The 56579-nt window shown below is 37.4% G+C and overlaps 2 protein-coding genes across 3 annotated transcripts; both read left to right on the top strand.

The window, feature by feature from the left end:
- The first annotated feature begins 4852 nt into the window (after nt 1-4852).
- Nucleotides 4853-32408, top strand: LOC115760341 (tyrosine-protein kinase Btk29A). Of its 2 annotated transcripts, XM_030701620.1 has the most exons (10): nt 4853-5770; nt 14112-14349; nt 26964-27226; nt 27297-27413; nt 27999-28079; nt 28135-28265; nt 28323-28451; nt 29004-29776; nt 30229-30362; nt 30893-32407. In XM_030701620.1, exons 2-10 carry the CDS (start codon nt 14208-14210, stop codon nt 30989-30991), a joined length of 1869 nt encoding a protein of 622 aa, XP_030557480.1. In that variant the 5' UTR covers nt 4853-5770; nt 14112-14207; the 3' UTR covers nt 30992-32407. The 2 variants fall into 2 exon arrangements, with proteins under 2 accessions (XP_030557480.1, XP_030557481.1); XM_030701621.1 differs by lacking the exons at nt 4853-5770; nt 14112-14349 and adding an exon at nt 22830-23254 and having other exon boundaries at nt 30893-32408.
- Nucleotides 32409-55767: 23359 nt separating this feature from the next.
- Nucleotides 55768-56242, top strand: LOC115760342 (outer dense fiber protein 3-like; the record flags this gene model as incomplete). The annotated part of the gene is made up of 2 exons (XM_030701622.1): nt 55768-55870; nt 55942-56242. Coding segments are annotated over exons 1-2 (404 nt in total), but the record flags the coding sequence as incomplete, so codon positions are not given.
- Nucleotides 56243-56579: the final 337 nt, after the last annotated feature.

Raw genomic sequence — 56579 nt, 5'->3', positions numbered from 1 at the left:
TATTTTTTCACGTGTGGAAAAATGAGTTTAAAGAGAATAAACATTTGGCCTGATCAAAGCTGGGAAAACGGCATACCGCATTTATAGGGTATTAGATGACTGGAAATGCCTTATAGATGTACTGTCTTATGTATAGCCTAGGGTATCGAAAAGTCGGTTGAGCCGAACTAACTGTTCTTTGTGTTGTTTTGTTTTGTTGTTTTTTGCTTTGCTTTGGCATTGCAACATGTGGCGATAAACTGTGGCAAGCATTCGTCATGCCTGCCAGGGGTGGTTGCGGCCATGAGTGGGTAGCTGCGTGAGGAGGGGGACAGGTCGAATGGGAGGGGGGGGTGCATGGTCTTACAATTTCATGGCCTGAGCTTTCACCTTTAAAGAGAGCGAGTCATTCATTAGGAACGGCCGCGCCTAATGGAGACATCAGCCGCTGACTCTTAGCTGCCTCCGAATGTTGCCCGACTGTTGCCGCCTCCCCTCCCCCTCTCCCCCCCTCAGCACCTGCCCAGCCTCCGCTTGTCTGTCTTGAGTTTTCACACATGTTTGCCATTCGCAGCGCTTTTCCATTTCTTCCTGTCGCCTTGCGCAATTTGACACATTGTCCGCACGCCTCGGCCCGCTGTGGCACATGCCGCATGCCACTTGGTTGGCTACCACACAGTTCGTGCTGCCGCTTCCATAAGCTGTTAATGAGCGTTTGAGTGTAAGCTGAAAAGCTGGCCCAACTCGACTTGTGCTGCGGCTCTTTGTATTCGACTGTGTCCCGGAACAAACAGACAGTCGTCTAATGCGAATCCGACACCTGGCATCGCGCATCGAGCACGGCTCCTCTGCTCCTCCCAACTTGGCTTATCGACCACTTGCCAATTCCTGGTAATATGGCCAAAAGCAAATAGTTGCTGGCCTGTGGTAGCCTTAGTTTTGGCCATGATGCCACTACCTGTGGCAAACAACACCTTTGCAAGATTTTGTATCTCGTTTGGATAACAAAATGAACTTTGCTTTGCAAGAACTGAGTTGTTTCTAAAGCTGTTCATCAAGTTGCCAACGGGGCGGCAAACTCAAAAGAAAGGTCGCTGGTTCGATTCGCGGTTCGAAACCACTCACTTCACTTCACTTCATTTCGAGAACTTGAGTTTGCATTTAATTTTTGTCTTTGATTAAAGATCTTAGTTTATAGTCAAGAATATAAATTAGAATACCGGACTTTTGAAACCTTCTTAAACAGTCTAGAAACCTTTTAAAACTTTGTGAGCAAAGTCTAAATGAGTTTATTAAGACGTTAAGAAAGACTCGTTTCTATTTCTACCCATTAAGATATATCCATAGGGAAACCAACATAAGGAACGTGTTGATCCGTCAATAAGACTGCGATCCTTAACGAAAAAAGCAAGGACTTGCCCTTCTTTGTTGCCTCGTTTATCTTTGTAATCCGTAGGGCCTTCACTAACTACATTCAATTGTCAATTATTAAGCCCTTCCGCACGCTCATTAAACGCATTTTGAATTGTTTAAATGTCACATTTGTCTCACATTCTCTGCCCGGCTGTCTTGTCCTTTCCCAGTACACATGTTGCGACTAGCGATAAGAACTTTTCCCATCAACTCCAGCAATTACATTGGACTGCCTGTCAACTGTGACAAGCTGATTTTGATCGCAACATATTTATGTCATCTGATTAGGGGCACGACCGCACGAAACCTGCCCGCATTGTCTCCAATTGAGGGGCTACCCCTAACGAGCTGAGCAGCTGTCGCGCAGGACTTAACTCAATTGAAGGCGTCTCTTGAAGTTGCCGTTAAGTCTGCCATTTCGGCAAGTCATCGAATGCGATCTGCCTTTTACTTCTCTTCTCTTACTTTTTTATTGTTTTGAGGCGAAATCAGGTCGCACTCAGCCTCCATTTATCAGCAGCAGCAAGGAAAGTGGGTTCGGGGTTCGAACTGTCAGTTGCCGTTACAATAAATTAGCCTGCCAATGCCTGGCAGCTACGCCCGCGCAGCTCAGCTCCCAAATAATTGCCATATTCTCGCCACAAATTAATTATGGCTTCATCCTTTGATTTCTGCTTCTTTAAGGCTCCTTCTGGCTGACTTTCGCCGCGTGCCTTGCGTGTTGTAATTAAAAAAAAAAAACCCAGTTCAGAAATCAACAGCTAGTCGCTGTTTTACGATGCCTTTGCCCCCAACCCCCCCTACCCTCTCGTGCTCCTTGTGTCCCCCACACTTGTCAAGATTTATGCGCGCCTGGTTTTAAGTTGCCTTTGAAAATAGTTTCATGTCTGTGATTATCATCGGGCTGTTGATTTTGTTTCTGGGTCTGAGCGGGCATGGTCGTAAAACAAGCTCGTCTAATAACTCCGCACAGAACAAAGACGCACTCGAGTCCAAGAAGAATAGAAAGAAGCAAGCTAGAAAGGGGGTTGTTCGGGAAATACCCTGTATCAGTATACCATATCCGAAAAACGAGGCTCGAATCCCAGGCTCTTCGTATATCTATATCCTACACTACTTTGAATATCAGGGTATTCATGAGTTTCCAGCTCTATATTCTACACTACGTTACTTTCTATACAACACAGAATCTATTATCTTTTATTCTTTCGCCAAAAAGATACATCTTATAATCTCCGAGATTTACTTGCCTCAAAGGAGAACGTTCCAAGGATCGCTTTCTTCTTTGAAAATTCCGTCGAAATGTCGTTTAATCGTGAGTGAAACTCGAAGTGCGTTTCGTCTACAAGAAGCCACATACCAAATTTGGAGTCTCTAACTCTTATATTCCCCTAGTAGATGCTCGTATACAAAATTAAAGATAGATAAGGACGAATACTTCCTATTGAGAACATATATTCCATATACAAACTTTGTGAACTCCTACCCTTTGCTTGCCTTCGTTTCTCTAACCTTTCCAACTCATTTTCCACAAGTACAGGGTATATGCATATACCCAAAAACAAACACGCAGTTCTCTATTGGGTTTGGGTTTCGGTTTCGGCTGCGTCTTCGGCTTCGGGTTGTTTAGCCTGGCTGACAACTTGCTTGCAGTTTTTTTCTACCTTTTTTTTTCGGACACCCCGCGGAGTTGGAGATGCCTGCTGAAGTTCCTTGAAGTCGGTAAACTGGTTTTTGGTGGTTTCAGTTTTTTGGTTTTCGTTGGGCATATTCGAAAAGCCAGTTCGATATTAAGAGCGACGCCGAAAGAGCGAAAAATTGTTAACACAAGAAACCAGTTTTTGCCAGTCCCCAATTGTTGCTGTTGTTGTTGTTGCTGTTGTTGTTGCCCGGCGGCTGCGTCGCTGGAAAAAGTAAACAAAATATAAGAAAAAAATTGTGTCTACTGTGTGTACGTGTGTGCGTGTGTGTGTGTGTCGCGGGGCATGTGCAATGAACTTGCCCAGGCGGAGGATCAGGCGCAATTGCAGCTGGATAGATCGTCAAAAGGTTGTGCGAAAGGGAGGGGGGTGGAGGGGGGCTGTTCTGATTAATATGCCACATGCGCTCTCTCGCTCGCTCCAATTAGTGCTGCGCCTATTAAGCGATAGGCATCTCTCTCGCCCATTTGAAAGTCACAAATGATTGTAATTAGTCGCTTTTGTTGTAGTATTTCTTTCTTTTTGTGTGTGTGTGTGTGTGTTTGTTGCGTCTCCTTTAAAAGCGTCGGGTGATTGACCATGAAAAGAACAGCAGCAGAGCAGCGCTGCAGCAGCGCAGCGGCAGCGCGACCAAAGCCCCAAACCAAAGCAAGACACAGTCCAAAACGCGCTTTTTATACGCTCTTCACAATGTGCAAAAGGGTATACGGGCTTTTGTGCAATATCCGCTTTGCAGCCTTAAAGCTGAAGTCACAATAGTAGGTGGACTACGCCCACGATCACAAATTGCAAAAATCCTTCAAAGCCGCAGTTTGAAAGTCACTGTTTGCAGTCCGAGTCCGATAAACAAGACTGTGCACAGAGTATTGCGCAGTTGCTAGCATCCGCCTGCAAAGTTATTGTTTTTTTTTTGTGCCTTTTCATGCATCTTTGACTTTGGCTGTTGCTTCTTCTTGACTGCCATGCCTTTGCCCTGCCCTGCGCTGCGCTGCCCACTCGCCTGCCTAAAGTTTTTCGGCTTCCTTCTTCGCCTGACATACGCTCTCCTCGCTGGCTATCTCGCTCTGCCTTTAGCTGCCTAGCATGATTAATGATGCGTTTCTGTTGTGATTCGTTCTAAACGTGGGAAATCAGATACAGCAGCAGCCGAAGCCGAAGCCGCAGTCGCTTAAAAGCTCTCATGTGCTTTTGAAAGCATCGTCAACGTTGTTGTTGCCCTTTTCCTGCGTTTGCTACGCAATGGTTATTTTTATTTAGTCTTTTACCAATTAATCTTGCGGCTATTTGACAACTGTTTAAGTTTTGATAATCAACGTTGATGATGATAGTTTGTTGCTTGCTTGTTTTGTGCTGCGGGCCACACACACACAAACACACCCCAATCTTTCTTATGTAAATTCACAGCTTGATTAGCACAAAAAGCCAACTAATTGCACAAGAATTAATAGAATTTTTGTTGTTGTTGTTGTTACGGCCAACAGACAAGCATTCGCTGTCTCACTCACTGCCTTTACACTGCCTTTCGCTGGGAGTTTTTGTTATTCTAATTGCGCCATATTATTGATATTAGCCATCATCAGCTCCATCTCCATTTCCATTTTGGCTGCCAGCCAAAACATGTCCATGCCTGTCTGTGCCCCAGCTGCCGCTGCCACTGCAAGTTGCCCAAAAAAAAAAAAACAACAAAAACTTGCTTGGGGCTCTTCCTGTGCAACTGGCAGCAAATTTAACAACTTTAGAACTTTATTTGTCAGCGATTATTAACCTGCTCTCTCTCTCTCTCCCACTCTTTCTTTACAGGTACGTAACTAAACTCTAACTGTAACCGCTTATGGGTATGGGTAAGTGTAAGTGTAAGTGTAAGTGTGCTCATTGATTTGCCTAGACTCCAAACAACAACAACAAGCTGTTTGTATATACGTGTGCATGTGTGTGTGTATGTGTGTTGAACAACAACTGCATTGCGTTCTTGTTGCTTTGCCTGATTTTGTTTATGTACTTTTTTCCTCCCATATGGCAGACATCAACTCCCAAAATGTGCGCTCTGCTCCACTCTCAAAGAGAGTTGCACTGTCGTCTTGCAGTTCGCGCTCACTCTCTCTCTCTCTGTCTCTCAGTCGCTCAATCGCTCACCGCAGCGGACGCCCTCAACTTGTTTCGCTCTGCTCGCACTAACATGCTGCGACTTCGTTCAGTTGCTTACGAGCCGTCTTTGAGTGCGCAACAGGCTTAAGAAAGGCGCTGCGCGCGTTGCTAATTCACGTCTTTGCTTTGCCGTTAAACGCGTGTGCCATTCAAAATAAAATTTAAAAAATAAAATATATTAAATTAAAGAGCAAACGACTCGCCGACAGTTTTGTTAATAATCTCGTTGCTATTTTTACATTTCTTGGCGTCGCAAATTGCGCTTTTAATGTCATTTAGGCGAAAAGTAACGAACAAACAACAAATAAAATAAAATAAATAAATAAGTACAACACCAAAGTCATGCAATGATAATTGTCAAATATAACAACCAGTCAAAGTTAATTGCATTTTGTTAATGGGCAAAACGTGGCGGCAACAAAATGTAAATCAAAGCCAACAACTACAACAACAACAACAACAACAACAACAAATGAAATCCTAGTGAAGTTTCCCAAGTGTAGCACACAACAAATAAATAACAACTGAAATATGTAAATACATATAATTTAAATAATACAAAAATGCCAATTAAAAATCATTTGACGCGCAATTTTTTAAACCTACTTAAACTAATTTGTGCGCATCTCTGCCCAATGCATTTCTAACAGTAAAAGTGGCTTATGTCACGCACACACACACACACACACATACGCACATACACTTGCATTTAGCTGCATACACCCAGCTCTTATGGGGCTTGGCGACAGTCTGGCAACGCCGCCTCGCCAAGCACAAAGCTGTTTAACTTGTTTCTTTTTTGGCGTGCGCAGTTTTTTTTTTCGTTTATTTGTTTTTTTTTTGACTTTCCGCTTTGGGGCCGCTGCTGTCGTTGTTGTTGCTTATCTAACGCGCAGCTTCTACAAAACGAAAATCTTTGGCTCTCCATTTTTTTTTGTTAATTAACTTGTACAAAAAAAAGAGTTAAGAAAAAATATAAAAAATACCATACGAAACTTGCGTGAGAACAAAAACCCTTTAACAAATAACAAAAAGGGAAAAGCGGGCGAGTTTATGATTTTTGCGTGCGACAGAGACAAAACATGCAAACATAAAGCTTGGCTAGCATTTCTTACATTTATGTCTTGTCTTTGTTGTTTCTTTTGCGCCGCTTGCTTTTGTTGTTGTTCTGCAACGCAAATGTTAATGTTCATGTTAATGTAGCTGTTAATGCTATGCAGAAATGTTAATGCGCGGCAAGACTAAATGTTGGCCTAGGCACGTGTCGCTGAATTTAAGTGCTCAAAAGGGAAATTTTTTGCTGGAAACAATGCAACAAATGAACTACAGTGAAAACTCTACTAACGAACTGCTTAAAAGAGATTCTGTTGTATATTTTAATGTTAATTCTTTAACATGCTCTTTGCTGCGAATGTCCTCATCAAACGTCGCACTTGGCGAGCTTTCACTGTAATTTGTTCTATTCTTCTGTGCCGTCTCTCTCCCTAACCCACTCTCTGTCTCTTTCTACCAATTAGCGCGCAGGCGCCGCTGCAAAAGTACCTGACCTCTCCACAAGCAGGTAGCTGCAAGCACTTAACCATCCTAAGCCGATCCCCAGACGAATCGTAAACCGAAATGTGACCTTCTCGTTGTGTAATTCAATATTTGTATATGCCGTAAACAGGATCTTGAAATCTCTTCTTTATATCCAAGTTGCTTGCAATTGGTTTTGAGTTGTTTTTTCTTTTTCTTTTTGTTTTGTTTGGCTTTATCAGGAATTTATTTGTTTTGTGTTTTTGGATCTTGAGGCCAGTCACGTCGCAGACAAATGCTTAAGTCTGCTTATCACGTAGCGCTCGGCTTCCAGGTGTATTGAAGCCTATGCATAAAGCTGCGACTTGCCGAAGTTTTCAAGTTCTTGACTTTGTGTGTATACACATATTATATTATCTATCTGGCATTTAAATCCAACTCAACTTTGTTTTTCATTGGATTTTGTTAAGATGAAGCTGTTTTCTCTGATTTCATCATGTTCCTTAAAATAATGCCAAACTTACTCTAGGCCAACTATTTTATGCTTTTCTTCACGACTTTCAACTGAATCGTAAAAAAAAAATACATTTTTCTGTTGCATTTCTTGATTTTTTTTTAGGGCATTTAAAGTTCCGTTTCAAATTTCAATAGAAATCAATTAAACCTCGACTCGAGTTCAACACGAAAGCTTTTGTCTCAGTGATTCTTTTGTTGGCTTTCATACGAAAGAGGCCCATAAAAATACGAAGTTAGATTCCCCCAAACCCCAAACAACATTAAAGGTTGGCTTCAAACTGTCGTTAAAAAGGCAGAAAAAAAGCAACACACACACACACACTCACTCGTAAAATGCATTTCATTTTGTTACTGTCTTCGCATAATGTAACCTGACCATAAATGACAGGGACTTACAAATATTTTGATAGCGCTACCGAAACGAAGAAACCATGGAACTCGCACCCAGCCAATACGGTCACTAATTCCCGGTAAATGCGATTGGCATCAAGAGATCATAAAAGCCAAAAACTCGAACCCAACAAATGGGCAAACATCTCGTACACGGCATTTGGTAATTGGGATAGTTACGAATAGTTAGGGTCTGTTTGCGTGTGGCATTTACAGGTAGTGCATGCCACCAAAAGGTGCACGCAGCAAAACTACCTAGCTCTTAAAATACTGAATACTTCACAAATTCAACATAGATATATGTTGATTTCAAACAAGAATTTGCCAGCTTGAAATAAGCTTAAAATTAGCTCTATTAAAGCTCTATTAAAGTCTTGATTTAGGAAAATTTGTGAGTGGAACAAAGAGCTTTTGAATTAAGAACTTCATTCTTAGAATACTTCAAATATTAAACATGAATCAGTCACGATTTCAAACAAGAATTTGCCAGCTTGAAATAAGCTTAAAATTAGCTCAATTAAAGCTCTATTAAAGTTTTGATTTAGGAAAATTTGTGATTGGAACAAAGAGTTTTTGAACTAAAAGAATTTCATTCTTAGAATACTTCAAATATTAAACATAAATCTATTTCGATTTCAAACAAGAATTTGCCAGCTTGAAATAAGCTTAAAATTAGCTCTATTAAAGCTCTATTAAAGTCTTGATTTAGGAAAATTTGTGAGTGGAAAAAAGAGTTTTAGAACTAAGAATTTCATTTTTAGAATAGTTCAAAATTTAAACATGAATCCGTCTCGATTTTTAACAAGAATTTGCCAGCTTGAATTAAGCGTAAAATATACTCAATTAAAGCTCAAAACTTCCCAAATTGATTTCATTCTTAGACTTAACTCAACTTTCTTTCTCTCTGAACTTTCTGCCTTGACTAGAGTTAAACAAAGTTTTCCACCTGATTTAAGCATCAATATTCTTGTTTATTTTTTTGAGTGTATCTCAATTACAGCAAGCGACGAAAGGTGTGTGTTAATTATGCAGCTTTCGGGAAAAACGAATTTTCCACTTTTCGACTGGCATGCCAAAACAGGCCAAACAACTGCAACTTTTGCTGGGCATGGCTAATTTATAATATGCGTTAGTAACTGTTGCCAATTTAGCCTTTTTTCCACAGTCAAACCTAGCTTTTTGCTCTCAACTTTAGCTTTTTTATAGTGTTAATAATTTCGAAGAAATTTGCAAACATATATTCAAATTAAATGCAAATAGAAAACGTTGCCCAGCACTGCGGCTAGTATTTTGGCACTTATTTTAAAATAAATTGAAAGGAACAAAATAAACTGAAATAATTAAAAAGTATAACTAACTAATTAAATTATATTGGGCTAGTTAAATTTTAGTCTTAATTGCTTTTTTTCTATATTGAAAAACGATTTACAATTAAAGTTAGCTATTGTTTTGCTTTAATTACAGCTGAAATTGGCTTTTTTTTGTGTTTCTTTGCAACACTGTTTGCACGTCTTGCCTTGCACTGCGACCCTCTGCCCTCTCTTTCTCTCTCTTACACACACACACACACACACACACATTTGCTCTGGCTGTGCAGATCCTTCAGCTAACGGTTGTTTTTGCTGGTACGGCAATAAAAAGGTTGTTTGCTCGTTTGTTGTGGTTTCTGCACTCGCCCTGTGCGCACACCCCCCTCCCACTGTCCCTCTCTCTCTCTCTCTAGTTCGCGCACTCTCTTATTACTGCACATCTCGAAGGTTGCTGCCGAAACAGAACAACAACAACAACCGCAAATCGGCCAAACAAGTTTCTTTAGTTCACCATTCCCCACTCTCTTTCTCACTCTCGCCCTGCCCCGCCCCTCGCCCCCCTCTCTGCCTATCTTGTGCACTGCATCTCGGTTTGCATTTGTACCGTTAACAATTTACCAAAGTAAATTAACTCGCGACGTGCTGCGGGCAAAGCGCAGATCGAAGGGAAGGGTAAGTGAGCGATGTTAGGGGGGAGGGGGGATTGATTTGTAATAAAATTGCATATTTATTGGGCCGAGCGATCGGGTCAAGGTCAGCGACGTGCCCCCTTTTCATTTGGATGACAAGCGAAAGCAGCCTCTGTTCCTTATCTCCTGCCCCTCTCCCCCTCCCCCTCATGGCAGACCCTCTGCCCTTGTTGTTAACTTTGAAAGTCGCAACGCTTGACCGCCTTAAAATTTATTATACGATTATTATTTTATTTTGTTTTTTTTTTCTGTTTTTGGCGCTTTGCTTTGTGCACGCTTCGCATATTGCTTTTATTTATCTTCTTCTTCTTCTTGTTGTTGTTGTTGTTTTCGTCCACTCGAATCAGGTCAAAACGGTTGCTTTCTTTCACTGTCACGCCTCCCCCTCCTCGTTCTCCTCCTCCTCCCAAAAAAAAATATTTGCATGCATACGCAACGCTTTCTTCGCAAGTTCAAACTACAGGGTATTCATCTGTGCCATATATCTGTCTATAAAGCAACAAAAACCTTTACAGATACGATCTTAGCTCTTAAGTCGAGGAAGCGCAGCGGGTTTTTTAATTGCAAATTTCTCTTGACTATATCTTAACTTTTTTTTTTTTGTAAGATTTTAGAGCTTTTTTTCTGGTCGTTAATTTTGAGCGTACAGTTATCGCCAGATGTTCGCCAACTTTTTTTTTTATTATTTATAGCCCACTTGTAATTCTATAAACTGTAAATTTAACTTGAACTTAAGGTAAATGCATTTAAGCTTGTTTATTCGCAAAAGTTTGCCAGATTATTCGAGAGTTTTTAATTAAAGTGTCTTTTAACTAGCTCAAAGGTCTTTGAATTGTTCAGAGTTCTATATATGTGTTTATATATGTAGGATATATATTATGAAGGAAAACCAAACAAAATGAATTTCGTTCAGTTGGCCGATGTTTGCTTAGATAACTTTTGATGTATATACAGATACAGATACAGATATAGTCTGAATAAACTGAATATATCTGCATATCTGTTCTATCAGATCTGTTGCTTAAAGTTCAGACTTATTAAACTTTTCATTCGGAACTTTTTCTCAAAATCCATTTTCTTCTATATTTTGAACTTATTTTGTCCGTCTCAATAAGCTTTAATATCTTCTGCCCACCCTATTTCAGTTGAAAAATCAAAAAATTCCATTATGAATAATTGCCTAAATGTAAATCTCCAGATTTGTACTTGTTATGAAGTCTTGCCACGCCCAATTTGCGCCTGTTTTAAAAACAGTTGTTGGGCAATTGCTGTTTTTATTTTTTTTTTTCTATTCTCAGTCGTTCGTTTTTTATGGCTGTTTTTATTCGGCTTCTTATCGGCAATCGTTTTCGTAGAGTTCATTAGATTTTGCTTTTTGCTTGATTGAGTTTTGATTTATAGTGTGTACAAAGCGAACAACAAGTCAAAATTGATGTTAATTATGCAGCAACAGCAGCTAAGCTCAAGTCTAACTGTCAGCTCATTGAACTGCGCCTACGGCTCAGGCACAGATACACATACAGTTGGAGATATAGATATAGATACAGCTGGAGATATTGATACACATACAATTGGAAATATAGATACAGAAAGAGTTGAAGATATAGATACAGATACAGATACAGATACAGATACAGATGCAGATACAGATACAGATACAGATACAGATACAGATACAGATACAGATACAGATACAGATACAGATACAGATACAGATACAGATACAGATACAGATAAAGATACAGATACAGATACAGATACAGATACAATACAGATACAGATACAGATACAGATACAGATACAGATACAGATACAGATACAGATACAGATACAGATACAGATACAGATACAGATACAGATACAGATACAGATACAGATACAGATACAGATACAGATACAGATACAGATACAGATACAGATACAGATACAGATACAGATACAGATACAGATACAGATACAGATACAGATACAGATACAGATACAGATACAGATACAGATACAGATACAGATACAGATACAGATACAGATACAGATACAGATACAGATACAGATACAGATACAGATACAGATACAGATACAGATACAGATACAGATACTTAAACTAATAGATTCAGATATGCGTACATAGATATTTAGACGCCAATGTGTGTTGGCTCAAGGTTTTTAAGTCTCATCATCAACAACATCATAATGACAATGATTATCATTATGATTATCGTATTATGATCAACTCGGGCAACAAAACAACGTTATTTCAATTTACAGATAGAATAGGCGGGTATTACCCACATTCTTGCCTTGTGCCAATGTTTATCTTAAGAATTTCAACTATCTGATCGGATGGATTTTCCACAATGCGATCAAATAAAACAGAAATAGACGCTTAAAGCGCAGGTGTTAAACTGTATAAATTAAATAATCTGAAGTAAATTTTGAGCTCAAATAAATCATTTAAATATTTAGCGTAGTGGAAAGTAGTAGAAAACAACTTTCAAAGTTTCTTTATTAATAATAAAGAAAATACAGAGAATACTGTCGAGAGCTTTTACCTTGAACACTTAAAATTGTATAAACAAAGAACTATTTAAAAATCCAACCATGAAAAGCAAATTTTAATAATTCTTAGATTTTATGACTTATTACTCATTAACTACTTCATTAGGTACTTTAGGAGTTGCATAATTCATTAGAAACTCCATTAGTTACTTTATAAGTTACTTCAATAGCTACTTCAATAGTTACTTCATTAGATACTTCATTAGTTACGTCAATAGTTACTTACTTCATTAGCTACTTTATTAGTTACTTCATCACTTGCTTCATTAGTTGCTTCATTACTTCATTGGCGCCCGAAAATCAATAAAGATTAAGATCTTGGCTTTAAACAATTGCCGAAGCGAATTGCTCGAAAGATGATTTTATTGATAGATTGTTTGAGGAATGCTTGGGGTTGGGGAGGGGGGTAGGCGGAACTTAACCTCAACCGACTTTCGGTTCTCAAGATTATTCATTGATCTTTAATCATTATCGCAATCATTAGCTTTGGCTGCAAACTGCAACTTCAGCAGCTGAAACTAACCTCATTTATTGTCATTACGTGTTTTTATTGTTTGTGTTTTTGTTGTTTCTTTCCGGTTTCTTTTGTTGTTATTTAGTCTGTTTCTGTTTCTCTTGTTTTTGTTTTTTTTTTTTTTTTTTATTGACGAATCTTCATGACGCAATTTCGCATCAAGTTTTCGTGGTTTTGTTCTTCACAGAATCTCTTGTTTATGAATTTTCTGATTAGCTATGCAAACAAAGCACGTTTCGCGTTTAATAACATAAATCAAGAGATATCGTTAAAAATTGCAGCAGCAGCAGCTGATTTTGATGTTGATTGATTTATTGACAAATTGACAAATGCAAATTCTGTTGGTGTGATTTGCAGTAGATACCCTGGGTAACCATGGATTGGGTATTATAATGAAATGTCACGAAATGTGTCACGCAGAGAGGGAAATATCTCATACTAAAAGTAGAGAAGGGTATATCTGTCTCTAACCTATGTGAACTGAGCTTCCAGTGAGGCTAATGCAATGAAACTTGGTTTTCGTGCTTCTCTCGGCACATTCAACGGGGTCGATCAGACTGCAGCTCTATTTCTTATAGCTGTCATTGGAAAATTTGGATGAAAATGAAGTTTTTATGTTTATCAGGATATCTCGACTCAGCAATGATAAGCTTCTCTCTTCGTCCAATTCATCAGCAGAAACAAATCGATACGATCGTGAATGCAACTTTCGCATAAAAGATATTTTTCTAAGGGTATTAAGCCTTCGGCTTGGCCCTTGCTTAAGCATAATGAGTTCGGGCTCCCACTAAGCTCTTGCCTAAAGATAATCCATGTAGTTCCCTTAGAAACAAACGTGCTAGATATAGAGTTTTGACTTAGTATAAAAGAATTAGAATATATTGTAGCTTTATTTTACCGAAGGGTATTTGTAGTTAAGGTATCAAAACTGAGTTTATCTACCCATTTTTTTGTTTTGATAGTTTTTGCTAGTTTTGATTGATTGTTGAAACATTGCGCATAGCTTGCGATTTATTATTTATATAAATTTGTTTTGGTAATTAAAGCGTGCAATAGACAAAACTCAAGTTGGCCAAGAAAAATATTGCCAAAAAAACGCTTCCGCGAGCGTTGGACGAGCACTCGAAAAAAGCGTTAAAACGACGAAACGCGTAACAAGTCGCACACACACATAAGTGTGTGTGTGTGTGTGTGTGTGTGTGTGCGTCGCTGTCAATCACAATTACAAACAAGTGAAGCAATTGCCTTCACCCCTGCACATCTCGCGCCCTTCCAGCAACGCGTCAAATGATTTTAAATTGCCATAAATTCAATTCCCACAACAATTCCTTAATTTCAATTTCAATTTTTATGTTTCTGTGATTTTTGCGCTGCATCTTGTCAGATTTTGCATAGAAATTTTGCGTAGCGCGACGAAAAACGCACAGAAAACGCGCGCGTTTGTTGTTTTGGCAACTACCAATCTGTTGTAGTTGCAGTAATGATACCCTGCGTGAGTCTGGCCGAAACAAGCGTCATTGGCAACATGAAGGAGCGCGTCAAGGAAATGAAAGTGTTTGGCTGTCGCCTCAACTTCTGGAATCACATCGGCCACAGCCTCACCAGCTCCAAGGCCAAAGAAGGTAAACAAAATGTTAATAATACAAAATAAAGAATAATGTGAGCGAAACGCAGCAGACGACATTATATTAGGTTAAGTGGAATGAGAGTGAAAGTGGAAGTCTGAAATTTTACAGCTCGGGCCTGTAGGATATTATTTCAAAGCGGAATCTGCATTAATGGATAATAATAATAAAAGAAGGCAATAATAATAGTAATAATAAAAATGATAATAATAATAATGATACTAATAATAATAATGATACTAATAATAATAATGATAATAATAATAATAATAATGATGATAATAATAATAATAATAAAAAAATGATAATAATTATAATAATAAAAATAATAATAGTAATAATAATAATAATAATAATAATAATAATAATAAAAATAATAATAATAATAATAATAATAATAATAATAATAATAATAATAATAAAAATGATAATACTAATAATAAAAATTATAATAATTATAATAATAATAATAATAATTATAATGATAATAATAATAATAAGAACAAAAAAAAAAAATAATAATAATAATAATGATAATAATGATAATAATAATAAGAAAAAAAAATAATAAAATCAATGATAATAATAATATTAATATAATAATATAAAAATTCCGACGGATCTTGATTTAAGACGAACTTCAGGAACTTCTGGCTTCATATGTCTAAAATGCTAATTTACAAAAGAATTTCGAATTCTTGAATATTGTAAAATATGGAATATTATTTCGGAAAACATATATCATTTTAAGTGAAAGCAAACATGATGGGTTAAAGTTTGCCAAAGGCGTGTGCGCAGCGTTTAGCAACTGTGAACAGAATACGAATATCGTATAACTTATGGTGTTATTTTTTTTTTTAATATTTTTTGTCTATATTACACACATCTGGAGGCGTCGCTGTCGATAATCACAAGGTCTGGCAAGCTGTGTTTAGCGACAGGCGGCGTTGCCAGCTGCACTTTGTGGCATTACAAGGCAAAAAGTGTTCTCTTCTTCTGCCCGCTTGCGCAGCCCCGAGCAATTATGTTAAATATAAGGCTGTAGATGATGGCAGGCGGTTATTAGATGATCGACAAGATCATGATGATCATACTGATGATGATGATGATGATGATGAAGTGGCATGACAGGCACACGATATGCAAGCTAAAGGAACGCAGATGCAGACAGCAGATGCGGCAATTGCATAATTGAAATGAATTAGCAGCCAGCCAAGCCCCAAAGAGAAGCTTAGCGAAACTGAAAGTGCCAAGCGTGCCAATAAGGAAATCAACAAATGGGCGTGGCAAGAATATGCATACCTATTTATAGAGATGCATCAATGTCAATTCAGCTGCCAGCTTGGGCTGCGCCTCGTATGTTAACTTTACTTTCAATAAAAAGAATCTGATTTGTTTCTCAACTCGAACATAAACTAAACATATCGAACAGTTGTATATCGTTGCATACAATCGATGTGTCTCGTTTATCGATAAAGTTATCGATAAATTGGAATTTGGGAAAATTTCTTGTTTTCAGAAGTGTTTAAGAATAGCTTCAGAATTTTGTTTATCGCAAATTAGCGTGAATTAGGTTCAATTAAATCGTTGTATTGCGCCCGTTTAGTCGCTCGATAGACTATTCTATCAAATATCGATGTATAGCCTTAATATATCGCTTTCGATAACGATAAAAATATCGAAGTTTTTTGTTGAGTGCACATCCCTAATTCGTGCGTACAAACTAATCGCTTGTGTGCATCTTCTTTGTTCATGCAAGGCAATTATAGGCTAGATTGAAATCTGCCCCCAAGGGGCAAGCGCCGTGAATGTATCTGTATCTGTATCTGTCTCTGTCTCTGTATCTGCATAAGTTGTCTGTGATTCGTTGTAGCTGGCAGTTACAAAATGTAAAGTTGACAATAAAATTATTGCATTGTTGTTAACTGAAGTTGTTGTTGTTGTTGTTGTTGCTGATGCTTTGGCTGTGCGCCTATTTATGGCCTTTACTTAACAATGACCACAAAAATTCGCAATTTGCATTTGCAATTTGAGCCAAACGGTCAACCAGCCACTTGACTATGGGGCCAAATGCTTGTTGTTGTTGTTGTTGCCAGTGCCGGCTGCTTTAAAGTTGGTCAAGCAATTGACCAGCGGGGCCAATCAATTTTGCCTTTTCATACCACTAAGGCAAATCAGGCTAAATGGGGGTATATCAGTTTGTTATAACGGCCTTCAATCGATATTACACTGTTATCGATAGCTGATAAATGATAATCATAAAATATGAACTGTCATCGATAGCTAGGAAACGATAAATATAAAATATTCACTGTTATCGATAGCTAAGAAATTATAATTATAAAACATGCCCTGTTATCGATAGCTAAGAAACGATTTTTATAATATATATATATACTTATATATTTCCCGATCATTTAATAAGTAATTATAGTGTCGATAGCTTATAGAAAAATGGCTTAAAGTAAGCACATAAAATCGATGGAAAATAAAACAACATATATCGGTTTTATTTCTGACAAAAGTTTTCATAAACTCCGCAGAAAACTTTTAGTAGCAAACAGAGTGTTAAGGCTGTCGCATTGCCCTTCAGACCTTCAGACTTAGTATCAAAAATAGTAATAATAATTAATTCGATTATCTACCCAATCAAATGTATCGAAATTGTTATTGGTTATTATATAACAATATCATTTACAGATTGGGTTCATATCTAGTTGCACAGACCGCCTTTTATACTCTTAAACAACTCGCTGAAAATTCTTTGAGTCATACAACGATATTTATCGATCTTTTCGTGACAATAGAAAAACTGCAACAACTATTCACTAGATACATGACTTTTCCGGCATTACGTATTTACGAGCTGGCAATAACTGACTTCTCAGCCTTATTTAAATACTTCTCTCGGTTTAGGTCGTGCTCATCGATAACGATACATATCGAACAGGCTGTCACATGGCATGGCGAACATGACGTCACAGCCGAGCAGAATCGTGCCGCAATGCAAATTGATATCTTGTGACACATTTGCGCATTTTTAGCCGTGTGCTGTTGCCAATGCAAAGCCCGATAAAAACGTCAGCCGCAGTTGACAGTTGGTACTTGACTTTAACTGGCACCTGGGGGAGTTACCCAGTTCTCAGTTACCCAGTTCTCAGTTCTCAGTTCCCATTTCCCAGTGCTCAGCCTTTGCTGCTGACCGTAAAATAACTGTGGATCAGGCACGTTTGCAACAGCTGAGCTGTAAAACTAAAGCTGAAAACTAAATGTTAAAACGACTTTCTTAACGTGAACTTAATTCACGTTGTTGTAATTCCAATCTGTGCGTCGCTGGACACGTTGCTCTACGTGTCGCTCGGCCATGGTTAAAGAGATCTCTTTTAGCTGGAATATCCGGTTGGCATTTTCAGCCAGCAGCAACTAAGAGTGCTCTAGTCGAGCGTGCACGACTAGCAGTTACCCTGTAATGCGCATGCGTACTTCATTTAGCTAACATGAGGATTGTTATCGAAATTTCAGGGCTTTAAGCTAACATTTCAATGTGAGCATAGAGCAAAACATTAAGTTATACCTCTTAAAAAGTGGGTAAGGGAGTGTCAGGATGCCAAAAGTAAATTGTACTGGTAAAGACAAAACTTCAAATCGATATTTATCGATTACTATCGACTTCGGGTAATTTAAGAGAAGTTATCGATACTTTTCATGAAATTTGATCTGCTTTGTATCCTTAGAGCTGCTACCTAAACCTCTCTGCTTGTTACAAACCCATGCCAAGCCTAATATACCCCATTCAGAGAACATTTGCAAGGGGTATTTAAAAAATGTACGACAACAAATTTGCATAAAAAGCGCCATGAAGCGAGTTCAACAAATTTGATTATTGACAGCCTGAAAAATGGGGAAAAATTGTATTGCACAAAATAACAAAACGCCGATGCGCAGCCAAAAGCGACAACAGCAGCAACAACAACAACAACAGCAAGAAGGAGAAGAAGAAGAACGGCAACATTTAGTCAAGGTCAAAAGAGCAGCAACAAAAGTTGCTTATCGACTCGTCTGGGCCAAAAGTCGCGCTTTTACAACAATCAATTTATTAACAACTCGCCAAAGTTGCAGGCGGCGATTGTTGTTGTCGATTGTGGCTTGTTGTTGTTGTTGTTGTTTGTTGTTGTTTGTTGTTGTCTCTTAAATGGTTTCATTATAAATGCATAAAACAAAATCCACGCCATCATCATTGTCGAGCATCCACATCGACATTCACTAGACAACATTTATAAACAATATCTTTTGAGTGCGGCAACTTTTTGTTTTTTGGCTCCAAATTGAATTGGATTGTTGTTGTTGTCATTGTTCATATGTAAATCAAGTTGTTGTTGTTGTTTCTTTGCATTTGACTTGTTTTATGTTGCGTTAATTGAGCACATAGCCAGCGGGTGGGGCCTGGAGATTGCAGCAACAGACAATTTAACAAAAAAAATAAAAACATTCAATATCATTTCAAGGCGGGGAAATTCGATGAGAAAATTGGTCGAAATGGGGGAGAAATGAAGAATAACAGATCTATTTAAAAAGTTAAATAAAAGTAAAACTGTAAGGGAAGAATATATATATGTATAAGAATATAAGAGCATAAGAATAATATTTCAAATATAAGTTAAGAGTGAAAATGTGGAGAAAGGCTAAAAATATAAAGAAAATGTTTGAGGCAGATGAAAGAAAACGTTGAAATATCTAAATCTCTGTTGTTCCATTAAGAATAGATTTGTTAGTTTCAGTTGTTCGGGAACAAAATCAAGTACTAACAATTAGGGTCTATTTCAGCCTGCTTCTTCTTCACCTTCTTAAGAGTTATCTTGCTGCCTTTATATATATTAAGTTATTAATTAGTTAAATGTCTTAAGACTCTGTCAAAGAATGAATATGTGTTATTCAGACTGTCGAATTGTATTCTCAACTGAATTTTGCCTTAAATATCATTTCTAGCCAGCTTTTTTACAAGCTTGCGAAATTGAGGCGACATCTCCGATTCGTACAACGCAAATAACAGTACACTTGACTATATCTTATACTTTGAATTATTTTAATTATTTAAAAAGTTCTCCTTTTTTTTGTCGATGATGTCATATTTGTTTTCGCCCATTAAAATAATTAGTCTTATATGGCCAGCAGTTTTTCAGTGCATATCGAATATTTCGCAATAATATACGTGACTTACGGTAAATAATAATTAACAACAACTGCTTATGCATTGACGGACAGACCTATTGACAGGAATTTACACCCGACAACTGGGTGCCACTCGCCCACCCCCGCGCCCTCTTTCCCCAGGTCGAGTGCAGCGCTTCCTCGCACCCAGCTGAAATTGCACTTCCGCAAAAACGAATGAAGTTGTTTTTGTTTGTTTCACTCTGCGCATACTTGATATGCATTCCACGATTCTGGCTATGAGCAATCGGCCGATAAATTGCTCTTTGGCCAATTAATCAAACTCAGAATCAACGCCCACAGTTCTAGCGCCCGAGCGTTAATGCAGCTTGTAATAGTGCTTGCACACATAGTTGCCTGCATTTGTATACCCTGTAAACATTCGAAATGCACTTGTAACGGGCATGTAACTGTCGGATATCGGTTGATATCGCAATTAGTTTAATTAAGAGACTGTAAGAACTGTGGGCACACACACACACTAAAGCACATTCATTTCTGCTGAAATTTATCGATTACTTGCCTCCATGTAGTCGATAAGTATCGATTTGTTAGCCCCTATTAACACGCTATTTGCTAAGATTATAAGAATATGCTTTTAATTTTGTTTTGTAGACTCGTGTATACCACGATCAAAAGAAGTTTATTTGTAAGCTATCGATAGGCCGATAATTATCGATAAATATCGAAGAAGCGTAACAACGTGTGGTTGGTTACAGGGTAACTTCTAGTCAGGCACTTTTGATTAATTCCTGCATTATTTTCGAGGTTAACATCTGATTTTAAAGCTATCTGTCTCCCTTTCCCCTCCTCTCTCTCTCTCTCTCTCTCTCTCTCTCTCTCTGTCTCTCTCTCTGTCTCTCTTTCTATCTCACTCTTCAAATCTCTCTCCCAATTGCCATGCCTTCCCATCTCTTGCTCTTTTATCTACAGGGTATCTGGCTAGTCTAGCACACTTGCCTATCACAGTTTCTACCCGTTTTTTGCTCAATTTTGTTTTTGCGCTTGAATCTAATTAAATCTCAAAATGTTTATTACGCATGAATCAATGTTGTTGTTTGTTATTGTTGTTGTTGGTATTTTGTATGCGCGTCGCGCATGCGCTCAAATGTTATTAACCTACATTTGCATAAAAATGCTACAACAACAACAACAACAACAGCAATAATAATGATTAAAAATTGTTTTTGTTTAGTTTCGCAGTTTCCTGTCTGAATGTTGTTTGTTTTGCTGTTTTCTACAATTTTATTGTAATTATTTCGCATTCGCAAGTTTTCTTTTTTCATGCAAATCGTAAATTGGTTGACAACATTTTTCACACGCTTTTTATGAGCTTCGGATGTAAACATTTAACCTTAATTTGTTATTGTAAATTGTTTTTTACATATATATTTTTTTCTCATTTTTATTTTTTTTTATTTATATAATTGCGTAATTCTGTCTTAATTCGAGCTTTATCTTATTTGCATTCTTATGCAGCTCTCGCGCCTCAGCGTGTGTTAAAAAGAGGCGCTAAACTGTTTTTTGTTCTCTGTCTCTTTCACGCTGTTTATATAAAATGTTAGATGGCAGCTGCTGCTGCGTCTGCTTGTCTTCCTTTGCTTCTCTTTAGGTGTTAACAAAGTGCAGTCGCTGCACGCGCCAGCAGCAGCAACAACAATGACTATAGCATAACAACAGAGCAGCCAACTAATGGATCTTCCATGTTAATTGTTGTTGCTGCTAGTCTCAAGAGCTTTGACTTTATGTTGAGCAGTGCTCTCTTTTGCGCTGCCTACTTTTAGGCAGCGCCTCAAATGCGCCATGACTAGAGTTTAATTACAACATAAGGAGAGAGCGTATACACTCTCTCGCTCTCTCTCTGTTGAAGTACAAGCACATAAATGTAAATTCGTTAAGGCAGTCTTGTGCTGGCTGTCTCGTGCCATGCACACCCCCCGCCGCCAGCTGCACTCTTTCCGCAAGCTTTCTCGCTCTTTCGTTTTGCGCTCTTTAACAACAACGTTTTTTTTTTGTGCATTTTCTGTTGCTTCATCGACATTACAGCAGTAAATGAAAAAAAAAAAACTTTACACAAAAACTCAACGCACTTTGTTTTTTGTGTTGTCTGCGGCTTTTTGCTTGAATTTGCGTATTATACAAGTGCTTATGTGTGTTTGTGTGTGTGTGTGTGTGCAACTTGTTACTTGATTTTTTTTTTTCATTTGCCCAGCGCTGTTGTTGTTGATGTAATTGTTGCTTGGAACTTTGGCGCTGCTGCCTTTTGCTCTCTGTTAACATTTAAAATATACAGTTACAATTGCCTCACACACACACACACACACATACACACATGCCCAATGGGCAGAAGTCTTGATCTGTGCCTCTGTCTTGCCCAAGCAGCCATCGTTGTCTTCAATCGTTGCGCTTGGCGGCTTCTGCTGCTGCCGCTGCCGCTATCGCTGTCGCCGCTGCTGTCGCTGCTACTTGTTGTTGTTGTTGCTTGTTACTAACTTCAGTTCGCCGCGTGCGCTCTCTGCTAAAAGCTTTGCTCTTTGCGTCGCTGCCACCTGCACTGATTGTTATGGTTGTTGTTGCTGCTGCTGCTGCTGCTCTGCTCTGCTGCTACAATTAAGTTTTACTTTATGTTTATTGCCGCTGCTGACGTTGAAGCCGCTTTTTTTTTTGTTGTTTCATTTTCTCAGCGTTTGCCATTCATGCGTTCGTCGTGCGCTCTGCTCTACACTTGCCAGCGTCGTCGCTCACCTTCGGCTGCTGCTGTTGTTGTTGCTGTTGTTGTTGTTGTTGTTGTTGTTGTTGTTGTTGCTGCTGCTGTCGCTAGCTAGCAAAATTTCATTTGGCGTTTTGTCAGTTGGCTTTTAAACATTTACAGAAACAGTTCGCGACGCGCTAAATAAATTTTGAAATATAACAAACAATATAATAAACCTATAATTAAATGCATAATTCAATTATATTTATAATAATATTATTAACGAGTTGCTGACGCTTATTATTGTTGTTGTTGCAGTGCAAAAGAAAATACTAACAAAAAAAAAAAACATTGCGTCTTGTCATAAATATTTTGTTTTTCAAAATGGCTGCCGCTGCCATTGCGTGAAAGCCAAAGAGGAAGAAGCAGCAGCTGAAGAAGTAACAGTAAAGCAAATAACTGAAAGTCAAAGAAACCAAATCGAACAAATATATATATACAAAGAATATAGATATATATATATAAATTTATAGAGTATATAGTGTATATATACAGTCTGGAGCAGTTGCCAGGAAGCGCTTGGGGGCCAGGCTAAACGTGTAACGGTAAAAGCCAGTCGCAGCAGAGATCGCACAGAGCGTCGTACGCCTAAAGGTCAGGCCAAGTAGCATGGAAATGCCAGCAGAGGCAACAACAACAACAACAAGAGAATTGCAAAAAGGAAGCAGCCATGAAACCAGTTTGACAACCACTTTAAACTGTAGTCAAAGCGAATGCAACAACAACAACAACAGCAACAACAACGTCAACAAATAACTGAACAATCGAACAAGTGATTTATGTGAAAGTGAATTGACACAAATATTGAAAACTGACTGCAATTAATTTCGAAAGAAAAAAATAAAAGTGAGACCCACTCGAGTTATCTTTAAGAAACCAAAGATCTTGAGCGTGCCGCACGACTTCAAGCTGAGATGATGCTTTTATCGGCTCTCAAGCTGGGTAAGAAGCAGAAGCAGATGACGCAAAACCAAATCCATCCAAAAAAGATGAACAAAAAATGCGATTCTTGTATTCCCTCGCACAACTTGATTAAGTAGTTTATTAAGTACAGTGAAAGCTCGCTAAGGCGAGCGGCTAGAATTGTAACCCTTTTGGCATGTTAACAGAGCTCTTCTTGTCATATGTCGAATAAATGAAGAAGATGGGAAAACTTATTGGGCAAATATCTGTGCAGATTCTTAAACAACTTTCTTTTTGAATATATTAAAACTTTATCGATATATTTTGGTATTTTAACATATAATGAAAACTTTTCAAAAAGATTTCGAGCTGTTTTAAGTTCTCTTGGGGAGTTTGTTTTTATACAAAAATGAGCAGCTTTTAACTTTTAAATAAGAAAATAGAATTCAAATATTTAAGAAAAAGTATTGAGGTCTGCTATTTGAGTTGTTCTCAGCACGTTCGTTAGTTCGAGTCATCACTGTATACAATTGTTGTATTTCACATTTGGCAACAATAGTTCAATAGTAACATAGTAAAAATGAGTTGTTCTTGCAACAACCCGGTTCGTCAGTCGAGTCTTCACTGTATACAATTCTTGTATTTGCCTTTTGGCATCAAAAGGCCGCACAACTTGTTTCAATAGTTCAATATATTTGTACAACATTAGCTTGAGTGGGCGTCACAAACTGAGTCACGCTTGAGCACGACTCGAAGCACAGTTTCACCTGATCGGGTGTACCAGTAACAGGTACAACAATAACAACAATAGAACACGTGTTCGAAAGTCTGGCAACGACAATTGTAGCTGCTGCCAGTTGCAAGGTCTGGCAGCTGCACTTAAAATTTGCATAACAATTTGCCAAGCAAAAAAAGTGCAAGAAAATGCAAAGAAAATTACACAATTGGCCATAAACACGATTGCGGCGGCAGATAATGACAATTTGTCAGGCTGCTTGTACACGTGCCACGCCCATATTGCGCCCCAAATCATAAGCATATAAAATATAGTATATATGCTTCCGTCTGAGTGGGGCCTATTTGAGTGTGTGTGTGTGTGTGTGTGTGGAAAATTGTGGATAGAAAGCTTGAAATAATTGAACTAAAGCTTTTTCCCAGTCACAACGAAGTTTTAATACGCTTGAGAAAATGCTCGAAGGGGTAATATATTTACTGGAAAACCTAAGCACAGCCTATTTCATTATTATATTTCATACTACATTTAATTTTAAACAAAATCGAATCGGAATCGATTAATGACTTCTAAGCGCAACCAACTTCACGTGCTAGTACAGTTTTGTACGTGATATCGATAACAATTCGATTATATATCGATAACGATTAGATTACATACGCGTCATTCCCTCTCTAATTGTCGCTGTGCACAGTCTGCGTCGCGACTTTGCCAGACAATGAAAATAATGCCGCAGGCGCTTTTCATTTGCATGGAAAATGGCATAAGAAAAGCCACACGACGGCGCCGGCAAGTGCGATGGGAAAAGAAAAACTTTCTATTTTGCTTTTTTCTCATTTCTTTTCCAATTTTTATTTGTCCGCTTTTGTTGGCGCCGTCGCTGAAGCTGGAGCTGGAGCTGCCTGCAGGCTCCAGTGTCACGTTTTGCTTGTTGTTTAGACAACGTGAGAGACCGAGAGAGAAGGAGAAAGAGAGAGAGAGAAAGGGAGAGAGCGAGAGGGAGAGGGGCAAACAAAGTGTGCAAGGCGGCGAGTTAACATCGTGAGTTTTCACATGAAAAATGTGGCCCGCATTTGCGATATTGAAAAATTGTTTGGTCAATTGAAAAGTTTTGGCTTTTGCCACGTTTTTTTTTCTTTTTATTTTTCCCAGTGTCTGGATCCGCAGGGCATTTACAAATATTAATGTATATTATTATAAATAAATAGCTGTGAACGCAAGCTTGGGAAATCGCTTCACTTTCGCTTCGATTAACCTTCACTTTTTTATTTGTTTGTTTGTTTCTATTTTTTTTTTTTCGTTTCGATTCGATTCTCGAGCGTGCGCCTGCGCAAGCGGCTTCAAGAGGCGCCTACTCGAGTACGCGCAGCATTGAAGTACTTACAAAAGCGAGTACTCGAATTTGAACGCTGCTTACTCATCGCAGCACAACACGTGCATCTGTGTGTGTGTGCGTGTGTGTGTGTGTGTGTGTGTGTGTGTGTGTGCGTGTGTAATTGTTGCATAAGTCGCCCACAGCTCACAAAACAGCCAAAAACAAAAAAAACAGCTGAAATAGTTTTCTTAATTGGGGTTAGATTTGGAGATCAGTTTTGTGAACTTTTTTTTTGGTATGCCCTGTGTCCATTGCAAGAGGGTATACTGAAGTTGTGCATATGCATGTAACAGGCAGATATAAATATATATATAGAGCTATATCTTTATATATATCCACATCCATATATATATATATATCTATATCTATATCTATATCTATATCTATATCTATATCTATATCTATATCTATATCTATATCTATATCTATATCTATATCTATATCTATATCTATATCTATATCTATATCTATATCTATATCTATATCTATATCTATATCTATATCTATATCTATATCTATATCTATATCTATATCTATATCTATATCTATATCTATATCTATATCTATATCTATATCTATCTATATATACATTTATATATTCTTGATCAGCTTAAAAAGTCGAAATGACATCGCATCGATCTAAGAAAGATTTCTTGGAGCTAGAAGTTTATCTAAATTCTGTCTATACGTTTTGTTTAAATTTTCGTAATCGATAAATATCGGTTTTTATGCCTAACTTTTAAGTTTAACTTGGAGAATTTAAAAGTTATAGATGTTTAAATTGACTGATTTTCTACATTTTTTCATACTCAGATCTATTTAATCTTCTTTTCGATTAAATCTCCCATATGCCCAAAACCGATATATATATCGATATATATCGAGTTTAAGCCGAAATTGTGCACATTCTATCAAAGATGTTATTGAAGAGTTAATGCATTCAAAATTGTGTTGCAAAACTGCGCACAGGGTATCTGCCAGTCGGGCGCTCTTGTTGTTTTATTTTGGCACCTTTTTTTGTTTAGTTCGTTTGATTTGCATATAGTCAAATATATTATTGACAGACACTGGAGCTGATCCACAGATAAAGTCAACAGACGTGTCAGTCAGCTCCTACGCCTCCCCCCTCGCTTTCCCCTCCACTCAGCTGGCTGCCTGTTCATCAGCTGTGGGCGTTGGGTCGCCTTGGCATCTCCAGCGGGCGTCTATTAACTGTTTTTGTCAGTGCCGAATCGGCGTAATTAACCTTGGCAAGAATCGCGCACACGAGTCAAGTTGAGTCTTTAAGCCGATTTTCGATACTTTGCCTGGGCTAATTACCGCAAACGAGCATTGAGCCAGCATTTTGTATGCCAGTGTGATTATTATTTTTGATAACTATTTCTGTTTTTCTTTTTTTTCTTATTGATTTTGGTTTTGAATTTTGCCAATTTGCCGGCAATTTGTGCGCCTTGAAAACGAACGACTTAGGCAACGAACTTGAACCCAAACCAAACCAAACTTTTGCTTGCAATCAAAATCAAATGACATTTCGTGTGCTTGATATCAAATATTAATTATATGTGCAGGTTTTTTCTTATTTTGCATACTTTGAGCTTTCTGTAACCGTTTTCCATTTCCGCTTGCTGTGCATTTTTCAGGCAACGGCAGTTCTCCAGCCCAGAATTCGACACGCAGCATCAGTCCAAACAACTCGACGACCAACAGTCAATTCAGTTTGCAGCACAACAGCTCCGGCAGCCTAGGTGGCTCCGGCATTGTCGGCGTCGGCGTCGGAGTCGGTGGCGGAGTCGGAGTCGGTGTCGGCGGTGTTGGCGGCATTGTTGGCGGTGCAGGCTTGGGTAGCCCGAACGGCGTAGGAGGCGGCGGTGGCAGTTGCACGCCCACATCGCTGCAGCCACAGGTAAGTCCTATGCAATTGTTAACTGCAGCTCAACTGATTTGTTATCATTTATCCTTGATCCTTTGTGCAGTCCTCGCTGACAACGTTCAAGCAGTCACCCACTTTACTTAACGGCAACGGCACTTTGTTAGATGCCAACATGCCCGGCGGAATACCAACGCCCGGCACGCCCAACTCCAAAGCCAAGGTAAGTTTTCAGCTCTCTGCCATTAAATAAGCTCCTGCACGAATTGTGTAGCGCAAAGAAGAGGACTCTTCTTCCTCGGCATTAACAGCCAAGTCTTTAGGTCAAGTTCATCTTCCTTAAACTATGTGAAGCTTACTGTGGAGCTATCCCCCTAAAACATGTTTCTTTTAGTTGCAGTCATTAACTGCATCAAAGTTGTTATAATTAGGCTGCCAAGAATCGATCGGTTCTTGTTTGGACAACTTTGAGTCTTCCACTTTTTTGCAAGATATCTTGACTCAACTATGCCTTCAACATCTGAGCAGATTCTTATCCAAATCGAACCCCTTTGTCATATAGATCGCATAGGATATATCGATCTAAAACTGAGTTCGTTTATGAACAACTGAACAACAACTTGTCTTATCTGTCCTATCGGACTACTTTCTCCTATAGAACCCATAGGATTTATCCATCTTAATTTAAGTTTTTGTATAAAAAACTTGCTTGTTCTTCAAGATATCCTCACTAAACTCAGCAAGGCTCTTTAACCTTTGGCAGTCCACACTTTCTTATCATTTAACATCTCTTGCCTCATATTCGCAGGACAACTCACACTTTGTCAAGCTCGTGGTGGCGCTTTATCCATTCAAAGCCATCGAAGGCGGCGATCTATCACTGGAGAAGGTAAGCTACAAATTAAAATCACCAAGTAAATAGTCAAAAACGAAACCGATTCCAGAATGCCGAATACGAGGTCATTGACGATTCACAGGAGCATTGGTGGAAGGTCAAGGATGCACTCGGCAATGTCGGCTACATACCCAGCAATTATGTGAAGCCCAAGGCGCTGTTGGGTCTGGAGCGTTACGAGTAAGGCTTAGCAATAATATTCTGCAACACCCACTTATCTTTTCTTTCTCCATGCAGATGGTATGTGGGCGACATGTCACGACAACGCGCCGAGTCGCTGCTCAAGCAGGGCGACAAGGAGGGCTGCTTTGTGGTGCGCAAGTCATCGACCAAGGGTCTCTATACGCTATCTCTGCACACCAAAGTGTAAGTGTGGAATGGAAATTATAGTCTAAGAGATGCCCATTGAACGATTGACCAATTGACTGACTAACTGACTCATTGATGAAGAAACTCTATATATCCAGAAAGTCAAGCTTTTCACAGTAGTTAACTTACGAGATGTGAGTGCAGGCAAGAGAAAGTTTCACTCGAAATTGTGGAAAATTGGTGGGAAACGGTTGTAAAATATATTTTTGCTAATTTTTACTAATGCTGCCTTTTTTTTGATTAGCAGCCCATCAGACTAAAGCAAAACTTTTTATAGATCTTTCGAATAATTTTGTTTCACACTTTTCTTTGAATCCACCTGCCTGGGTGGAAATGGGCTTATCGTGGATATATTGGGTTCAAAGTAGAACAGGTGGAAAATGGGTAAAATAGTGAAAAGCACAAAAGGTTCTGGTAATATCTAGATGGATATTAAAATATCGCTAAAGCCGACAGACTGACGGATTGTCACAGTTCAAGCTCAGGCATATAAATCAGCACGAGAATCAATTATAATGCTAATCAATGTTATATTCTCTGCATTCACAGTCCCCAGTCGCATGTGAAGCACTACCACATCAAGCAGAACGCACGCGGCGAGTATTATCTGAGCGAGAAGCACTGCTGCGAGACAATCCCGGATCTGATTAACTATCATCGGCACAATTCGGGCGGATTGGCGTGCCGGCTAAAGTCATCGCCCTGCGATCGTCCGGTGCCACCAACGGCGGGCTTATCGCACGACAAATGGGAAATCCATCCCATGGAGCTGATGCTGATGGAGGAGCTGGGCTCGGGCCAGTTCGGTGTGGTGCGTCGCGGCAAATGGCGCGGCTCAATCGATACCGCCGTCAAGATGATGAAGGAGGGCACCATGTCCGAGGATGATTTCATCGAGGAGGCCAAGGTCATGACCAAGCTGCAGCATCCGAATCTCGTACAGCTGTATGGCGTCTGCTCCAAGCATCGTCCCATCTATATTGTTACCGAGTACATGAAGCATGGCTCGCTGCTCAACTATTTGCGCCGGCACGAGAATACGCTCATCGGGAACATGGGCCTCCTGCTGGACATGTGCATACAAGTGAGCAAGGGCATGGCCTATCTGGAGCGACACAACTATATACATCGCGATCTGGCGGCACGCAATTGCCTTGTCGGCTCCGAGAATGTTGTCAAAGTGGCCGACTTTGGACTCGCGCGCTATGTGCTGGACGATCAGTACACCAGCTCCGGCGGCACCAAGTTTCCCATCAAATGGGCACCGCCCGAGGTGCTCAACTACACGCGCTTCTCTTCCAAAAGCGATGTGTGGGCTTACGGTGAGTAGATCTATAAATTAAGAAATGCTTGTGTTAACTGATTGAAGAATTTCTAGAATAATAGAACGGGGTTTTAAAAAATTCCATACGCCAATGTGAAAAGTTGCTTCATTATTAACGCGTTTCACTCTTTATGCCAAATCTACCTTCCTAGGTGGAAAATTTGGTGTAAATCCACGTATCTAAGTGGAAAATAGGACTTTGTTTGGGCAAAGTTGATATGAAATTCAAATTTTTAATTAAATACTTTGCACAAAAAAACTGCAGCCCACATTTTCCACCTATGTAGGTGGATTTGCCGAAAAGGATGAAAGATCACAATAATGCATTTTTACAAAGTTTGTTCAAAAAGATCGTTTGGCTTGCACTTGCTTTAAATGCAGACACATAAGACCTGACTATTTCACAGTTTATATATACTTATTCTATATTTGTACTCCATATTTTGTCAGGCGTTCTCATGTGGGAGATCTTCACCTGTGGCAAAATGCCCTATGGCCGTCTAAAGAACACCGAAGTTGTGGAGCGTGTCCAGCGCGGCATTATACTAGAGAAACCAAAGTCGTGTGCCAAGGAGATATACGATGTAAGTTATAGAATATATAAGATTTGTATGCTAAAGTAAAACAATCGGGTGTGTCTGACTAGCGTGTACCCTAGACTAGAAGTATAGACCTAATGAAGCGGCTATGCTTATTCTTGCCTTGGTCTCACACTCTGACAAAGGCAGCCTTAAATGGTTTTCTTGTTCATAGCTTCGATTCAAGCGTTATATATGGCATATATAAGCATAAAGCACAAGATCTTAGCTTTCAAATTGGACTTTCAGCGAACCATTTGTGATTTGTATAATCTACGAGATATAAAGTATCTCGAAGTTCGATGTATCTAGCGCATTATGATTAAAAGGCCATTTCTTACAATATATACTTATCGATATTAGGGAAATTGGTAAAGTTAACGATTGGAAGAACAAATTAAATAATTATCCAACACTTAAAATACTTTTCATTTGATTTCTTAGACTACAAGAGAGTTTCCTTTAAGCTACAACTTTATATAATCAAAATAATTTGCATTTGCAGTATATATAACATTTGCCCTCTTGTTTTGCAGGTCATGAAAAAGTGCTGGTCGCATGGGCCCGAGGAGCGTCCCTCGTTCCGTGTGCTCAAAGAGCAGCTGGCGCTTGTGGCCCAAACGCTGACCGACTAAGCGGATGCGGAAGGGATGGCAATGGATCGACACTGGTCTCTGGTCTGGGATCACGCACTGATTAGCAAAACCAACATAAATATATACAACTAAATATGAACTATATAAAGAGCTAAAGTTAATGATATTTGAGATATGCTATGATATGAAGGCATTCAATTAAGTAACAAAGCAAAGCAGATTATGTTTGGATCGTACATAGTTTTTCAAATATGTATGAACGGAAAAGTTGTGGTTGCAGCTAAAGATTATTCACAATTATATTTATAATACACTTTATATATATATATATATATAAATACGAGCTACAAATGATATCATTATGTTTATATATAAATCGAATTAGATGTGTGTATATGTATGTGCAAGGTTATAGAGCGCGATTAACTGGCATATAGAAGCGAAAGCAAAAGAAAAACATTAACTATATATATTATATATGGATTATAGTTAACTGTAGCTAATAGTCAAATTTTTGATACATTTCATAACAAATATACGACATGCATACAAAACATAATGTATGCAGACACACAATATACGATACTACGCAAATACATACATATATATATTTATATATATAACTGTGCTTTTTATTAAGTAAGTTTATATAGTAAAAAAAAAGAGAAAATAACAACAACACATTTTATAATGAAAACTGAATCTAAGAAAACTGATTAAGCGTAAAATTAATATTTAAGCAAAAGTCTCGAAAGAAAAGGAAAATAACAAAAAAAAAAGAAGCGGCAAATTTGTTAGTTTAGAATTTTACGTGCTTAGCTTAAGTTTTGTGATTTATTGTTTAAACATTATGCAGCGATTTGTATGCAGCGCAGTTTCATTTAATTTTTCTTAATTTTAACCAAACTCAACAATTTATAATTATAATTATCATTATTTTGCCTGTGCATGCAAATTTTAAATGGATTCTTAATTTCTTATGCTTATGCTACCAATATATATAAACAAACACACATACATACATACATATATATATATATAAATATATATATATATATATATATTTTATCTATTTTTATGAAAAGTTTTACTTAATTAATTTTTAAAGAACGCTCGCCTAAGCCGCAAACAAACGAAAACAGAAAATACAAATAAAATGTATTATGAAAATAATATTTGATTTTTTGTGTTCAATTTTCATTTTACTCTTTTGTTAAATATTTTAACTGCATTGTACTCAACTATATGCATTAACCTTTAATGGGCCAGAGACTGTACGCACTTGAATTCGGTTTCAGCGCCAAAATGCATTTGCGAGCCAAACAACCCGATTCCGTAAGAGTAAACCAGAGAACCAATGAACCGAATGCAACAATGAAAACAAGACTTGAAAATAAATATATATATATTAAAATCGAAACACAGCAATTGAACACCAAAGAAATCAAACGCAAACACAACCACAAATCAAATTTAACAAAAAAAAAATCAGCCATATAGTAAAAAAAAAAGTTAAATATATATAAAGAAAATCAAATTGAGTACATTTTATAGAAATTTTGATACAGTTTTGATAGAAGCGCCGCCTAGTCTGCGACTTGCGTTTATATGTCTAGCCTGTAAGTTTCTTAACTACCGACTTTATATGTATAGGAATATATATATATATACAGATATATAGCGTTAACATGCATGCTAGCTATATATACCTACACATACAGTTATATATATATATATGTTTGACGTCCACAAGATTTCTTGTTAATTTGCTGGATTTTTATAAAAATCATATAGATCTTAACTATGTCCTCTGGTCTATACGAAAACATACGCGACAAAATACAATATCCCCATAGAACAAGCCCATATTAATACGCCGCTTAGTTGATTTATTGCGCCTATGCATATAGAACTATATATATATATATATATATATATATATAACTTACGTAAAACCACATTTATTGCTATGAAAAACGAAAGCCCAATACAACAACAACAACAACAAAAGATCATCAACGTGATATTGATACTTAATAAAAGATATAAATAAATGGTCCTAAAGAAGCGCATAAATATTTAATTGGAGGTGCCTGAAATTTTTCCGTATCAGAAGCAAAGTTTTATTGCTTTACGTATTCAACTTAACTACACCATTTATACTAACTTTATTTACATTTATTTACTATTCACCTTTTTATACCCTAGCATAGGGTATTATAATTTGTCGTGAAATGTGTAACGCATAGAAGGAGACATCTCCGATCCCATAAAGTATATATATTCTTGATCAGCATCAACAGCCGCGTCGATAGAGCCATGTCCGTCTGTCTGTTTGTTTCTATACGAACTGGTCCCTCAGTTTTAAAGCTATCTTTATGAAACTTTGTAGAAGTATCTTTTACTGTTGCAAGCAACACAGCTGGATCGGGCCACTATATCATATAGCTGCCATTGAAATAGGTGAAAATCTAAATTTTGACCCAAATCGTCAAAATGGCAAGGGGTTATATTACGTTTTTTTTCAAAATCGCGGAGCTATGTCGTTTCAAAACGACATATCTCCAACGCATTAAAAACGAAAATCAGAACGGTGGAGCTATGTCGCTTCAAAACGACATATCTCCAACGTTTTTAAAAGGGAAAATCAGAGCGGTGGAGCTATGTCGCTTCAAAACGACATATCTCCAACGTTTTTAAAAGAGAAAATCAGAGCGTTGGAGATATGTCGTTTCAAAACGACATATCTCCAACGCATTAAGAACGAAAATCAGAGCGGTGGAGCTATGTCGCTTCAAAACGACATATCTCCAACGCATTAAAAACGAAAATCAGACTTTTTTGCCCGGGAGTTGTTTTCTAACAAAATAATCTCGCGCAGATCGGCGAAGCTATGTCGACTCTTTCGAATTACTCACCTTAACTGCCCAAAAAATTCCTCACAAAAAAAACATCAGAATTGATTTATTTTTCAATATATTTATTTTGTTTCATAGCATCGTATTTTCATTGCTTAATTATTATTTATATAGTTATTCAAAAAAATATATGTTTTACAGCATTTGAATAATTTGTTTTTATTTCATGTATCTACACTTAGCGGGTATTATCCGGCGTTGCCCAAGTAAGCTTTGTCTGGTCTTTTCCAGCTATTTTCCTTCTGTCCTCCCTTTTGTCAAGTTGTGACTGTATTTACCTGAAATAAATAATATTTATTTTATTATAAAAAGTCGTCGATCAAAAACCAGATAAAGCTCAAAAAAATCATCAAAAAAGGTTGACTTCAGACGCTTTTTAACCGAGATATTCAAAAAAATTGATCAAAAAAGTTGTGATTTTCGAGCCGACCCCGATTTTAAGAAAAACAAACGAATCGTTTTTTTGTCAACAATTTTTTTTAGCACACCGATTTTTGATTTACTTGAATGTCAATTCAAAATGGTGTAACTTTTAAAAATCTGACGCTTTTTAGCCGAGATATTCAAAAAAATTGATCAAAAAAGTTGTGATTTTCGAGCCGACCCCGATTTTAAGAAAAACAAACGAATCGTTTTTTGGTCAACAATTTTTTTTAGCACACCGATTTTTGATTTACTTGAATGTCAATTGATAGTAGGGATCCGTACAAATTCAAAATGGTGTAACTTTTAAAAATCTGACGCTTTTTAGCCGAGATATTCAAAAAAATTGATCAAAAAAGTTGTGATTTTCGAGCCGACCCCGATTTTAAGAAAAACAAACGAATCGTTTTTTGGTCAACAATTTTTTGTAGCACACCGATTTTTGATTTACTTGAATGTCAATTGATAGTAGGGATCCGTACAAATTCAAAATGGTGTAACTTTTAAAAATCTGACGCTTTTTAGCCGAGATATTCAAAAAAATTGATCAAAAAAGTTGTGATTTTCGAGCCGACCCCGATTTTAAGAAAAAACGTGACCCCTTGCTTTTTCGTCGATTTTGGTCAAAATTTAGATTTTCTATTTCTTGATGCCAGTCGATAGTACTGATCCTTACGAGTCCAAAATGATATAAAATTCAAAAATCGGACATTATTTGGCCGAGATATTCCAAAAAATCATCAAAAAAGGTTGACTTTACAAACGAATCGTTTTTTGGTCAACAATTTTTTTTAGCACACCAATTTTTGATTTACTTGAATGTCAATTGATAGTAGGGATCCGTACAAATTCAAAATGGTGTAAGTTTTAAAAATCTGACGCTTTTTAGCCGAGATATTCAAAAAAATTGATCAAAAAAGTTGTGATTTTCGAGCCGACCCCGATTTTAAGAAAAAACGTGATGTAACCCCTTGCTTTTTCGTCGATTTTGGTCAAAATTTAGATTTTCTATTTCTTGATGCCAGTCGATAGTACTGATCCTTACGAGTCCAAAATGGTATAAAATTCAAAAATCGGACATTATTTGGCCGAGATATTCCAAAAAATCATCAAAAAAGGTTGACTTTACAAACGAATCGTTTTTTGGTCAACAATTTTTTTTAGCACACCGATTTTTGATTTACTTGAATGTCAATTGATAGTAGGGATCCGTACAAATTCAAAATGGTGTAACTTTTAAAAATCTGACGCTTTTTAGCCGAGATATTCAAAAAAATTGATCAAAAAAGTTGTGATTTTCGAGCCGACCCCGATTTTAAGAAAAACAAACGAATCGTTTTTTGGTCAACAATTTTTTTTAGCACACCGATTTTTGATTTACTTGAATGTCAATTGATAGTAGGGATCCGTACAAATTCAAAATGGTGTAACTTTTAAAAATCTGACGCTTTTTAGCCGAGATATTCAAAAAAATTGATCAAAAAAGTTGTGATTTTCGAGCCGACCCCGATTTTAAGAAAAAACGTGATGTAACCCCTTGCTTTTTCGTCGATTTTGGTCAAAATTTAGATTTTCTATTTTTTGATGCCAGTCGATAGTACTGAGCCTTACGAGTCCAAAATGGTATAAAATTCAAAAATCGGACATTATTTGGCCGAGATATTTCAAAAAATCATCAAAAAAGGTTGACTTTACAAACGAATCGTTTTTTGGTCAACAATTTTTTTTAGCACACCGATTTTTGATTTACTTGAATGTCAATTGATAGTAGGGATCCGTACAAATTCAAAATGGTGTAACTTTTAAAAATCTGACGCTTTTTAACCGAGATATTCAAAAAAATTGATCAAAAAAGTTGTGATTTTCGAGCCGACCCCGATTTTAAGAAAAAACGTGATGTAACCCCTTGCTTTTTCGTCGATTTTGGTCAAAATTTAGATTTTCTATTTTTTGATGCCAGTCGATAGTACTGATCCTTACGAGTCCAAAATGGTATAAAATTCAAAAATCGGACATTATTTGGCCGAGATATTCCAAAAAATCATCAAAAAAGGTTGACTTTACAAACGAATCGTTTTTTGGTCAACAATTTTTTTTAGCACACCGATTTTTGATTTACTTGAATGTCAATTGCTAGTAGGGATCCGTACAAATTCAAAATGGTGTAACTTTTAAAAATCTGACGCTTTTTAGCCGAGATATTCAAAAAAATTGATCAAAAAAGTTGTGATTTTCGAGCCGACCCCGATTTTAAGAAAAAACGTGATGTAACCCCTTGCTCGGTTTGAAAATCTAAACTTTTTTGAACATATTTTTGAATATATCATTACGTAGAATTCTGCCGATCTTAAAGTTACGTCGGACGTAATTAAACCGATGTATTTTAGTTTACAAAAGCTAATAAATTGTTCTTTTTTCAGCCTAATTCTGCCAACGTTTATAAACAACAAATAATCAAGAAATAATTGTATCGTTTTGGAATCGGCTGAGTTATGTCTTTTTAAAGTAATAAAAACAGTATTTCCCACGCGGAAACTCTGCCACGCCCATGGACAACTTTCAATCGGCAAATGATCGCTATTCATGGTACCTAGTTGACCTATATATCTTTGGTTATTCTATATCATAGATATAGTCCTAGCGAACCTAAAGAACAATGTTCCTGCAAAATATGTATGCTTTTCTTTTACACCCGCACCCAGCAACAGTTCCTGGATCCCTGGATGGTTTCTAGTTGACTAGCATATCCTTGGTTATACCATACCATCGATATAGTCCTTGGGAACCTAAAGGATCAGATCCTTGCAAAATTTGCATCGAAATGGTCCAATAACATGTATGCTTTTTCTTTCAGGCGCCCTTTTACATTAGCTGCAGCTGCAGCTGTTGTTTGACAGCCGGCTTACAGCGCTCATTTTACATAAACTGCTAATTAACAGCACTCATTTTAATTGAGTTACATGTTTGCCCCTTAATGCTATGCAATAAATATTTTTTTCAAGCCACTCGTCGACCTTCTATGCATTTCTGTTCGCCTAGTATTTTGGCAGATTTTAAGAAATATCTCGACAGCCAGCGGCTGCCAACAGACGCCCCTTTTGGGTATGCAATGCAAATGTTTCAAAACGACATATCTCCAACGCAATAAAAACGAAAATCAGAGCGGTGGAGCTATGTCGCTTCAAAACGACATATCTCCAACGTTTTTAAAAGAGAAAATCAGAGCGTTGGAGATATGTCGTTTCAAAACGACATATCTCCAACGCATTAAGAACGAAAATCAGAGCGGTGGAGCTATGTCGCTTCAAAACGACATATCTCCAACGCATTAAAAACGAAAATCAGACTTTTTTGCCCGGGAGTTGTTTTCTAACAAAATAATCTCGCGCAGATCGGCGAAGCTATGTCGACTCTTTCGAATTACTCACCTTAACTGCCCAAAAAATTCCTCACAAAAAAAACATCAGAATTGATTTATTTTTCAATATATTTATTTTGTTTCATAGCATCGTATTTTCATTGCTTAATTATTATTTATATAGTTATTCAAAAAAATATATGTTTTACAGCATTTGAATAATTTGTTTTTATTTCATGTATCTACAGTTAGCGGGTATTATCCGGCGTTGCCCAAGTAAGCTTTGTCTGGTCTTTTCCAGCTATTTTCCTTCTGTCCTCCCTTTTGTCAAGTTGTGACTGTATTTACCTGAAATAAATAATATTTGTTATATTAAAAAAGTTGTCGCTCAAAAAGTATCAATTGATAGTAGGGATCCGTACGTATTCAAAAAGGTGTAACTTTTAATCTAAATTTTGACCAAAATCGACGAAAAAGCAAGGGGTTACATCACGTTTTTTCTTAAAATCGGGGTCGGCTCGAAAATCACAACTTTTTTGATCAATTTTTTTGAATATCTCGGCTAAAAAGCGTCAGATTTTTAAAAGTTACACCATTTTGAATTTGTACGGATCCCTACTATCAATTGACATTCAAGTAAATCAAAAATCGGTGTGCTAAAAAAAATTGTTGACCAAAAAACGATTCGTTAAATTTTATACCATTTTGGACTCGTAAGGATCAGTACTATCGACTGGCATCAAGAAATAGAAAATCTAAATTTTGACCAAAATCGACGAAAAAGCAAGGGGTTACATCACGTTTTTTCTTAAAATCGGGGTCGGCTCGAAAATCACAACTTTTTTGATCAATTTTTTTGAATATCTCGGTTAAAAAGCGTCAGATTTTTAAAAGTTACACCATTTTGAATTTGTACGGATCCCTACTATCAATTGACATTCAAGTAAATCAAAAATCGGTGTGCTAAAAAAAATTGTTGACCAAAAAACGATTCGTTTGTAAAGTCAACCTTTTTTGATGATTTTTTGGAATATCTCGGCCAAATAATGTCCGATTTTTGAATTTTATACCATTTTGGACTCGTAAGGATCAGTACCTTCGACTGGCATCAAAAAATAGAAAATCTAAATTTTGACCAAAATCGACGAAAAAGCAAGGGGTTACATCACGTTTTTTCTTAAAATCGGGGTCGGCTCGAAAATCACAACTTTTTTGATCAATTTTTTTGAATATCTCGGTTAAAAAGCGTCAGATTTTTAAAAGTTACACCATTTTGAATTTGTACGGATCCCTACTATCAATTGACATTCAAGTAAATCAAAAATCGGTGTGCTAAAAAAAATTGTTGACCAAAAAACGATTCGTTTGTAAAGTCAACCTTTTTTGATGATTTTTTGGAATATCTCGGCCAAATAATGTCCGATTTTTGAATTTTATACCATTTTGGACTCGTAAGGCTCAGTACTATCGACTGGCATCAAAAAATAGAAAATCTAAATTTTGACCAAAATCGACGAAAAAGCAAGGGGTTACATCACGTTTTTTCTTAAAATCGGGGTCGGCTCGAAAATCACAACTTTTTTGATCCATTTTTTTGAATATCTCGGTTAAAAAGCGTCAGATTTTTAAAAGTTACACCATTTTGAATTTGTACGGATCCCTACTATCAATTGACATTCAAGTAAATCAAAAATCGGTGTGCTAAAAAAAATTGTTGACCAAAAAACGATTCGTTTGTAAAGTCAACCTTTTTTGATGATTTTTTGGAATATCTCGGCCAAATAATGTCCGATTTTTGAATTTTATACCATTTTGGACTCGTAAGGATCAGTACCTTCAACTGGCATCAAAAAATAGAAAATCTAAATTTTGACCAAAATCGACGAAAAAGCAAGGGGTTACATCACGTTTTTTCTTAAAATCGGGGTCGGCTCGAAAATCACAACTTTTTTGATCAATTTTTTTGAATATCTCGGTTAAAAAGCGTCAGATTTTTAAAAGTTACACCATTTTGAATTTGTACGGATCCCTACTATCAATTGACATTCAAGTAAATCAAAAATCGGTGTGCTAAAAAAAATTGTTGACCAAAAAACGATTCGTTTGTAAAGTCAACCTTTTTTGATGATTTTTTGGAATATCTCGGCCAAATAATGTCCGATTTTTGAATTTTATACCATTTTGGACTCGTAAGGATCAGTACTATCGACTGGCATCAAAAAATAGAAAATCTAAATTTTGACCAAAATCGACGAAAAAGCAAGGGGTTACATCACGTTTTTTCTTAAAATCGGGGTCGGCTCGAAAATCACAACTTTTTTGATCAATTTTTTTGAATATCTCGGTTAAAAAGCGTAAGATTTTTAAAAGTTACACCATTTTGAATTTGTACGGATCCTTACTATCAATTGACATTCAAGTAAATCAAAAATCGGTGTGCTAAAAAAAATTGTTGACCAAAAAACGATTCGTTTGTAAAGTCAACCTTTTTTGATGATTTTTTGGAATATCTCGGCCAAATAATGTCCGATTTTTGAATTTTATACCATTTTGGACTCGTAAGGCTCAGTACTATCGACTGGCATCAAAAAATAGAAAATCTAAATTTTGACCAAAATCGACGAAAAAGCAAGGGGTTACATCACGTTTTTTCTTAAAATCGGGGTCGGCTCGAAAATCACAACTTTTTTGATCAATTTTTTTGAATATCTCGGTTAAAAAGCGTCAGATTTTTAAAAGTTACACCATTTTGAATTTGTACGGATCCCTACTATCAATTGACATTCAAGTAAATCAAAAATCGGTGTGCTAAAAAAAATTGTTGACCAAAAAACGATTCGTTTGTAAAGTCAACCTTTTTTGATAATTTTTTGGAATATCTCGGCCAAATAATGTCCGATTTTTGAATTTTATACCATTTTGGACTCGTAAGGATCAGTACTATCGACTGGCATCAAAAAATAGAAAATCTAAATTTTGACCAAAATCGACGAAAAAGCAAGGGGTTACATCACGTTTTTTCTTAAAATCGGGGTCGGCTCGAAAATCACAACTTTTTTGATCAATTTTTTTGAATATCTCGGTTAAAAAGCGTAAGATTTTTAAAAGTTACACCATTTTGAATTTGTACGGATCCTTACTATCAATTGACATTCAAGTAAATCAAAAATCGGTGTGCTAAAAAAAATTGTTGACCAAAAAACGATTCGTTTGTAAAGTCAACCTTTTTTGATGATTTTTTGGAATATCTCGGCCAAATAATGTCCGATTTTTGAATTTTATACCATTTTGGACTCGTAAGGATCAGTACCTTCGACTGGCATCAAAAAATAGAAAATCTAAATTTTGACCAAAATCGACGAAAAAGCAAGGGGTTACATCACGTTTTTTCTTAAAATCGGGGTCGGCTCGAAAATCACAACTTTTTTGATCAATTTTTTTGAATATCTCGGTTAAAAAGCGTAAGATTTTTAAAAGTTACACCATTTTGAATTTGTACGGATCCTTACTATCAATTGACATTCAAGTAAATCAAAAATCGGTGTGCTAAAAAAAATTGTTGACCAAAAAACGATTCGTTTGTAAAGTCAACCTTTTTTGATGATTTTTTGGAATATCTCGGCCAAATAATGTCCGATTTTTTAATTTTATACCATTTTGGACTCGTAAGGATCAGTACCTTCAACTGGCATCAAAAAATAGAAAATCTAAATTTTGACCAAAATCGACGAAAAAGCAAGGGGTTACATCACGTTTTTTCTTAAAATCGGGGTCGGCTCGAAAATCACAACTTTTTTGATCAATTTTTTTGAATATCTCGGTTAAAAAGCGTCAGATTTTTAAAAGTTACACCATTTTGAATTTGTACGGATCCCTACTATCAATTGACATTCAAGTAAATCAAAAATCGGTGTGCTAAAAAAAATTGTTGACCAAAAAACGATTCGTTTGTAAAGTCAACCTTTTTTGATGATTTTTTGGAATATCTCGGCCAAATAATGTCCGATTTTTGAATTTTATACCATTTTGGACTCGTAAGGCTCAGTACTATCGACTGGCATCAAAAAATAGAAAATCTAAATTTTGACCAAAATCGACGAAAAAGCAAGGGGTTACATCACGTTTTTTCTTAAAATCGGGGTCGGCTCGAAAATCACAACTTTTTTGATCAATTTTTTTGAATATCTCGGTTAAAAAGCGTCAGATTTTTAAAAGTTACACCATTTTGAATTTGTACGGATCCCTACTATCAATTGACATTCAAGTAAATCAAAAATCGGTGTGCTAAAAAAAATTGTTGACCAAAAAACGATTCGTTTGTAAAGTCAACCTTTTTTGATGATTTTTTGGAATATCTCGGCCAAATAATGTCCGATTTTTGAATTTTATACCATTTTGGACTCGTAAGGATCAGTACTATCGACTGGCATCAAAAAATAGAAAATCTAAATTTTGACCAAAATCGACGAAAAAGCAAGGGGTTACATCACGTTTTTTCTTAAAATCGGGGTCGGCTCGAAAATCACAACTTTTTTGATCAATTTTTTTGAATATCTCGGTTAAAAAGCGTAAGATTTTTAAAAGTTACACCATTTTGAATTTGTACGGATCCCTACTATCAATTGACATTCAAGTAAATCAAAAATCGGTGTGCTAAAAAAAATTGTTGACCAAAAAACGATTCGTTTGTAAAGTCAACCTTTTTTGATGATTTTTTGGAATATCTCGGCCAAATAATGTCCGATTTTTGAATTTTATACCATTTTGGACTCGTAAGGCTCAGTACTATCGACTGGCATCAAAAAATAGAAAATCTAAATTTTGACCAAAATCGACGAAAAAGCAAGGGGTTACATCACGTTTTTTCTTAAAATCGGGGTCGGCTCGAAAATCACAACTTTTTTGATCCATTTTTTTGAATATCTCGGTTAAAAAGCGTCAGATTTTTAAAAGTTACACCATTTTGAATTTGTACGGATCCCTACTATCAATTGACATTCAAGTAAATCAAAAATCGGTGTGCTAAAAAAAATTGTTGACCAAAAAACGATTCGTTTGTAAAGTCAACCTTTTTTGATGATTTTTTGGAATATCTCGGCCAAATAATGTCCGATTTTTGAATTTTATACCATTTTGGACTCGTAAGGCTCAGTACTATCGACTGGCATCAAAAAATAGAAAATCTAAATTTTGACCAAAATCGACGAAAAAGCAAGGGGTTACATCACGTTTTTTCTTAAAATCGGGGTCGGCTCGAAAATCACAACTTTTTTGATCAATTTTTTTGAATATCTCGGTTAAAAAGCGTCAGATTTTTAAAAGTTACACCATTTTGAATTTGTACGGATCCCTACTATCAATTGACATTCAAGTAAATCAAAAATCGGTGTGCTAAAAAAAATTGTTGACCAAAAAACGATTCGTTTGTAAAGTCAACCTTTTTTGATGATTTTTTGGAATATCTCGGCCAAATAATGTCCGATTTTTGAATTTTATACCATTTTGGACTCGTAAGGATCAGTACCTTCGACTGGCATCAAAAAATAGAAAATCTAAATTTTGACCAAAATCGACGAAAAAGCAAGGGGTTACATCACGTTTTTTCTTAAAATCGGGGTCGGCTCGAAAATCACAACTTTTTTGATCAATTTTTTTGAATATCTCGGTTAAAAAGCGTCAGATTTTTAAAAGTTACACCATTTTGAATTTGTACGGATCCCTACTATCAATTGACATTCAAGTAAATCAAAAATCGGTGTGCTAAAAAAAATTGTTGACCAAAAAACGATTCGTTTGTAAAGTCAACCTTTTTTGATGATTTTTTGGAATATCTCGGCCAAATAATGTCCGATTTTTGAATTTTATACCATTTTGGACTCGTAAGGATCAGTACTATCGACTGGCATCAAAAAATAGAAAATCTAAATTTTGACCAAAATCGACGAAAAAGCAAGGGGTTACATCACGTTTTTTCTTAAAATCGGGGTCGGCTCGAAAATCACAACTTTTTTGATCAATTTTTTTGAATATCTCGGTTAAAAAGCGTAAGATTTTTAAAAGTTACACCATTTTGAATTTGTACGGATCCTTACTATCAATTGACATTCAAGTAAATCAAAAATCGGTGTGCTAAAAAAAATTGTTGACCAAAAAACGATTCGTTTGTAAAGTCAACCTTTTTTGATGATTTTTTGGAATATCTCGGCCAAATAATGTCCGATTTTTGAATTTTATACCATTTTGGACTCGTAAGGATCAGTACTATCGACTGGCATCAAAAAATAGAAAATCTAAATTTTGACCAAAATCGACGAAAAAGCAAGGGGTTACATCACGTTTTTTCTTAAAATCGGGGTCGGCTCGAAAATCACAACTTTTTTGATCAATTTTTTTGAATATCTCGGTTAAAAAGCGTCAGATTTTTAAAAGTTACACCATTTTGAATTTGTACGGATCCCTACTATCAATTGACATTCAAGTAAATCAAAAATCGGTGTGCTAAAAAAAATTGTTGACCAAAAACGATTCGTTTGTAAAGTCAACCTTTTTTGATGATTTTTTGGAATATCTCGGCCAAATAATGTCCGATTTTTGAATTTTATACCATTTTGGACTCGTAAGGCTCAGTACTATCGACTGGCATCAAAAAATAGAAAATCTAAATTTTGACCAAAATCGACGAAAAAGCAAGGGGTTACATCACGTTTTTTCTTAAAATCGGGGTCGGCTCGAAAATCACAACTTTTTTGATCAATTTTTTTGAATATCTCGGTTAAAAAGCGTCAGATTTTTAAAAGTTACACCATTTTGAATTTGTACGGATCCCTACTATCAATTGACATTCAAGTAAATCAAAAATCGGTGTGCTAAAAAAAATTGTTGACCAAAAACGATTCGTTTGTAAAGTCAACCTTTTTTGATGATTTTTTGGAATATCTCGGCCAAATAATGTCCGATTTTTGAATTTTATACCATTTTGGACTCGTAAGGATCAGTACCTTCGACTGGCATCAAAAAATAGAAAATCTAAATTTTGACCAAAATCGACGAAAAAGCAAGGGGTTACATCACGTTTTTTCTTAAAATCGGGGTCGGCTCGAAAATCACAACTTTTTTGATCAATTTTTTTGAATATCTCGGTTAAAAAGCGTCAGATTTTTAAAAGTTACACCATTTTGAATTTGTACGGATCCCTACTATCAATTGACATTCAAGTAAATCAAAAATCGGTGTGCTAAAAAAAATTGTTGACCAAAAACGATTCGTTTGTAAAGTCAACCTTTTTTGATGATTTTTTGGAATATCTCGGCCAAATAATGTCCGATTTTTGAATTTTATACCATTTTGGACTCGTAAGGATCAGTACCTTCGACTGGCATCAAAAAATAGAAAATCTAAATTTTGACCAAAATCGACGAAAAAGCAAGGGGTTACATCACGTTTTTTCTTAAAATCGGGGTCGGCTCGAAAATCACAACTTTTTTGATCAATTTTTTTGAATATCTCGGCTAAAAAGCGTCAGATTCTTAAAAGTTACACCATTTTGAATTTGTACGGATCCCTACTATCAAATGACATTCAAGTAAATCAAAAATCGTCGTGCTAAAAAAACTTGTTGACCAAAAAACGATTCGTTTGTAAAGTCAACCTTTTTTGATGATTTTTGGAATATCTCGGCCAAATAATGTCCGATTTTTGAATTTTATACCATTTTGGACTCGTAAGGATCAGTACTATCGACTGGCATCAAAAAATAGAAAATCTAAATTTTGACCAAAATCGACGAAAAAGCACGTTTTTTCTTAAAATCGGGGTCGGCTCGAAAATCACAACTTTTTTGATCAATTTTTTTGAATATCTCGGTTAAAAAGCGTAAGATTTTTAAAAGTTACACCATTTTGAATTTGTACGGATCCCTACTATCAATTGACATTCAAGTAAATCAAAAATCGGTGTGCTAAAAAAATTGTTGACCAAAAAACGATTCGTTTGTAAAGTCAACCTCTTTTGATGATTTTTTTGAGTTTTATCTACTTTTTGAGCGACAATTTTTATTAATATATTAAATATTATTTATTTCAGGTAAATACAGTCACAACTTGACAAAAGGGAGGACAGAAGGAAAATAGCTGGAAAAGACCAGACAAAGCTTACTTGGGCAACGCCGGATAATACCCGCTAAGTGTAGATACATGAAATAAAAACAAATTATTCAAATGCTGTAAAACATATATTTTTTTGAATAACTATATAAATAATAATTAAGCAATGAAAATACGATGCTATGAAACAAAATAAATATATTGAAATATAAATCAATTCTGATGTTTTTTTTGTGAGGAATTTTTTGGGCAGTTAAGGTGAGTAATTCGAAAGAGTCGACATAGCTTCGCCGATCTGCGCGAGATTATTTTGTTAGAAAACAACTCCCGGGCAAAAAAGTCTGATTTTCGTTCTTAATGCGTTGGAGATATGTCGTTTTGAAACGACATAGCTCCACCGCTCTGATTTTCCCTTTTAAAAACGTTGGAGATACATATGTCGTTTTGAAGCGACATAGCTCCACCGCTCTGATTTTCGTTTTTATTGCGTTGGAGAAGTTCAAATCGGATCATTAAATTATTCGAAATATCATTTTATTTATAATCCAATCTTTGGTGGAATTTGGGATAGTTATTATTTCAATCATTGTGCAATGCAACATGTTAAGTTTTCTCTAGCTTACTTAACATAACTATGTTAAAATGTCGAACTCGAAAAGTTATGTTAAATCAGGAAATGGTAAAAGAATTTTAAAATATTTTTTGAAAAATTCTTAATGTTTGCATACTTATTATGTAATGCAACATGTTAAATTTTCTGTAGCATATGTTATGTGAGATCAAAGCTAGCAAATGGGATAAGAGCAAATGATGCAGAGTTTGACAAATACATAGATATTAGCTTAGACTTAGAGCATTATACAATTTTGTTTTATTTTATTTTGGCGTATTTAATCAATACTCATTGCATTACATAATTCTATATCTTAGACTGTGAAAACTGATCTTATATGGCTTTGGGTGGGCAAAACGTTTTTCACGCTCCATTTGGCGCATGTGTGGGTGAAGGTCTGTCTGTCTGAGTGCGACCGCAGCACAGAGAATCATTATTTTGATTATATAACAACAAGAGGCAGCATTGTCAAATCGCCATAAACGGCCAGTTCGATGAGTAAAACCTAAGCGAATTATAGCTATTCAATGAGCCATTAAGTTATCCACAATTGCGCTGGAAATGTGGGCGAATATTGACTCAGAACAGCGCGTTCAATCTCGATTGATCGCCAGAGCAGCTTGAAATTCGCCGCGAAGGTCAAAACCATTGCAAAACCGTTAAGAAGTATACAAAGTTCATTAACAGTCGTTGGCTCCGCTTGACGCTGTTAACGCCAACGCAGAGCTGGCAAGGCGACTGTTAGGTGTTTATGATAAAGCTGCTGTTAAAGACAGCTGCAACAGCTGCTGTTTCTTGTTCTTATCTGTTAGCAACTAGAGCCAACAGACGAACATTATTTCGTTAAATATGCAATATGCTTACAAACAGACAACATATCAGCAACTGGCTTAAATGTTGCTGTTATTGCTGTGGCTATTGTTGTGGTTGCTGCTGTTATCACTCTTTTTTTATTTAAAATAAACGGCAACAGTTGTGAATTGTTCCGTTACGCCTTACTGCTACTGCAACTGCTGTAAGTAAATATTCAAACGTAAAGGCCACAGACTGCAACATTAACATTAAATGTTAGTGTTATTGCCTGCTAATATAGCTGTTGTTATTGCTGCTGCTACTGTTATTGCTGCGGTTGCCCCTGTTCTTGGACTGTTAAATGTATCTGCTATGTTATGCTATTACAGCTGCTGTTAACGAAACATTCGAAAAGGCAACAGACGGCAACTTTGGCGCTCAGTTTGTGTTCAGCAACGCTCGAGTACGTTACGAAGTCGAAATAAATAAAACCGAAAACCAAATCAGATATTTGAACTAAAGCGAAAAAAACCACAAAAACAGTAGCAACAAATTGTTGTATCGTATATTATTTTGGCAATTTTCTAGCAATTTAACGAGCGCGACAGCTGTCACTTTAACTCAATTAACGATCAGCGAACAACGAAAACAAATTCCCCCTCTACCCCACGTCCCCTATCCCCCCTCGCCCTCACAATTGTAACGCTCGCGTTGTGTTGTTGTGCTTTTTGCCAACGTCTACGCAGATGTTTTAAAAGTCCTGCCGCACAGGCTGTAAATCGAGCAAGGACTGTTTGCCTTTGAAACGGCTAGCCCGGTGCTAACTGAAAGTTTTTTATTGTGCAAATCAAAGTTGAAAAAGTCGAAAGCTAAAAAGGGCGACAACACAGGCAACAGAGGCACAGACACAAGCGCTTGTGGTAAGTAAACAAGGCGCAACAAAAGAAAAAAAGGCAACAGCTATTCAGCTAACCCACCTGTGACTGTGACTGTGACAGTGACTGTGACTGCGACTGCTGGCATTGCGTGCCGCGGCGCTTGTCCTGACCTAAAAGTTCATTGACTGACTGGCAGAAGTTGCACGGGTCGATTGTCTGTCTGTATTGGCATTTTGTGGCAGCTCCACGAATCGGAACACCCCCGCCCCCGCCTCGCCCCCGCCCATGCCACAGGAACAGCTGTTCACGCCACACAAAACAACATTGTTTTGTCAATTGTTTTCCATTGATGTCGCACTCGCGCCGGTGCCACAAGTGGCAACGGGGAAACCTTTCCACAAGTGCCCAGTTTTTTTTCAGGCCCATATGACATCAGCTCCATCAAGCGCAAACCGGTCGAGTTTGCGTCTATTTCCAACTCTTTTTTTCTGAGAGCCTCTGATTGTGAGCTCAACAACAACAACAGAAACAGCTACCAAAATTAAATTACCAAAGTAAAAGAGAAGCAAAAAAAGCTAGAGGCAAAAACACCTAAAAAAAAACTCAATAATCGAGCCGGTACGCCCAGCAGATACCCTGTACCCAGTTGCACACATTTCAATCTTCGCTCAACTGTCTGAATTATTCTTAAATATTCTTTAATAACTTTTCTAAAGCTGACAGTCGAATGTTTGCATATCCCAATTATCAAGACTTTAGCTTTTAAGTTTTGATAAATGGGCTGAGGTATACAAAAAGCTAAATATTCAAACACGTGTGGAAGCAAAGTATAAATCTAACTTTAAAATTTGCTGCTCTTAGGTCTTATAATCTGCGAGATATGCTCAAAAAAGTAAGAAAGGCAAACGATTTTTAACGATTGTAAGGAGCATAAAAATAAAGTTATCGATAAAATTAAATGATTTTGATATACAAAAGTCTATATTCGTGTTCGTGTATTTTGATCTCACAATTCTCGAGATATGCTTAGAATCCGATCGATAATTATCGATTTTGGGTTAAATCAGGGAGCTATAGCATAGAGACGAACATGGATCGAATGTGGATCAACTTGCCAGCTAATGCTGTTTAAGATAATAAAAACTTGATGGAATCAGACTTGCCTTTGTCTGCACAGCTGCCCCATTTCGCTCGCCATAAATAGTTACAGGGTATACAAAACAGAGAGAAAAAAAAACACAGATTATGAATTTTGAGCTTTGTAAATGCATAAAATAAATATTTATAAGCTGATATAACAGGCAAAAGCCATGCAAATATTAGTCAGAGCTGCAACTGCGAGCCGTTCCCAGGCCCATTTGCCGCGTGCTTTGGCCATAAATTGCACAGAACGGAAATGGTCTATAACATTTACAATTTAGCATATAGCTAAGCGATCGGTTTTGTGGATCTTGGCAGGAATTCAAGTAGTCGAGTGACTCAGGAGCCGCTTTCCAGCTTTCACTTGGCAAACGTTTTGCTTAAGCTCGGAGAAACGAAAAACACGTTTAGAAAATCTAATTAGATTTGAGAACAAAACTAGTTCACACACACACACAGACACACACAGACATTGCTGACGTCAGTTTGTTTTTGTGTTTTATCACTTTGTGCTTTTTGCCCGCTTTTGGCCCAAACACTTTTGGCAGTCAACTTTATTTGGGTTGTTGTTGTAACCGACAGCAGAGGGTATTTCAATTCGGTCACGAATTGTGTAACGCAGCGCTCAAGCCAGGAGAATAGGGCATATACATACCAATTGAACCTATGTGAACCGAGCTGTCCGCGCAGCTATCTTAGCGAGACTTGTTTCTTTTTGTTGCAGACAGCAGATATGTCGAGATCGATCAAAACGAAGCACTATATCCAAGGCCTGGCATAGCAGGAATAGGCAGAAACTTAAGATCTCTTGAAGATATCTTAAGAGATCGCTTTATCGCTTTACTATATCATAAAGCTTCTCTAAGCAGAATTTGTTCAGTATTTTCAACTTTTTGGTTTCCAAGAGATGTTATCCAATTCTACGATTGACGAGCTGCATTAACATATCTGCTTAGTCCTCTCCACATATAGGTACTATATCATATATAGTTTTCATATGAATAAGTTTTCTGTACAAGTAGTCAAATATTCAGAGCAGAAGAGTATTTGATCTTCGTCATGCCGCAGCCACACAAAATACCTGTTATTTCTTGTTGATACATCTATTTGCCGGTGTCGTCTTTTTGGTTTGGCGCGCGGCTTGTTTTGCTGTTAATTAAACATGTTGATTGTTGCGATTGCCCCTTTTGTTGTTGTACTAACTGGGCAGAGAGAGATGGAGAGAGAGAGAGAGGGAGAGGCCAAAAAAACGACTTGTTAATAATAATAATTTCGATAGACCTACAAAACGCTTCAGTTTGGCAGTTACGTGTGTGGGCGCCGTCTGGAGACCCATTTAGAGTGTGTCTATACAGCCCGGCCAGCTTTTTGGACAACTCAATGTGGGCTAAAGGAAATGGCCAAGACACAGTCGTCGGCCGTATTTCGTTCGTCTAGCCGTATTTGGGCGTAAAAGTTGCCCGCCAAATGCTGGAAAATGAGCTCATTTTATTTCATTTCATTTTTGGCCATTCACTCACAAAATTTGCGAGCGTAAAATGTAAGTTTTTTTTTTGTTAAAATAACAAAATACAACAAAAGTGTTATTATTTATTATAACAATCAGCTGCCAGAGGCTAACTGAAAATCTCAGTAAAATTTGCAACAAATTAATTGCCTGTCAGCTTTTAGCTTAAATTAATTGCCAGAAGTTTCGCTTACTCAATTAACCACAAAAAAAAGCATTTCGCCTCATAGAATTTCTTGTGTTGAGAACAGATTTGTTTTTCCTCTGGGAAAAGGCATTTTTTTATTTATTGCACTTTCCGCTAGAAACATTTCGGTTTTGTTGAATAACTGTTGATCTCTTGGAAAGCAAATGCAAATAATTTCTAATTTGACTTTTGTGATCGAAAATATATAATATATATCATATATATATAAACAATCTATCGATAGGCATGCCAAGCTTTCATATCTATAATCAATCTCATTTCAATGGACCTTCACGATTTACGCTGCCTTGAAATTAATTAGAATACTTGGAATTGAATATTTTGAACCACAAATGCCAATCCAATACCAAGCTTTCATATATTGAATCGATGCACCCGAAACTTATATAGACTGGCTTTGAAAAAAGCCAAAAAAGCAAAACTTTTTTATGATTTTTTTCAAATATCTCGGATAAATAACATTTGATTTTTGAATAAAATACATTTTTGAATTCGTACGAAAGCCTACTATGAATTGGCATTCAAAAAAATAACAATCAAGGGGATACATAAAAATGATGGATAAAAAACGGTTTTGGTAATGCCGTCAAACTTGCTTGATGATTTTTCGGAATATCTCGGCCAAATAATGTCCGATTTTTGAATTTTATACCATTTTGGACTCGTAAGGATCAGTACTATCGACTGGCATCAAAAAATAGAAAATCTAAATTTTGACCAAATCGACAAAAAGCAAGGGGTTACATCATGTTTTTTTCCCAAAAACGAGGTCGGTTCGAAAATCACAACTTTTTGATGATTTTTTTTAACATTTCGGCCAGATAATGTCAGATTTTCGAATTTTATACCTGTTTGAATTCGTACGGATCCCTACTATGAACTTGCATTCAAAGGAATTAAAAATCGATGGGTTAAAAAAGTTGTTGGCCAAAAAACGAATCAAACCCTTTTAGATGATTATATTGAAAATATAGCCTGAATCTTAAACCTATACAGTTTGAGAATCACTGCCTATGCTTACAGTTGTAGAGTCACCAATCATGGCTCTTCAGCCGCTCTTTCCAGCTTTTATAAGTGACTTGTTATTAAATAATATCTCACAGAATCTGTTTCCACTCTGTTCTATCAGATCTCTCTTAACAATGGCCTGAACGCATATCAGGTTTCAGCTAGACCTCAGACTGAAGCTGCTTTTGAGCTTCAGTTTTAGACAAAGGGCGCACTGTTGTTCACAATGGACCTAAATTAGCTAAGCTGAATCTAGATTAAAAGATTGTCGCACTAGCCTAAACTTACCCAACCTTAACTAAAATACCAAGTCTTTTAGCAGCTACAGCAAAAATCTAGCTTGCTTAGATGCAAATTGAACCAACATAATTTAACTAAATATTATTTATATTAAATATGGGTGTAAGCGTATTTAATCTTCGTCTTGCCAAGGCTAATTCTGCTCTTTTTTTTCATGCATTAGTTGACATCATAAATTGTTGCTGACGTGTGTCTGGCTTGTATTTGTATTGTATTACCTACTCGTTGTTATTGAGTCTCTGTGTGTGTGTGTGTGTGTGTATCTGTGTGAGTGCGCAAAAAAGTGCGAGTTCAAAGTTGGCATCATCTATCAAGATCTTCGTAACATTAGCATAGAGTCATGCAACGAAAATAGCCGCCTGACAGGTTTCTGCGTCGAGGGGAACTCACGCAGCTAGAGGGAAAGGGGGAAGCAGGTTAGTAAAGTGTGGGCGTGCACTCGATTGAAATCAATTTGAATAAGCTCAATTGACAATCGAACCGGTTGTCGGTGACCTGAGCACCTCCACTGGCACTGATAAACTATCAGCAGCAGCATCTGTAATTAAAGTGTGGCCCGACACCTGTTTCCAAGTGCGCCGACTGCACTTGCTACACTGTACAAAATTTTGGTTACAAAGATTTCGAACAATTTTGAAACATGTTGAGCTCGAATGCATTAAATAATTGATAGTTCAAACTACCCTTAGACCATTATTAACTTTGACAAAATCAAATAATACAAATTAGTTCGTAAGTTAAGTTTTGGGTTTCGAAAATAGGTTTAAAGCCAATTGGACAACACTTAAAAAATCGTTGCATGGCATTTTCCACAAAAGGAAGTTTGAATTCTGCAAAAAGTGTGAAACATGTCTTAAATAATTGTTCATATATATCCTTGGAATTTGAACCCGAAGATCTCCGAACTAATCTTCTTCTTCCTAGAATGAAAGCTTGGAATATTTAGTATAAGTATCTGTAAGTATATCCATAATTTTCGAAATCGTCAAAAAGAAAGTTGCGCTAAAATTCGAACCAACGTCTTTACTTTTGCCTTAGTATTGAGCTATTCAACCTCTCCCAAACTAACTCTAATTAAACCACACTTGAAAAATAAGTAAGACGCTTAATTCAATTCAATTAATTCTAATTTAATTTTAATTTCAACTAATTGTTAAATAGAATTTAATTTGCAAAAGCAGCTCTATTTAAAGCAACCTTTCTTGCCGTGTATGCATGCCTGTGGCTCAGGCATTGCATGTGCACCTGATTAATTTGATAAATGCGACTAAGTTGGCGCGTTTTAACACGATTTTAGGCCACAAATTAAGATTAATAAGTTGGCGGCAGGCAACATGAGACATGACCACGCAAATCTGTCTGCCGGCAGCCAGACCTGAGCTGATTCATCTCGAACTCGAGCATGGGCCATATGTGCTGTAGGCAGCTTTGATTGATCTATGTATAGTACCCCCCCCCCCCTCCCCCCTCCTCCATTGGGGAAGTGCAATTGCGCGTGTGGGTGCCGGACTCGTCGATGATGTAAGATTCGGTTCTAGAAGCGCATTTGGCTACCAGAAAACAGAGAACAACGAACAAAAAGCCAAGCCGAAAATGAACATGTTTTCATTGCGTGCGAGGTCGCGGGCCGCAAACACGCCCACTTTTTAGCCTCAATTTGAACAGCTTTGCTTTATGGTATCAAAAAGCCCCTCCACCCCCCCCGTCTGTCACTTAGAGTGCGGGTCGTTGTTGTGCCACGCCCACACAGAAATTGGCTCAACTGTATTTACATAACATGAGGCCGAGAGCTGTTGATTTCACGGTCAAAGAAGTTGCACGCTTTGGCTGCCGCAGCCACAGCCAGACTTGTTCTTTGGCTGGGAGCTAGAGATGTGCGCGTGAGGGCACAACACGAACACGAATCCAAAAATAAACACACGAGTTTTCAGCTAGGACTCACGGCACGTCGAGCTTAGAGAAGAGAAGAGCTAGATACTTTAGATTGTTGATCGATATGATTCCAGCATATCGATAAATATCGACAGAATGATTAATTGGTGTTGAGGTAAGCGGAGATGTGTTTGCATTGTACGCAACGAACACGAATCGTTAAATACACACACGAATTTTTACTTGATACACATGCCAAATCGATTTAGAGAAGAAAGACCAGATACTTTAGATTATTGATCGATAGTTTCCAGCAGATCAATAGGTAAACAAAGGGTTATTTGAACACATTCAAAATGCGAGTCAATTGAAGTCGTGTTGACTCGTGTTAGGCCTACCAAAATCGTGCTTATGTTGAGTCGTGCTCAGCTCGTGCTTAGCCAGCTGCATTGCCCAACACTGGCGCGAGCGAATTGAAATTAATTTTCGCACGGCACGCGCGTAACTTGAATTTCGACAAGCCATTTTCTTGGCATGCAATTGTCGCTCCATAAGTCATTAAAGGTAATCGTTTTGTTGGCCCACATGCGCCAAATGGCCAACATTAGCACTTAGCATACATTTTTGGGGGCGCAACCTTGCTGCCAGACTGGCCAGGCCAGGCCAGGCCAGGGGTGAGGTTAGGGTCTGAGCTGACGTTCAATCGCTTCAGCTAATCGCCAGGCTAAAAGCCAATTGGGGTCGTCATCGCCAAGTATCGATTACACTGCGACGACGTCGCGACCTGTTACCAGACCAGATCAGGCCAGACCAAGGCCTTCGTGCCTGTGGGTAGGCAACACTTTTGGGCGCTGTGTGAAAAGAAGAAGGTCACGTGCCCTGGGACTACCACAAACTTATACTCTTTGTCCATTGTGTGTCTTTTTTATATTTTCTTTACGTGACCCAAACAAATCGGCAGGCGAACCAACCCAATTTCTCGGCGAGCGCTGTCCCAGAAAATTCGAAACAACCAAATCGTTCACGCTGGCAAGTCACAAAGTTGGTGCCCCTTTTTGTTTATACCCTATACTTATTGAATATGGGTAAATGGTTTGGGTTGGCCTGAAAACGTCTACTTCTAAACCCATAATCATCCTTAAGCTGAGCCAATTTTGGCTTTGTTTCTCTGCTTTTCAGTGTGATGCAGCTTCAAATTTCCCTGCATAGCAGTTTTTCTTTTACATCGACAACTTTTTCGATGAATATCGAAAGAGCTTGTTTATAAATATGTGTAATACAGGGTATTTACAGGTCGAGCACGCTCAGCTGAAGCACTCTAGTTCGACTTTATGGATTTTACGTCATGAATTTGATGTTAATTTAGGCATTTTGGCTTATTTGGGTTAGCAGACATTTTAGCCCAAAGCCCCCCAACTTCAATTGAATTCCAAACAAATACAAAGTCAAATTCGTGTTTTTTATTTCTTTTCGTAAATTCCGCAATCCGTGATCCATAATTAACGTCCGTAGAGACATCCGAAGAACTGCAGCAAAATGATTAAAAATGTGCGGCAGCTGTTTGGAAGTTCGAGTTGCATATTAAACCGGAACGCTCTCGCTTTTTTTTGCAGGTTGCCTTTCAGGGAAAATTCAGGTACAAGAAGAGAAGATAACGGGCCCCTGCGCACCGGTACGCATAATACGCACACTCAACATGGCCGGCAGCATCGAGCAGCGCCCCTGGACGCCCACAGTGCGCACGGGCCGCATTGCGGGGAGACGACCAATCCGGGTCCGGCAATTGTCCAGCTGCCCACGTTAATTGGTGGGTTAAGGGGCAATGGGAAATGTGAGGCCGGATGATTGATGGGTTTCTCTACCTTTGCAGGCAGCAAGGTGCCGGACTCGAAAGAGGGGCGCACCTCGTATTCGTTTGGCCACAAACTGATCAACAGGGATGAGACGACGGGTCCTGGCCCGGCACAGTACAATGTGGCCGGGATGCGACCGAAGGGCAAGGATCATGCACGCGCCGCCACACTGCAAAGTCGTCCCAAGGAGTTGACCAGCTTTGTCAATCCCGGACCCGTGAATACGACGTGTTGCCGGCCTCCAAGGCTGTCATCGATGCCACGCCCAAATACACTTTCGGCAGGAAGCCGGCAGCGCCAAGTACCAGCTGATACCGGGTAAGTCGAGGCGGTCCTCGTTCGAGCCGTGCTCACAGAGTTTTGTGCTTGGTTGTTTGGTGTTCCTGTTGGTTGTTTGAATGGTTGTTGGTCGTTGGTCGCGATTTGCATGCGCATCATTAACGCTAATGGATTACGGAGAGGCATCATCATCAAGCATCCAGCATCAGCAAGACATCAGCCATGTCTGGCGCAGACGAGACGCATCCATCATGCATGTGTATATATATAAGAAATCATTTGAATAATTATGTTCCATGTGAAAGAATCATCCAAGCAGCGCGTAAGTAAACGCTGCGTTTTAAATGAGAGCACCTCTCTCTCTCTCTCTCTCTCG

This window comes from Drosophila novamexicana, unplaced genomic scaffold (genome assembly GCF_003285875.2).
Source record: "Drosophila novamexicana strain 15010-1031.04,08,12 unplaced genomic scaffold, DnovRS2.1 tig00000392-arrow-arrow-pilon, whole genome shotgun sequence".
Classification (NCBI taxonomy): Eukaryota; Metazoa; Arthropoda; class Insecta; order Diptera; family Drosophilidae; genus Drosophila; species Drosophila novamexicana.
Note: the sequence above shows the minus strand (reverse complement) of the source record. Positions and strands in the feature narration are given on the sequence as shown.

Coding starts and splice junctions, on each gene's coding strand:
- LOC115760341 (XM_030701620.1), top strand. CDS start 14,208: ATGATACCCTGCGTGAGTCTGGCCGAAACAAGCGTCATTGGCAACATG. Junction 29,777..30,228: donor AAGCGATGTGTGGGCTTACG/GTGAGTAGATCT, acceptor ATATTTTGTCAG/GCGTTCTCATGTGGGAGATC. Junction 30,363..30,892: donor GTGCCAAGGAGATATACGAT/GTAAGTTATAGA, acceptor CTTGTTTTGCAG/GTCATGAAAAAGTGCTGGTC.